The sequence below is a fragment of the Pecten maximus genome, chromosome 1 (genome assembly GCF_902652985.1).
Source record: "Pecten maximus chromosome 1, xPecMax1.1, whole genome shotgun sequence".
NCBI classification, from domain to species: domain Eukaryota; kingdom Metazoa; phylum Mollusca; class Bivalvia; order Pectinida; family Pectinidae; genus Pecten; species Pecten maximus.
This window is the reverse complement of record NC_047015.1, coordinates 38,656,951-38,729,039: the sequence shown is the minus strand read 5'-3', so window position 1 is coordinate 38,729,039 and position 72,089 is coordinate 38,656,951. Positions and strand designations below refer to the sequence as shown.

The 72,089-nt window shown below is 35.2% G+C and overlaps 2 protein-coding genes across 3 annotated transcripts; one reads left to right on the top strand and one right to left on the bottom strand.

Moving 5' to 3' along the window:
• Window positions 1-38,008: 38,008 nt before the first annotated feature.
• Window positions 38,009-40,909, top strand: LOC117333026 (fibrinolytic enzyme, isozyme C-like). The gene is made up of 3 exons (XM_033892144.1): window positions 38,009-38,237; window positions 39,226-39,365; window positions 40,627-40,909. Exons 1-3 carry the CDS (start codon window positions 38,111-38,113, stop codon window positions 40,771-40,773), a joined length of 414 nt encoding a protein of 137 aa, XP_033748035.1. The 5' UTR covers window positions 38,009-38,110; the 3' UTR covers window positions 40,774-40,909.
• An 11,590-nt stretch (window positions 40,910-52,499) lies between these two features.
• On the bottom strand, window positions 52,500-66,389 carry LOC117333011 (fibropellin-1-like). Of its 2 annotated transcripts, none has more exons than XM_033892123.1 (12): window positions 66,292-66,389; window positions 65,834-65,860; window positions 64,048-64,181; window positions 62,719-62,839; window positions 62,179-62,321; window positions 61,532-61,653; window positions 57,494-61,195; window positions 56,892-56,987; window positions 56,281-56,434; window positions 55,459-55,615; window positions 54,681-54,778; window positions 52,500-54,284 (listed from the first exon to the last, which is right to left on the bottom strand). In XM_033892123.1, the coding sequence occupies exons 1-12, from the start codon at window positions 66,370-66,372 to the stop codon at window positions 54,134-54,136; spliced, it is 4,986 nt and encodes a 1,661-aa protein (XP_033748014.1). In that variant the 5' UTR covers window positions 66,373-66,389; the 3' UTR covers window positions 52,500-54,133. The 2 variants fall into 2 exon arrangements, with proteins under 2 accessions (XP_033748014.1, XP_033748023.1); XM_033892132.1 differs by having other exon boundaries at window positions 56,892-56,984.
• Between the last annotated feature and the right edge of the window lie 5,700 nt (window positions 66,390-72,089).

Genomic DNA, 72,089 nt, shown 5'->3' with positions numbered 1-72,089 from the left:
TGGTTACATTTTTATCGACGAGTGTCGAGGACATTTCCTTTAGTTTACATTGACGAATGTCATTCGTCATCGAGCTGTGTATTTCCTATATGGATCCTAACAGTCTTTATGCAACCACGATTTGTGTTTTCTTTGCTATCGGGATCTAACTTTGTGTGTGACTTATTCGTGCTAGTGGAAATCGAAAGACATCAGTTTGTAAACTTTCTCGGGTCATCTAACATGGCGGCCAAGCAGGTCAGGAACGCGTCACTACCAGCAGCTTGGTGCGCGATCCCAGGATTCCGTGCGGGATTCAAGATGGCAGCGCCCATGTCTTGTCGAACACTGTAGGGCATTGCATCGTCTTCTTTGGCGTTTACGGTTAATTTTGTAGGGGTAATTATCTGATTTAAGGAAAAATAATTAAGGAACTACACGTACAACATTATTAGTCTAGATTTCCATCTCGCGATATTACGACATGCAGTGTACTCGGAACTAACCGAACAACTTAACTAGTCGGAATTTCAATCTCCCGACGATTACGACATGCAGACTTCTCGGATAATCAACGAACAACTTTGATAACTACATACAGACGACTCGGAAACTCACCGAACTACATTATGCGTTTCCATCTCCCGATGATAGCGACATGCAGATAAAGTGGAAATCGTAGCATCAGCTTACTATGCTTCCAACTCAGTTGTCTTGGACTTTTCAGCGGTGAGATTACTCATCAATCTGTCTATTTTGACTTGTTGTACCTGACCAGACTTTGGTTACAGCGTGGATATCAGTTTCTCTGATATCAGAGGAGCATTCTCGATACTTGTTACTCTAGTAAACATTTATATCTTCGCGTTCACACCTTCTATCTGTATCTAGCGTTATTGTTTTCTATGTACTTGTCACAGATATTTTTAAATAATTGGTTTACGGCATAGCTGTCACACCTTTTATCTGTATCTAGCATTATTGTTTTCCTTGTACTTGTCACAGATTCTTGTTTATACATTGTGCGGAATATATTATGCAACTGTTAAGGAGAGCTTTGTCATAGATATATATAGAGACGATGTTTCTTCCTCACTTTATTTAGTCTGTTACTAGATTGTTATTATCATGTACTAGGTTTAATTAGTTATCAGTCAGATCAAGCCTCTTCTATTACGAGTCAAGTCACTCATCTCATGAGTAATCACAACTTAAAGTCTAGGATCTTCTCAGCAGCCATAAGAAGTGAAGTTTTTCCTTACAATAGCCACCAACCTATGCCGTTTTTTATTTATTTATTTTGTGGGTAATCAGGTCATGTCTTCAACCACAATCAAGTCACTCTTCTCTTGAGTTGTCAACTCGAAGTCAAGGGTCTTCTCAGCTGTGTCTGCGAGTCAAGTTTCTTCTCATGAGTCACTGCGACTCAAGTATGTAGTCTTCTCAGTAGCACTTAGTCAAGAGTGTCCCGCACTAGCTACCTACTACTTCGCTGTGTTTTGATTCGTTAGCTTACGTAGTCAGGTCTTAGCTTCTCCAATCATGAGTCAAAACTCTTCTCATGAGTAATCACACTCAGAGTCAAGGGTCTTCTCAGCTGTGTCTGCGAGTCAAGTCTCTTCTCACGAGTCACTGAGACTCAGAGCCAAGGGTCTTCTCAGTAGCACTTAGGAGTCAAGTTTGTCATGCCACCAGCTACTACTTCGCTGTGTTTTGATTCGTTAGTTTATGCAGTCATGTCATTGCTTCTCCAATCATGAGTCAAAACTCTTCTCATGAGTAATCACAACTCAAGAGTCAAGGGTCTTCTCAGCTGTGTCTGCGAGTCAAGTCTCTTCTCATGAGTCACTGCGACTCTGAGCCAAGGGTATTCTCAGTAGCACATAGGAGTCAAGTTTGTCACTACAGGGGTACTAGAGTCAAGTCGCTTCTCTATGGCTCAGTAGGGTCAAGCTTCTTCTCTAGTAGGACCTTTCAGTATGAATGATTTAGAGTCAAGTTGCTTCTCTGCTGTCAAGTAGAGTCAAGCTTCTTCTCTAAGTCAGGCATTTTAGAGTCAAGTTGCTTCTCTGCTGTCAAGTAGAGTCAAGCTTCTTCTCTAAGTCAGGCATTTTTGAGTCAAATTGCTTCTCTGCTGTCAAGTAGAGTCAAGCTTCTTCTCTAAGTCAAGCATTTTAGAGTCAAGTTGCTTCTCTGCTGTCAAGTAGAGTCAAGCTCCTTCTCTAAGTCAGGCATTTTAGAGTCAAGTTGCTTCTCTGCGGTTCAGTAGAGTCAAGCTCCTTCTCTAAGTTTTGAGTACTCCATTTTCTTTCTTCACCGTGAAATACCTGGAGTCAAGTTGCTTCTCTGGAGTTCATCAGAGCCAAGTTTCTTCTCTGGGTGTTTCTCCAAATACTCAAGTCTTGTTAATTTAAGTTAGCTGTTTAAGCCCTGTACACCATTCATTATCCTTATTGTATTTCTGCTGTTCAGTAGAGTCAAGCCCCTTCTTTAGTTTTGAGTACTCAATTTCTTTCTTCACCGTGAAATACCTGGAGTCAAGCTGCTTCTCTGGAGTCCGACAGAGTCAAGTCTCTTCTCTGGGTGTTTCTCGAAATACTCACATCTTGTTTATTTAAGTTAGCTGTATAAGCCCTGTACTACATTCAGTATCCTTATTGCATTAAGTACTTATAACTTTAATCGTATCTCCTTTTATGCATCGTAATCAGTTTGAGTGTTGGCAGGTTCATTATAACTACCTGTTCTGTGTATGTAAGATCCTTAGTCTTGGCAACCAGTTTGTTGACTTTCTTAGGACATCTGCAACCCTTTCTTTGTCTATTATTAGTAGATATAGTTGACATACGGAGCTTGTTATCCTCTTACATCTTCAGGGTGCGTTCCCAGTACCGTATTATCATCCTTAACACTTTATCATTGGCACTGTTTCCTTAATTAGACCTCCATCAGAAGGATGTAGTTCTTGCATCTGTCTCATTCACAGACGCAGAATCTAGTGCTCCTTTAAATACTATCTCACTTTATAGTATTAGGTATGTTTTTCCTCTCTTTTTCAGCTTTATTCCATACGTGATATAACCTTTCAATCATTTGAACTCTTGTCATTACTTGGTTTATCTGCAAGCTTTATACCAGTTACTGTGCCACTGACCACATTTAACTTCTTAATGTCTCATTTTAGAGCATATGATAATTATGTGTGTATATATGTAATATACGGTGCATTAATTTCTATAGGCAAATTTGTGCTTAGTTGTACTGATTATAATCAATAATTTTCTAGTTCATCATCGATTCACTTTATCTACACTCTTAAAAATATTACATTGTCATATCCTTCTTACACATAATTTCTTTCTTGGGGGCTCTCATTCGGTTACTTTATTGTAACCTCTTCGATTTGGCCTTTTAAATTCGGGGAATTTCTTGCCCCCAATTCATTATATCATATTTTGTGTATTTATTTCTTATGTAGATGATATGCTTGGGATCGCCCAAGCTCGGGGGTCGCCCCATCTGAAACAGTCTTAGCAGAACTGCCTGCTTTTTAGCTACCAACTGCTTACTCTGTGGCTTGAGGTCGCTCAAGCTAGGTTTCTCTCCTTTCTATTAGTCATAGCTAGCTAAGCTATGATCGCTCTAGCTTGGGGGTTGCATGCCCCTATAGTATAATTAGTATCTTAATTGTTTAGGTGTATCTTTTTAGTAGTGAGTAAAAATTTATTATGTAATATTGTTAGTTGATGTTATTTAGTTGTAAGAATGAGCAGCCCCTAAGAATGCCAAAACCTTTAGGTAATATTTAATATGAGCCTGAACAAGTTATTGGTTCCATTCAATAAATTTTTGACTTTCATACTGTTTTGGTGTGTCGTGTATAAATAGTGTATACATTACTTGGACGTCATTTGATGCGGTCAGGATGTCCTGTCAACTGACTAGGAAATATGTCATCTTCCTAACTCACCTCTGTACCTAATATAAAGCACGGTAATGCACCTACGCCATTGACAGACGAGCAATGGCCAATTACGCAGAGAGAAACGAGCCATTCATCAGGTACTTTCTGGGAAAGATCGGTACTGTCCTAGACGTGCCTATTTCTGGCATTGACCTAAACACCTTACCGACCACATGCGGTCTATACGTATTCTATGTAAAGTTCAATCCAACCAGTACAGAGAGGTACCCTATCTACGTTGGAATAACTAGAAGGAGCTTCCGTCGAAGATTCAAAGAACACGCGAACAATGGAGGCGTTATTGACCAAGTAGCAAACAACGTGTTTCCAAACAACTACCAAAACCTGGGGGTCTATGCTTATCTTGTGAATTTCCCTGCAGTAACAAGTAAGTTCATAGAATCTATTCTCCTGGAAGCTTTTGATTTCTGTCTGAACACAGATGAAAACGTTGCTGTCAGGACAAACCTGGACATCAGTGGCCAATACAATGCCGAAGATTGTAAGCAAAACTTCGACATTTCATGGGGAAACATCATGGATGGTATCAAGGAAGTGGACTCGTCATATAGAAATTAAAATTTGGGCCTGATCTGTTTCGGACAACAGCATACATACGTCAACATAAGGATTTTTATGAGTGAAGATATTTACTGCTCAAGTAACAACTCCTCTGACGTTTTGGAATCACATATGCTAACCATCAGATGTATCGTCTTTACTGTGAATACAGAACAATTGCAACTATATTGCTGTCTTATATAGCTCTTAACTTACAGACGTCGCCCCGACATCCAGCGGAATGAGATGTGTAGCCAGGGAGTTAATAGGAATCCTGTACGTTTTGGTACCGCTAGTGGAAGTCACTACATGTGAGCCATTCAATGATCAATTATCATTGTAATAACGTCATTAATAAAACGGACACTCGCTATACAATGTCCTTATGTTATTATGATATTTTTACGCTAATTTTACAAAGTGTATACTTATATAGAGTACTATATAACCGTTTTTTTCCTGAAATAAAATATATTTGAACTTTGTTATTCGTACTTTGTCTATGGGTTGTTATTTGTAATGGGTAACGGGTTTTTATTTGTACTACGGTAACGGGTTGTTATTTGTAATACGGTAATGGGTTGTTATTTGTAATACGGTAATGGGTTGTTATATGTAAAGGGTAACGTCTTTTTTTAATTTTTACTACGGCAACGGGTTGTTATATGTACTGCGGTACCAGGATCTGTTAAGGGATATTATGATAATATGATGATATTGTCATATGTTTTATAATAAAATACTAATCAGGTAGGTGACCCTTAGTGTATGAACATTTGACCTTAATGGAAAAGTACAAAAAAGTAACAAGTAACAAATTCAGTGTATCATGGCTAACCAGAGGACTTGCTTTTGATATATAATTTGTTGAACTGTTTGAAAACGACAAAACAGACAGAAAATGCACGTTTCATGGGGACATATACTGCACAAAATAACCATGACGTTAGGCTTACAAGTGTCTATAGCATGAAAATCATTTTTAACCAAATTTGACTCTGTATATATATATATGAACATAATTGTTGTTAAACAAAATATTTGTCTTGAAAACATGTTTCTTATCGTGATCAGTTGTCTTCGTAGTATTTAAATGGACTTTTTATTATGTAAAATTAGTTTTTATGCTTTTAACAGAGCAAAATCCGAAAATAAAAGCTCAATTGCATGTAATAGACACTTGTGAGTATAACGACATGGCTATTTTCCAGGTTTGGTTGTTTTATGATCGTTTGCTGTTGCGTCCTACCACAAAGTAACTCAGCAAAGCAATTGTCAGCATCTACAGCAGATCATTGATAATGAAAAACTTTATGTGCAGACAAGCATTCTGATATATTACTTAGCTGGTGGTGTACAAATATTTGGATATCTGTTCTTCGTACCTTCGTACCATTGATGTCGTCGTACCTTTGTTTCTTAAGGGACTTTAATTAAAATCTAACAATTCGCTGTACGGACATTCTAATGACCTTGAAAGAAGTCACCCAGTGCTTTCGAAGACCTCCCTATCTGTTGGCGTGGCTCAAGTGACAGATATTTGTTGTTTTACCGCTTTCTGATTGCTTTCGCGTGGATCAGATCAGATCCGCTTTATTATTGCCTGCAACCATCAGGGTGACTAACATTCGACGTGGCTCGTCGGTTCATACATAACATGTGCCTTGTTCTTGGACCTGTTATAGATTTACATGTAGGTTTTTTTTATTTGTTTGTTTGGGTTAAACGGCTGTGGTCATTCAGGGCCATAGTGTTTCGTTTATTACTTTCGTATTAACACTCACTTATGTGGGTGGCGAAGACAAATATGATAGAAACGTTCATTTTTAAAAACATTCATATTGTATATTTAGATCATTAACATAACATAAACCTTTTTGTTATGACCTCGCCATGATCTGAAACTTATTTGTTTTTGTTCTACATCCTGTGAATAAAATGTTTCTAATCGGTTACTCGACCAGTCGACATCCCTGTCAGGCGGAGCGGATATCATCCCTCTTAATTGCCGGTGCGAATCAAGTCGAAAGAGAACCATGATAATACTTTATATACCCTCTTTCCGTTGTAAGCGCGACCACCACCATATGCCATTACACAACATCCGGTCTAGGAAATAGTAATATTAATATTAATTGTAATGACAATAGAATCATTTAGTATTTGTATAACATTAACTTCTGCGTCACTTATGTGTCATTACCTTCTCTCTACATATGATTTACATACGATTTTTATTAGTTAGTCACTGGTTTTACTGTCTACGACTCCGTCTGTTTAAATATTACACATCGTTTATATACACAGGTGTAATTGAACGACTTTGCAAGGATTTTGTGACCTGGTCTGGTCTTTAATATAGTCAGCACCGTAGTAAACAAAACAGCTGGTCGGGTAGCAGAGAGTCAGTTCGTTACCGAGTTAATACCAAGTCTGTTGCAAGATCTAGTCACCAAATTAAACAATTATGTTGTGGGTAAGAAATTTATCATCCTAACGATTTCAACGTAACCGTTCCTTGAGCAGATCAGAGCATTGGGTTTTCAACTAACTGCATGAGTTTTATTTTTGGAGAATAATTTTGCAGATGTAAAATAGTTCCCCTGTGTGATGGTGAAACGACGTATAGATTATTTTCATTTCATTGATATTTGTATTTGTTATGTGTATGCTATTTCAATGACCGAGGACGTCATTTTACGGGGAAATGCGTCATATCTTCCTAACTGACAACCTCACCGCAATATCGTCTCAGCCTTATATAAATCACGGTATATGCAGCTACGCCAGATATCGACAAACCATGGCCAATAACGCAAAGAGAAACGAACCATTCATCAGATATTTTCTGGGGGAAATAGGTTTTTATCAAGATGTGCGTATTTCAGGTATTGACCTAAATACCTTACCAAACACGGGAGGTCTGTATGTATTCTATGTCAAGTTCAATCCAAGCAGTAAAGAGAGGTACCCTATTTACGTTGGAATAACTAGAAGAAGCTTCCGTCAAAGATTCAAAGAACACGACAATGTTGGAGGTGTAATATACCAGGTATCGAATGGTGCATTTCCAAGGAATTTCTCAAACTTGGGGCTACATGCATATCTTATAAATTTCAATGCAATTACAAGCAAGTTCATAGAATCTGTTCTCCTGGAAGCTTTTGATTTCTGCCTAAACACGGATGAAAATTATGCCCTTAGGACAAACCTGGACATCAGTGACCAATACGCAGCCGAGAATAGTAAGCACAACTTCGACATTTCATGGGGAAATATCATGGATTGGATCAAGGACGCTGACAAGTCATATAGAAATTGATCTACCAGTTTGGATCTGTAAAGGACTCGAGCTACACATACGTTAATGTAACGATCATCAAATAAAATATATTTGAACTTTGTATATCATGGCAATATTAGTAATACTTAGGTAGGCGACAGTATGCTTTACCTTATAATACCAGATCAACAGTGGTTATATTTTAATCTAACTACGTATCTCGTGATGACGATGTAGATTTATTGGTAAAGACAATGCTTATTTGAAGCTGGAATGTGATTCAGTTTGCTATTTTTTTAATGTATACACTATGCAGTTTTTCTTTCAAAATGAAGCAAATGTCTTTATTTCATTGGATTAAACTCATGAAAAATGATGATATCGTGAATCATGATATGATAATTAATACGCAGGCAAAACATATGCCTCTATATTCATTTATACATTCAGGGAATAAAGTTGATCATCACATGTATTTGACGTGAAATTGTTTTTCTTACAATTGTCTTTCCAGATGACATTTCCAGGAACATTTAAAAAAAAATGCATCGCAATGACAAAATGGTGAAGTTGTCTGTCATTTATATATGTGTATAGCAGGTATTGATGATGACCTGGTTATCTGGTACAATGGGTTTTTTGTGGGTATTAAATATCTACGAGAATCATTCTTAATTTATACATTGCATTCATAGAGATGTGAACGAAATTTCAGTTCTGTTGGTTGATATGTACATAACGAATGAGCTACGAAAACATACATGGATACGAGCAGAGACAGAAATAACGGCGATAATTGACAAAACACAAAAAGGATATGACCGATCATAACGTAAATATCATTTTTTAAATTATGTTATGCATGTATTAACATCTTAAACGAAACGAAGACCGTGATGTCTAGTCTGATGTTGGCATACGATCCTAAAAACCAAGAGGAACCACAGTATCCTCAAATGAAAACTATAAATCAAACCATGCGTATGCTTGTTCGTTTACAAATGCATAACGGTAATTATGTTTAATATAAAGAAACATAAATAAATACACTTGTAGTACCGCCATTGATCAACAAGCAATGGCTAATGACGCCGAGAGAAACGAACCATTCATCAGATACTTTCTTGAAAAAATAGGTATTTGTCAAGATGTGCGTATTTCAGGTATTGACCTCAACACTTTACCAAACACAGAAGGTCTGCACGTATTCTATGTCAAGTTTAACCAAACAGTAAAGAGAGGTACCGCATCTACGTTGGAATCACTGGAAGGAGTTTCCGCCAGCGATTTAGAGAGCATACAAGAAATGGAGGTGTGTTATTGACCAAGTATAAAACGGCGTCTTTCCAAATAATTTCGCAAACGTTTACTTCCTGCGTATCTTGTAAATTTCAACGCAATTACGAGCAAGTTCATAGAATCTGTTCTCTTGGAAGTTTTAATTTTTGTCTGAACACGGATGAAAATGCTGCTATCAGGCAACAACTGGATATAAGCACCCAATATCCACCCACGGAAAGTAAGCACAATTTTGACATCTCATGGGGGAACATCATGGCTTGGATCAAGGACGTTGACTCGTCATATAAAAGTTAAACTATCAGTTAGAATCAGTAATTAACTTGAGTTATACATACGTTAACATAACGATCCGGATGTCTTTCGGAAGTCAACGACACCCGATGAAACGAAGTCCTTACTCGTCACATCTGACTTTTGGTGTCCCGTGAATAGAGGAACCATTAGATATGTTTTCGTATCGTCTTTACAGTGAAAACTGAACTATAGTAACTGTATTACTGTCTTGAATAGCAATGAAGTGATCGTGATAACGATTGTATTCTATCAATTTCGTTACTTTTTTCTACATTGTCATACAGAGCTTACATTTAAGCTAGTATCATGTACACGGATCGTTGAAAGGTTATTCTGAAGTAAATTAACGCCGATACTGATGCTGTCTTTGCCTTTGTCATGGCCTGTCGTAACTCCCTCCAACATCGTTTCTGTCAATGTTGATATTTCTTCACTCTATATATTCTTACAATTATACATATACTGTGCCACGTAGTTTTTAGATCAACTACATGCTAGTTTCTCTCGACATTAACTGCATGGCAGTTGCCCTTCGATGTTTACCGCCAGGTTTGTTAGATATTAAAAAAGGGCCCTTGACGTCACCATTCAATAGAAGAACATGGTAAAACGGACCTAGCTCTGCCGGCAACAAATTTCACTTTCACATAAGAATTGATGTAGATTATCCTGAAAGACAGAATACGATTACACGGACTTAAATATGGTCTGAAATAAATTTTACGTAAAAATCACGTGAATGTAGAGAGAGCATTATAGCGCCGACTTTAGGTCTGAAACAAGATTTACTCACAGAAAATGACATTTTAATACAAAGAATACATGCTGACATGGATTTAATCTTGGTCTCAAACAAGTATTGAACAAAAATGATGTGAATATAGAGAGAGCGTAATGATACGGACTTATTCTTGGTCGGTCAGTTTTACCTACATGTAACTAATCATACATGCTGACATCATATGTTTATCAACTTATTGACGATGACAGAACTAGTATTTCCGGATATAAGTCATCGGATGTGTGACATGTTCCACTCCGGGGAATGACATATAATTGTATCAGGAAACTCTGTTTGTGATGATATCCGATACCAGGAGTTTTCTGAAATTTGTAAAGATTAGCGGAAAAAAGAAACGGACGTATATTTTCGATGTTATTTATTTTACATGATTCTTTGGTGATTTGTTCATGGTGTAGGTTTCTCGATTTTTTCATCATTACTTAATATATATTTTGATAAATTTTGTTGTCCTATCACAGACAATGTTTGCGTGAATGCCGTAAAAACAAGGGTACCCTACGCCATTTCCTGATCCAAATCAATAGCTTGTGTGCTCGCCCATGGTATTAGTCTATTATCTTGCTCTCCGTAACATTGACCATATCAAGGTGTTCATTGCTCTTTGAGGGATGTTATTCCACTTCTGAATAAGGGCGTGCGTTGAAACGCTTCCTAACGCTCCTGTCTAGCTTGTCCCACGAATGCTCGATCGGGGAAATATCTGGAGTGTAAGAACGGCCAATCAAGAACTGAAATGTTGATTTGAGGCAGAAAGTCACAGCAAACCCTAACAACATTGGGCCTTATGTTGTCCTGCTGCAACGTTGATGGATAAGATGAATAACGTGTGTTCTCAAGACCTGATCCCGATATCATACTGCTGTAAAATTACAATTACAATGTGAAGCGTAAAATGAGACTCGTCAGTGAACAACACGCGTTTCCAATGGGCAACACGAAACCGATTAGTTGCATGCGCATTCAGCCACTGTATTCGACATTTGCGTTGCCTCTGTGTAATTGCCGGACCAACACTGTGACGTCGTGGCTTTAAATGAAACTTTCGCAACTGATTCCTAACAGTGAATGCTGACAACTTGGCCTGCCGTCTCAGTCGCCGTCTGAAATCGGTTACGGAGGTGCGAGAGACGTATGCATCTTTCTTGACGTTGCGACGTAAAAGGCTGGCGTCCGCTCCAGTGACGGTCGCCAAATCTCTTAGTCTGTCTCATGCACACCATATTCCTGGGCCACATGACGTTTCGAATGTCCCTGCATTATCAGAGCAATGACCCTACCCCTATCGACTTGACTCGATCGAAGCATTTCGCTGTACAATCGCTTCGAAAAGAAATGTTGTGAAACTGACCTGAACTGTTTCAATGTTTGATTTGTAATGCGTTACCAGCACATGTGGTGCAAGAGTACCCTGGATGCACGCTTTCTTGAAAAATCTGCTGAAAGCATGCAACGGAAGTAGCTCAGTGTGAAGTTTAATTGAATTTAGACTACTTGTTAAATTAGTTAATTATAAAAACCGAACTTACGTTTCTTTTCCGCTAGTATATGTGTATAGCAGGTATTGATGGTGACCGTCAGTATTCTATGTCAAGTTTAACCCAAGCAGTACAGATAGGTACCCAATCTACGTTCGAAACCTTAGAAGAAGTTTCCGCCGGTGATTTAGAGAGCACGCAATAAATGGAGGTGTTGTTAACCAAGTCTCAAATGGCGGCTTTCTAAGCAAAATTGTGGCTTCATACGTACATATGTATCTTGTAAATTTCCACGCTATTACAAGCAAGTTCATAGAATATGTACTCTTTGAAGTTTTTGATTTTTGTCTAAACACGGAGGAAAATGTTGCTATCAGGCAACAACTGGACATACGCAGCCAATTTCTAGCTGCTAAAAGTAAGCACGATACTGTCATTCCATGGGGGAACATCATAGCTTGGATCAAGAACACTGACTCGTTATATAGAATTTAAAATATCAGTATGCATGTAGAGGACCGGAGTTGTACATAACGATTCCGTTGTCTTTTGGCAGTCATCGACGCCCGATGTAACGAAGTCCTTACTCGCCACAAATGACTTTATGTGTCACGCGATGGTATTTGCTATTTTATATATGTACGTATATCAATATTAGATGAATTGCAGTCTATTTTTCCTGAGATAAATATAATATATATATATTCTCATTTGTCTAACAGTTTGTGTTAGGGTAACAGGTCATAATATTTTGTAGTGAATTTTTTTACTAAGACAAAATATACTCGTATTATCTGGTATTTCGAAATACTCGTTAATAAAAGTAAGTTGTGTTGTTAAAATCTTAACGAATGCGTTTACAAAGTTCAGCACCGATAAAAAAATCCTAGAAGGACGAACCAGCTATATGATGTCCTTAGTATCACTGATTAACTCTAGAATGAAGAAACAGCTGTTTGATGCCCCTAGTATCATAGACAAGTCCTAAACAGACTAATTGGGAGAGTCCGTCCGTGACAGGGTTTAAATTCGGTACAAATGAAAACCTCATGCTTGATTACATCCTGCCTATACATTTTACTGAGTACGGACACTAATCTAGACTGATTACTGTTGTATCCAAGGTAACTAGAAGGCGTCACGCGTCACCATAACCACCCGTTATCAATTATTAAGGCATGTTACTATTGTATCCGAGGTAACCAGATCGCCTCACGCGACAACCTTCTTTTACTACAGTTATCAAGTATAAAGGCATAGTATTGCTTTATTAGGGGTAACTAGAAGGTGTCACACTGCAGCATCATTTTCAGTTACCAAGTATCAAGTCAAGTTACTGCTGTATCTACGGTAACCAGTTGGCTACCATGGCAGCATATCATTCAGTAATTACATTTATCAAGTATCAATTCGTGTTACGGCTGTATCCATGTTAACCAGAAGGCGTCACACGGCAACATAACAGATATTGATTAGATAATTAGATATCAAGAAGAGGTTTATTAGCCATTATAGGTTATGAAACCAATAATATATTCCCGAATGCCACAAAGAATGTAAATGGAAGTACTATCTGAATGCTATCAGTCAAAACCTAAAGTGTCGGAGGCGAAGTAGGAAAATCAAAAAGGTCGAAAGAAATGATAAGGTCTGGATGCACCATAATTCAATCATAGGTTTTAATATTAGATTTCAAAGAAACCATGAGTATTATTGAAGAAAGGTAAGTTCAAAGGAGGGTCATAACTCATTCAAACATAACGTCGACGAAATGTAACATACTCTTGATATGTAGCATGTTATCACAAAGCATACCAAAGGACTTCGGTAAGGCATTAGACTCGGGAAAATAATTTCGAGAAGTGTTTTGTGATATCCTAGTCAGGCTTTCGACCGGCATTGATATCGAAGTTTATCAAACCACGGAAATTAAGCCCAATTTGTATGTAACAAATTATTTATCGGATTTGAAGACTAGCTCCTTGACCAAAAAGTAAGATACAACTGTAGTTCTAACCTACTTAGTATTCATGCCGGGGCTATCCCAAAACTATTTGCCAACGGTAAGTCACTATATATGGTATTAGATAATCCAATTACGACACATGCAATACCGATATCAGACTTGGAAATTAAACATATGGTAACTTGAACCAAATACAACTGTAACAAGCACTAACAGAAGAGGAAAGGAACCCTCCCAATCATCCATGTGTATGAACCAAGATCCTATAAATAATGTGTCCTTCGATAATCCGCTAAGGGTGCACTTCTCCCAATTGGCTATGAATTTAGGAATAGGTATTAACCGTATTATAGAAATGAAAAAAAATCTGCATCATACAGCTATTTTGTTCTTTTTGAACTCGTCAGTGATCCTAGGAATCCCATAAAGCTGTTACGTTCTTCTTGAACTCGTCAGTGATAATCGGGACATCATGCAGTTGTTTCGGCGTTCTGGGATTCCTCAGTGATACTAGGGACACCATTTACATGTTTCGTCCTTCTCGAACTCATCAGTGATACTTGGGACATCGTAGAGATGTTTCGGCATTCTAGGATTTGTCTGTGATACTAGGGACATAATACAGCTGTTTCGTCCATCTAGAATTCGTCAGTGATACTTTGGAAATCGTGCAGCCTTTTCGGCATTCTAGGATGCGTCAGTGATACTACTTAATACATATAGCTGTTTCGATTCGTCCTGTTAAAATTTGTTAATGATACTAGCGGCATTTTATAGCTGTTTCGTCATTCTAGGATTCGTCGGTGATACTAGGGACATCATAGAGCTGTTTCAACCTTCTATTACTCGTCAGTGATTCTAAGGATGTGATATAGATGATTTGTCCTTCTAGAACTCGTAATTGATACATTTGACATCATACCAATCTTTTGTCCTTCTAGAACTTAGGACATCATACAGCCGTTTCGTCCATCTAGAATCCGTCAGTCATATGAGGGATATCATACAGCTATGTCGACCTTCAAGAAGTCGTCGGTGATTTTAAAGGTCAAATGTGTGGGGACCAAGAAGGGAAAATTTCGAAAGATAAATCAATTATTTTTCGAAATTTTCCCTTCTTATAAACAAAAATGTTACATCACAATTAAGTTTTACTAAATGAACACCCATAAAATAAACAAATAGATAAATAATAAGGAAATGGACGACGAAGGGAAATAAGCTATTTGTTCTCATAACATTGCACAAAACATTGAATTGTTTGTGAAATGGTCATGAATATTTCACTGCGAAGCCCACGATATTTTTCTTCTTAATAATTTAAAGCTTTTATGTAGATTATACAAAGGATAGTTCATTAAAAAGTAACTTCTATTAAGCAATTATAATATTGAATTTAATTACCTATGCAATGGTGACCCCTTGAGAGATTAACATGTGATATTGATCACATGACTACAAATAATCGTCATAAAAAACGTTCGTCTAATATATTTTGTCTGTGATAACAACATAAGTGTAGTTTCTTTAACCGGCAGTAAATGGCCAATGCGAAAAAAATAGAAATTTTGCACGATGTTGTGTAATAAAGTCACTTGCATATTGAGTACCACTTGACATATGGAGGACGTGAACTACCAGCTGGACCACGGAGAGTAAGGTGTATAAAAAGGACAGCACAGAGTTCATTACCCTGAATACCAGTCTACAAACCGATCATAGCAACATGTCTGGTAGCATTCGCAGGTAAGTCAGTTTTGCTGTGTCTGCCTGTCTCTGTTCAATATTCATGAGGAATTCCCATTTTCAGGTTTTATTTTTGTTTTCTGTTGTCTTGGCCCTATAATGTTTTGCTTTTCATGATGAAGATTTGTCATAAGTCGTACAGTCCGTTTGTGACTGGTCAAATCTGAGAAATACTCACGACACGCCACTCATGTGACCACATACACAATACTTTCACACACATAATGATATTTACATGTACATATACAATGTATGCGAACATGGTCTACACAAGCAGGAGTTTCCAAAAGTTTTCATTTGTTTTTGTTTTGTTTTACAAAAACACGACTGTAACCTCCATGTAAATATTACCACCGCCTCCTCGTTGACAGGATGCTCCGTACTTCCGCCGTTACCTATGCATCCAAATAAAAATCTTATACGACAGGTATCGGTACGTTAATCTGTTTAAAATAATATTTCTGTATCGAAATATTCACCATACCATGTGCAGTTTCTAGTGGAAGCACACATGTTGCTATAGTGTTTGTTTGTATAAGGATACAAGTAATTCTTCCTGTGGGATATATCAATTGTTTCGGGTTTGATTTTTTTTAAAAATAAACAACAATAATAATAATAAAAAAATGTATATGCATTTGTTTTAATATTCAGTGTAATAATGGTGTGTTTTAACGATAATGTTTATTTTCAAACGCAATATAGATATTATTGGTAGTTTTAACTTAAGTCTACCTTAATGCTATTGATTTACATTCCACTATACATATTACTTGCTTAACAGCTAATCTTGACTCTATTTGAACCTCAAATATTTTTTGTTACCATTTTCCCTGTCGTTTGGGTTGGAAAGAATCATTGAAGGGAACGATGCTGAAATTTGCGAATACCCTTGGCAAGCGTCTATGATGTTTTTCGGCGGTCATATTTGTGGAGCAGTTGCTATTAGTGACAAGGTAGCCGTAACAGCGGCTTACTATGTCTCATGGGCGCCCGCCAGGTCTATATGATAACTCCAGCTTACTTCCATCACATATGTAAGACAAAACCAATTTTACAGAACGACTCCTTCTTCCGGATATTTATTCTGTTCACTCTTTTGCCTTCCCATAATCCACCCACTTCCTTACCACATATCTATATATTTTGAAATGAAATAATGCAAATAATGAGAATTATATAATTTGGGTCTTTTGTACATCCACATCTTAATTTTCATCTTTGAAGAATATTTTGGTCGCCTCCTAGCTTCTAGGTAGCATCACTGTGGGCACTCAGTGGCGAGTCTCCTTGAAGGACAAAAATCTGTATGGTGTATTTTGATAAAACTTGTTTTGAAGGTTACTAATATCTCGTGTGTCCTTTGTATAATCTTTTTGTGTCCCATTTGCTATAAGCATAACGTTTTAACCACAGAAAAATAAAACTCATTTTCAATGCTGAGCAGCTATTTCTAAATTCGAGTCGGTTCCACATCACGAACAAGAGCAGGTCTTATTTTTCCAGTAGCCGAAGTAATTATGGTATGTTATATGTCGTTTAATAATTAATTTTGTTTTCATCCGAAAAGACCATTTTCACTGGATTTACATTATAACAAAATCTTGATAATTCATCGATAGTCATACATTTGTGAATCTTATCTTCTAAATCGGAAGATACTTACAACTAAGTAAAACGATACATTATTGATTGTCTGAATGTTTGTTCAAAATATAAAACTATGATCAAGAATAAATAGCTAGGTACAACAATCGAAGTCATCCGTTATCTTTTTATACATATACACATGTACTATTCACAGCACAGTACTATAACCAATGGCCTGGTTTTTATCCAAATGACATCGTAATCCTAAAGTTCACCGAATCAATCACTGGTCCTGGTGCGTCGGTAGGCGATTACCCGATGGTGATTAACACAAAGACGTCGCTCCTCGTCGCTGTACTATAACGGGATTGGGGATATTCAGTATATATCCAACGTAGTAATTCTTCCCTCCTAGTAAAATGTGTAAATTTGTACAAAAAAGTAAAATCTACAACTCTATTTTAATAACGAGGGTTCAATAGCTCGGGTAATTAATGAATTATGTGAGTTATGAATTTCTGCTGAGTTTCCAATATTCCAATGAACATACTATATTATGGCCATCGCAGGATTTGGGTGGCACATATCCGGATTTTGAAATGTTAAAAGCTAACCATTGACAGGGGATAGTTCAGAATATTAGAGCATGCGATAGTAGTCATTTGTAGCGGATTATCGGAGACTACATGTATGTTATGCACTCCTTTATTATACTTTATATGTTTACGTCTATTTTTACATTCAAGACTTACTTATCTTGATTTGGTACCTAGCATTACTGAAACTGGACCTATGCATGTTTACACATTTTATCAAGTATACTTATGGACCTATCTACGTTTAAACACTTTAACAAGTATACTAATGGACCTATCTACGTTTAAACACTTTAACAAGTATACTAATGGACCTATCTACGTTTAAACACTTTATCAAGTATACTAATGGACCTATCTACGTTTAAACACTTTAACAAGTATACTAATGGACCTATAAAGTTTAAACACTTTAACAAGTATACTAATGGACCTATAAAGTTTAAACACTTTAACAAGTATACCAATGGACCTATATAGTTTAAACACTGTAACAAGTATACTAATGGACTTATCTACGTTTAAACACTGTAACAAGTATACTAATGGACCTATACATGTTTACACATTTTATCAAGTATACTTATGGACCTATCTACGTTTAAACACTTTATCAAGTATACTTATGGACCTTTATACGTTTAAACACATTATCAAGTATACTAATGAACATATACACGTTTACACATTTTATCAATGATACTTATGGACGGACTGCATTATTATATACGCGAGAACATACTTTATTATGTATACTTATGTTGGACTGAATTACACTATACACGTCTGAAGAACTTATAAAGAAAAATGAATTATAAAAAGGAAGATATAGAGGTACGTTTTCTTTTTAATTAAAAACTAAAAATTTATGGAGGTGAGCTATATGGATACCGCTAGAATGAAATAATAAGCTCACACTTAAGTACCACACTGGTATTGCATTTATTTAATTATCATAATGAGATGACCACGTTCATAATAGGTATCTACATTATCGTATGTACATATTGTTAGTATTTGTTTCATATGGAATAAACATTTTTTATAATCATATATAGAATACATGTAGATAATAGTATGCTTGTTGTTGTAAATTAACCAAGCTAAACTCTGGGATAATTGTCTTCGATCAGGGCGAAAGGGGCGGACCTTTAACCTGTGGGGACACCTTAGTCGGAGTGACATCATTTGGTATAATAGGATGTCCTGCTGGATATCCGTCAGTGTACACACGGATCACTCACTTCCGACAGTGGATCAAAGACAACTCCGGCGTGTGAAGTCATGTGGGCAATACTTATTGGAATGGCGGTCATATCTAAAATAATCAATCTTGTTGAATGAAATAAAAACTATGATTGAATCGCGAACGTTATATTGCAATTCTCTATCAAGGTTTTAAATCAAAGGGTTAAGCAATGTTCTTTGGATCAGTACACAAGCCATGGAACATGCCAAGAAAAAGTGATGAGCTCACCAATAATAAAAAAAAAGGTATCATTTGTTAATAATTCATTTTCATGTTATTCTCAAAAACAGATTATAACAAAAATGCGCATCAGCATTAAAAGTAGTTTAGGAAGTGGTATCCGAAGGAGAACACCCCTTTCTTGGTTATGTACCAGACAAGTCGTGACACAGACAGAAAAAAACCACAAAATGTAAAGATTTCATTATCTTCCAAACCAGAATAACTCCCGACTTCATAATCGCAAGGCCTAAACACTGTCAGTCGTCGAGGACCAGTAAAACATAACAAAACAATATTTGAATATGTCTTCTTCTATACTGTAAGGATATTATACTGTACACAGTACACAGCAAAACCGAGTGAGGTACACACTATATAGTTTTCATCGAGTAAAAATGAAATAAACATAAAATTCTGTGTAAACAGGATATATACTTTTCATAATCAATTAATGTACTTTGTTTATATTTATCGCAGGCATTATCATATACACCTTAAATACCTGTATTCGATTCAAGTACCAATATAATCTTATACACACAAATACGAACCTACAATAACTATATATGTTCACTAGCAACTCTTTCCTCAACCTACAATAACTATATATGTTCACTAGCACCTCTTTCCTCAACCTACAATAACTATATATGTCCACTAGCACCTCTTTCCTCAACCTACAATAACTATATATGTTCACTAGCACCTCTTTCCTCACTCTACTATAACTATATATGTTCACTAGCACCTCTTTCCTCACTCTACTATAACTATATATGTTCACTAGCACCTCTTTCCTTAATACTACTAAAGCTATTGATGTTCACTTGCACTCTCCTTCCTACTACTATAATTATATGTTCACTAGCACCTCTTTCCTTAATACCTGGTACTACTATAGCTATTGATGTTCATTAGCACTTCTTTCCTTACTATAACTTTAGCTATAGATCTTCACTAAAACTTATTTGTTACCACTACAATAACTATATATGGTCACGTGCGTTTATTACCTTACTACTACTATAACTATAGATGGTCACGTGCATTTCTTAACTTACTACTACTATAACTGTAGATGGTCACTTGCATTTCTTAACTTACTACTACTATAACTATAGATAATCACTAGCATTTCTTAACTTACTACTACTATAACTATAGATAGTCACTAGCATTTCTTAACTTACTACTACTATAACTATAGATGGTCACTTGCATTTCTTAATTTACTACTATAACTATATATATTCACGTGCATTTCTCAATTTACTACTACTATAACTATATATGTTCACTTGCATCTCTTAATTTACTACTACAATAACTATATATGTTCGCTAGCATTTCTTAACTCACTACTACTATAACTATGGATGGTCACTAGCATTTCTTAACTTACTACTACTATAATTATATATGTTCACTTGCATTTTTTAACTAACTACTATAACTATAGATGGTCACGTGCATTTCTTAATTTACTACTACTATAACTATATATGTTCACTAGGATTTCTTAACTTACTACTACTATAACTATAGATGGTCACTAGCATTTTTTAACTTACTACTATAACTAAACATGGTCACGTGCATTTTTCAATTTACTACTACTATAACTATATATGTTCACTAGCATTTTTTAACTTACTACTTTAACTATAGATGGTCACGTGCATTTCTTAACTTACTACTACTATAACTATAGATGGCCACGTAGCATTTCTCAACTTACTACTACTATAACTATAGATGGTCACTAGCATTTCTCATCTTACTACTACTGTGACTATAGATGGTCACTAGCACTACTAGATTTTTACGTTATGATAACAGAAAGAAACCCAGTAGCTAATTTCAAAACACAATTTAATGATATATGCATAGCTAAGCAAGTTACAGAGATAATTCACAATTAAAATAAAAGTGGTGTTCAAGGTGGTGTATTAAATCAACACTGTTAATATCTATAACAGCTGTCCTTGGCTAAATCTTTCCTATCCGTTTCTCCAGAACTAAGTATATTTATAAATCCAACAGTTCACAGGTCTAAGCTATTAATAATCAAACAGAATTCACAGAGCTCCCCTTAACATATGTAAATCAGTTCCCAGTATCAGGCATGTAATAATCCAACAAAATCAATATAGCTCTCCATAACAACTGTAAACTAGTTCACATTTAAAACTAAAGACTAACAATTAGTCTCCTTTGGTATTTATACTATATTGTCAAATCTTTCAAGTTCATTCTCCAACCATCTCTTTCCTAGAATTCTCAAACACACTTCTTGTAAACAATTACCTGTCAATAAACACTTGTATACAAACTATTATGACACATCTCTCTTGAAGATTCCAGAAAACTTATTTAGGTATAAAGTTGAAAAAGTTTAATACTGTAAAGGTTGTCTCCCTTTAAACACTGGTATATACATGTACAAGATGAGCTTTAACTGGTTACTAGCATTTCTTTCCTCACTACTACTATAGATATAGATGATCACTAGCATTTCTTTCCTCACTACTACTATAGATATAGATGATCACTAGCATTTCTCTCATATCTCGCCATGTTGGATAGAGTTTGCCCATGTAAGATAGTTATGTAAGATAAATCTATATTACATAGCATTTCACGCGCGCGGATTAATCTGCGTTCAAGGGGGACAACTCTCACAACGTCGTCTGCTTGTGTTCACATCCGACAGTCCCTATCGTCGGTGTCGGTTTTGAAACGTTGGACTTAACTATAAAAATACATACATTCTTAGATAAATATATATCATATCAGCAGTAAATCAATAGGGCTACACGGTTAAACGATTAGACATTTCATCTGAGCGAACATATAACTCCGTTACTGTAACAAACAGACTACGCCTACAGGCCTGTTGTAGGCACAGTTACAGTACAATACAGACTTGCCTACCCGACAGATTTGTCATTTGTCATTAAAAACATGTAAACACACACAATCACCTGGCAATGACAGGAAGTAAAATAAAAGCCATACATAATAAAAAATAAAAAATAAAATGTCAAACGTCACAACATATGAAACGGTTCCGTTTGCGTCAGCAGGGGGCCCTGGAATTTGTTTACTCTACTGTACTGTCAGTAACTGTTAGACCTACTCAGTAACCTGTGTATTTGGAAGTTGGGAATTGGCTCTTAAATGAACGAACATTCGGTAAAAATGACACCCCTCGATGTTCATATAAAAATATTTATTTTAATTGTAACTCAGAGCCTATATTTGTGTAGAGTAACCATGAAAACTAACTGCCATCCTAGCCTTTCAATATGATCATCGTTAGCCTATCGACTGACCTACCTTCGTCATTCCATCAAGACAACCGGTTAAACACATATAATCCTATGTCACAGAAAAGATCGAATACTCGTATAAGCTTAGTCACTGTTCGCTGGTTCACACACGAAGTTGCCAAAATCACAGTGAATTTAAAATTACCAGCCACGAAACATCGCCGCGTCATGGCGATCGAGATCGACATCACTCTCAATATCCTTGAACTATGAATGGAATTCCAATGACAGTCGTGACGTCATGCAGTGACGTAGTATTTTATAAAAAAAAAATGACTTGACATTTAAAAGTACAGTGTGTTCTGTGAAATGATTAAATATGTCGAGGTGCAAATCAAATTATATGTGAAGTTGGAAAACTCATTTCAGCGTTGGCTTTCAGTATTGTTGATAGAACTTCTTTTTCTCGGATGTTGACAATTTGATCACGGCCACGTAAAAGTCGGTCAAGTTACGGTAATTTTTATCGGCGAATTGTTCATTCGTTCATCACTTAACCACAAAATGAATGAAATTTGTGTGCAAACATAGTTTGTCAAAATAGGGTATGATCTTTCAGAATATCACAAGTATATTTAGTAAAAACGTCAAATAAAGAAATTAAAAAATTGAAGAAAATGGATGGCTGAGGGACACTTTCGCCAGAAATTCGGTAATGATATGAGAGAAAAAGACTCTTTCATTATGTGTGTATGTAGGATAGGGATATTCCACCCTCGGGATCACAAAATGTGGTAAAACCCTCGGCAAGCCTCGGGTTTCACCACATTTTGTGACCCCTCGGGTGGAATATCCCTATCCTACATATACACATATGAAAGAGTCTTATATTCTTTCCTCACTACTACTATAACTATACATTTGCACTAGCATTTCTTTCCTCACTACTACTATAACTATAGATGATCACTAGCATTTCTTTCCTCACTACTACTATAACTATAGATGATCACTAGCATTTCTTTCCTCACTACTACTATAACTATAGATGATCACTAGCATTTGTTTCCTTACTACTACTATAACGATATATCAACACTAGCATTTCTTTCCTCACTACTACTATAACTATATATCTGCACTAGCACTTTTCCCCTTACGTATCCGCGAATACTCAAACTTTGGGCTTCATGCAGTTACAGTTATCAGTATCCAATACGCAGCCGAGAAAAGTAATCACAAGTTTGATATTTTATAGGGAAACATCATAAATTGATCAATTACATTGCCTGCTCACATCAAAATTAGAATGTTAGCTAGAATCTGTAAAGGGATGGTATGATACATACGTTACCATAACCATCCTGATATCTTAATGCAGTCATAGACACCGCTCATGTAACGGATTTCTTACTAATCACAAAAGGACTGACTTCTTATGGTTCCCTTTGCATCATTCACGCGACAGCAAAGGGAACCATCAGAAATCTATTATGTCGTCTTTACTGTGAAAACAGAGTCATATCACTGTCTTCAATAACCCTACATTTTGATACGTTCGGCATCCAACTCTAGCTCCATCGGAATAAGCTGTGTTGCCTATCAAATTAATACGAAATCTGTATGTCTATGTGCCGCCTGTGTGTAATCATTGCTATGATACCAGCAACACAACAAAGATATCATTATTATGATGTTATTGTGTTATGAATATGTGAATTTTAAAAGTACATCAAGGTAAAATTTTTACTAGCGTAACTAAAATGAGATATTATACATATTTGTATTGTGATAATTTGCTAACAGTTTGTGTGAGGGTATCAGATGGTTATCGTATGTTATTGTCATATATCGTATGATAAAGTAGCAATTAGTAGGGTGACAATACAATTTACTTATAATTAAGAATATAAGCCGAAAACGGTCTATTTTGTAAAATATTGGAAAGTCTTCAGCGTTAGGTGGCGCGGAATAGAATAGGCATTTTGAGGTTTACATCTTACATAGAACACCCTCTTCGTAATAATATTTGACAGATTTAATACCTGTTGAGTATATGCAATCAACTACGAAGATTATTGATAAAATATAGGACAGTGGTATCATGTAGCACAATTTGAATCTTTTGAACAAGTGCAGGCATAACAGGTGGGTGGAATATGCCCGAATAGAATTAAGCCTCATTTGATTTTCCGGCTGTGAGGGTGTGCTCCTAATACAATCCCTTTATAATACATTTGGTACATAAGCATCTAGTATTGAATTGGATTAAATTAAGATTATGTCATTGAATTATTAAAGAAAGTGATTGCAGTATACTTCTTGGATGATACAAATAGCGTGAAAGAATGTAATGAACCAAACCACACAAATAAAGCGTGAAAAAGCAATATTTAAACACCATATTCATTTCATATATGTTTTATATATTATGCATGAATCTCTGAAGGGTTATGACGAGAAAGAGATTGTGCGCATATAGATTTTGTAAAAAAGGCTTCAACTGCAACATCAAAATGTTATTGCCATATTTACGAATTTAAAGGATATTCAATCAATGTTGAAAATATGCTTCTTGGTGTTTGGAAATATATACATAGATATGGTAAAATTTTACCTTTAAATGTTACTTGTAACCGTCTGATAAGTTACCTGAACTGTCCAAAAAAGTTGTTCTTTTGCTGACGTCGACACTTCGGATTAATTATTACATGGCTACAGATGATGCCTAAGAATTCTGCTGGATATAGTACTCAAATAAAACCAATGAATAAAAAAATGATACCACATATCTTAGTTAGCGCGGAAAATAGCCAGTCTGCAGTTCACAGCAGAAATCTATTTAATAGATACAATAAAATTTGCAGCAAGAATGAAAGCACAGTCATAGCGATTATCTAAAACATAACGTTTGTATTAAACAAAAGGAAGCATCACTTCATTTATTGATCCTATATAGAAAAGTTCACATTCCACAAATAAAATTGCCTCCATGTTATATCAACAGGATTATCATCGTATTAAAAAATGTTCCTTCTGAATAATTCAGATTTGTAATTAGAGCTATTACATCTGATATTACATCCTACTCTCGGCGACCCAACCAATACATGTGACATTTTACTGATCAAAGAAATCTGGGTTTTTTTTATAATTAGATCCACCTACCCATTGTTTCTTTTAGAGTCATCTATATAAGAGAATAAAGCTAACGATAGTCTATAGTACATGATAGCAGCATTTGTTTGTCCAAATGTGACTTTATGTACCCTTAAATGCAAATGGACGGCCTTGAATATTATTACACACATGTGGCAATACAGGTTATTTAATCGGATGTCACAAGGTGCGCCTTTTAGGGTCATCTCGGCAAACTTTACTTTACAGGTGCTAAGACGTCGTTATTTGAAATCACAAGATTGCATGTAACGCTGCCCAATAACTTGTTCAAGACAGGACCTGGACGTCATAATAATAAACAGTTCTGAAGTAAGATTTTCGTATTTGACGACATCATGATATTGGTAAAATTTGTGGAAATACATAAAGAGGTCTGGAGTATGTATAAAATAGTACTCGAAAACTGTCTATAATGTTACGTGTCTCCGACGGGTGTGTAGAATATGCCCAAATAGAATTTAGTCTTATTTGTTTTCCTGCAGTGAGAGTGTGCTCCAAACACAATCAATGTACAATACATTTGGTGAATCAGCATCCAGTGTTGAAATTGATTAAATTTAATTAATGTAATCGATTTATTGAAGAAATTGATTACAGTATGATTGTGGGATTATTCATATATCTTTGAGAGAATGTAACAAACCAAAATCAAATAATTAAAGCATGAAAAAGCAATATGTAAATCATTCATTTGATATATATTTTTACATATTTATATTATACATGAATCTCTGAAGTGATATGATCAGAAAGAAAAAGTGCGCATATTAGTTGTGGAAAAAGGAGATTCAACTGCAACATCAAAATGTTATTGCAAAATGTAGGAGTTCAAAGAAACTACAATTAATGCTGGAAAGATATTTTTAGTTTTTGGAAATATATACATAGATATGGTAACATTTTACCTTTAGATGTGCAGTAAAATATCTGTAACCGTTCAATAAATTACCTGTAACTGTGCAATAAATCTAGTCTATTGTGTACTTCGACAACTACAGGTTACCAATTGGATGTCTCCAGGCGAAGATATCACAGCTGTGTTTTTTATGAGATCACATAACTTGGTTATTACGAAATATAGGTAGTATGCAGTTCGAAACAGAAAACTATTTAACAGATACAATCAAAATTACCTATATTGCAGAAAGAATGAAAGCACAATCATAGCAATTATCTAAAAAAAAAACCACGTATCTATTTAAAAAAAAAAGGAAGCATCACTACATTAATTGATTATGTATAGAACAGTTCTTTTTCTGTGCTCCATCTAAAACTAATAGATGTGTAAACGCCAAAGGAACACAAGTGCTTCCATGTTATATTAACAAGGTTGTATTAAAGAAATAAACCTTCTAAAAGTTCTGGTTATTCAAGTTAAACTGGTTTAATTTGGTAGTTTAATTATAGTCATTTCCCTGACATTGCATCCTCTTCCTGGTGAACCAGCCAATATAAGACATGTGGCATTTTTCTGATGAAAGAAATATTTTAAAAAACATCGTATCCAACTACCTATTGCCTCTTTATTAAGGAATGATACTGCTGTTGTTTGTTTGTTTTAATTGCTGAGTCAGATCCAATGGAACATTAAATGGAAGAGTCCATCCTTAAGAGGGCTTCAAATTAACACCACTGAAATCAATAAACTTGGCGAAATACCCCCTATCCATTTTACTAAGTACGGAATTTAATCTAGACTGGTTACTGCTGTATCCAGGGTAAAGAGTTGGTATAAAGCGGTATCATCACCCTCAGTTATTGCATTTATCAAGTATCAATGCATGTAACTGTTGAATCAAGGTAACCAGATGGTGTCACATGGCAACAGAACCTTCAGATATTATATCTATCAAGTATCAAGACATGTAACTATTGTATCCAGGGTAACCATCAGGTATCGCATGGCTACGTAACCTTCATTTATTACAGTAATCAAGTGATTAGGTATGCTTCTGCTGTATCCAGGGTAAACAGATGGCGTAACACGACATCTTAACCTTCAGTAATTACAGATATCAAGTATCAAGTAACCCGATTGTGTCAAACAGATGGCGTCACACGGCAGCAGAACCTTCATTTATTACAGTTATCAAGTATCAAGGCGTGTTACTGGTAAATACAGGGTAACCAGAAGGCGGCGGGCATCAAACGCCAAAATGACCTTTAGGTTTCAAACCTTCATTGATTACAGTTATCAAATATCAAGGCATGTTACTGATGTATCCAGGGTATACAACATGGCGTCACGCTGCAGCATAAACTTCAGTTATCAAATGTCAAGACATGTAACTGGTATATCCAGGGTAAACAGAAGGAGGAGTTCCAAATGGTCAGGTGAAGACAGTGTACTTCAGTGCAGGAGAGAAGGTTATCTTAAAAGACCAGTTTAAGCTAAGTATTGTGATTTAATTTGTGCAACGATATTATTGAGGACACCGTTTATATGCTTGCATCACCAAAAACTGAGGTAGCTCTATATCAAAGTCATATTTGGAACTGTATTTTGTTCATATAGTGGACCGTGTATAGGTCGGGTAGATCTATTTATAGAACACGATTGACAAGTTATTTTGTTCCATTGGCCTTGTTATTTCTGGTGTGTACACGTACGGTAGCTACCCCTACAATTGAAGACAGTGATCATGATAATACTAGTCCTATAGCTCCTCCGAGTAAACGGATTAGACGTGTAGGTACTGACTTTAGTTTGCAATTAGGAAAAGGGAAAACTGTAAACCTGAATCAAGTCATCACATCATGTATGTCAAACCCCGCGTTTCTTCGGAAATTAGGCGCACCTGTTTCAGATGTTCTCAAATCTGAGATCCAAAAACCATCAATACGTCAGTCGCATCTGCTATTAAGCCTTTAATGGATGAAATCAAAACTCTGACTGACCGTATAAAAGTGGTAGATTGTGAAAATAAGAAACTCAAAATCTCTAACAACAAACTTTCTGAGGAATTAGAATCAACCAGGCAGACCATTAGCGAATTACAGGTCGCTAACGATAAACTTAGCGAACAGGTCGAGTGTGTAGAACATGATCTAGAAGACCTAGAGCAATACGGAAGGAGGAATTCCTTAAGATTCCATAATGTACCCCTAACCACAAATCGGCTACAGGAAACCGATGACGTCGTTGTTAACATTGTTAAGGACAAACTCAATATCGACATTTCTGTTGATGACATCAATAGGTCCCATATCATTGGGAAAATAAATACTAAAGGGAAGGCCCAACTTATTTGCCGCTTCCGTAACTGGAAGGTCAAGAACTCTATACATAAAGCTAAATCAAAGCTGGCTTTAAAAGACAACAACAACCCCGCGAAAATCTTCATCACAGAAGACCTTACGCGTACGCGCAAGGAAATGATCACGCGTCTCAACTATCTTCGACGAAACGACGATATTACTTCAGCCTGGACAATGGACGGCAGGATTTTCGTCAAAGTTAACGCGAGTTCGGACAAACTTCGAATCAACTCACATCAAGACATTGATCGTCTAGAATCCAGTCATACTGGAGTATTCGAATAAAGTTGTATTACGGCTTCATAGTGTTAAAGTCATTGATCCTTGTACTTATTTTACAGAATTTAAGCATACATGTATCATATTGATTGTTGCCACCTCGTACTGAAAATTGAACCCAGTACATTATAACAACTGTGTTGTGTATGTAGGTTGTATGGGTGTTACGAGATCACATAATTGTACAGTCTAGGGGAGATAATCTAACTCCATATGTATATGAGTTATTCCCCTTTGTTGTAATTCTTTTCGTTTGTGAGATACATTTGGATTCTTTATAAAGACTTGGAACAGAAAAGACGTGTCTGGTTTTGCTTGCGATATGTAGCGTAAAGCGAGTTCCCCATACCTCACAGTTCATTACATGGTGGAGAATCTAAATCCGGTTGGTGTTCATCTACTATTATGTAACTTTTTATTGTATATTCGCCGGTGTGGCCGGCGAGTCAGCCTCGGCTCGTCGGCCAGACATCAGACATTTCACGCCATGTGCTTTTTTGCGGGAAGATGTACATGTGGACTTCTGACGTATTCACACTATCAAAACCACTGAAAGCATTTATCAATTGATGACATTTATAATATATCGGATTTATACATGTGTATTGATGCAAGAAGAAACATTCCATGTTCCACTGTTTATGACTTTATATTTCATACAATGTGCGATGACGTCACCAACATGATGATACTGATAGATGGAGGATCTGAGTGTGACTACGGTCCGCGGTTTCATTTAATTTACTCCGTTCTTCCTAGGAAAAGTATTCCTTTACCCAGATCTGTACATTGTACCTAGCGTCTAACCATGACCCCAGGATAATGCTGACGGTATTTCGCTGAATTCAGTTGTTGGCTTGTTGCAGTTAATTATTTTCCATTAACATTTCATCTCGGTTCCAGTTCCAGTCTGACAGCTTCAGCTTATATTAAACTGGTCTACCCAAAGATATCTGGACTACATACCAATATTTGAACTTATTTTCAACCTACTATAGCTAGCAGTGACGTTCGACTTGCAACAAATGAAGAATCTGAACTAGACATTTATTATATTCAACAAAAAAATATGTACCTTTTATCTAGCTCTTGATTCATTAATGTTGATTATTATTGCTCTTTTGCCATGTTTTAATTATATAGCACAACATCTTTGTTTTCCAAATACTATGAATGTTTTCTCAGATTAATTATATCAGAAATACACTATCAATTAAGAGCGAAATCTCTGCTGATATTACTGTGATAATATGTCATATTGGTTAACAATTTATACTAGGATGAGCATATGTCATTGGATAGATTTAGGATGGTATTATGTTGTATGTCATGTAGTTTGCCATGGAATTCTGTGCTTTGGTATGTATTTAGTAATATTTAGATATTATATTTGTGTTTTGATTGAAGAACCATAAGGCCATGCCGAGATCTTTTTCAGCGCGTATATGAAGCTACGGCAAGGCTGATAGGAATAAGTATAAAGCTGGCAGGTTAATGTTATATATTGTTTGATTAGTTAAAAGATTTATTACGGTTCATTACTCTATAACTTTTAATCACATGGTCTTATGACGCAACATGATGATGCTGCAATGATATACGCAGTTAGTTGAGTAATGCCAGAACAAACTATTTGGATATCTCTTAAACATGTATCAATATTGTCTTATATAAGTTTATTGAATCTTGAGCTTGATAGAACGTTACAGAAGTTTAACTTGATATGCTTAGCTGAATATCTGAAGTCATCTGTATGTAAAATCTCTTTCATCTTTGCTATTGTTGTCTGGATGTTGTATGTGTGATCCATATTGAGCTCAATGGAAAGTGCAAGTGTGAGAGTTAGTTATCAGGAATTGCATTGTATGAGAATGATTTTAATACTACCAGGTACATATCATTGATGCAAATTTTGGACATTATTTTCTGGTTACAGTACTTTATTTTCAACAATTTTCTAACATTTTCGTAACAGGTCAAATACAGTATATTGATTTGGTTCGATATTATTTTCACCTTTTCATCATTTATGATAATCCCGTACACCCATGGTAAAATTGTGTATGCCAAATTTTATTTTGTGGGCGGGGATGTTGTGTATGTAGGTTGTATGGGTGTTACGAGATCACATAATTGTACAGTCTAGGGGAGATAATCTAACTCCATATGTATATGAGTTATTCCCCTTTGTTGTAATTCTTTTCGTTTGTGAGATACATTTGGATTCTTTATAAAGACTTGGAACAGAAAAGACGTGTCTGGTTTTGCTTGCGATATGTAGCGTAAAGCGAGTTCCCCATACCTCACAGTTCATTACAACTGTATTTTTCTAATGAAAAAAAAAATGGTTTTAATGAGATCAGAAATGTGTTTATATTTCCTATGCGCATTGTTCATAACAAATGTCCATACAATATGTACCTACAGTGTATAACATAGTTCTCTATTCAGCCATGACAGTTAAAAGTTACTATTATGTGATTATGCTAAAGTTAACTCTCATTTTTCTCATACCACACAAGTACTACTTGGTATATAGAATGAAATACTGGCAAAGTCATGTATAGTGCGTATTCTTGCTTTGTCATTTAGTTTATCCATTCATCAATGTTACCCCATTGTCACAATATTGGTCCCCTACTGTTGATACTGACTGTATATACATGTATATACATGTCTGGTGGGAAATAATACCAAAATAAAATGATAATGTTCAACATGGTTTAATGAAATATGTTACTTTCTTCTTAAAACCTACAACAATAAAATACTACCTAAATGACTAGTTGTACCCGATTATTCGTCTATGTCTGTATGTACATGTACGCGTGTTCGTAGATATCTGTATATGCGTGTCTGTGTTCGTCTCTATGTATCCATGTTTGTGTGTCTGTCTGTCTTTGTGTGTCCGTGTCGGTCTACATACACTCCTTATCTCAGTGTCTGTCTGTGTTGTGCGTCCGTGCCTGTTTGTGTACGTGTCAGTCTATCTCCATCCGTGTCTCCATGTCTGTGCGATTTTAGACTTTACATCTGAGTACTGTCCACCACAAGTAGGTGTCCATAGTTTAAACCGTGACGGTATTTTGTCCTTAGATCGGTCTAGCTAAACTACTCTTGTACGCATGTCTTTAGTCGGTGTACTGTGTTACTAGTATATATACGTCATGTTGGCAGGTTCTAGTACGTCCTCTCAAGTTTTTTTGTTTTTTTTTTCTCTCTCTCTCACCAGTGGGGGACTGTTTCACTACATAACATTTATAGACCGAATATTGGATATCCATGTCCATTGTAAATAATTACATTATTGTTGTATTATAATTATCTCCTTGCATTATCATGATACCTGTATACTGTGCTATCATGGTATCTACTCCTTATTTTTTGTTTTTCTCATGTATATAAGTTCTTTTCTTTCGAGTACTACAGTATATTTTTCTCTGTCCATTATCTATACTTGTTTCTCTCTACTTTTCTCTCTCTACTATCCAATTATCTCCCTTGTCCACTTGTCCACTGTTTAACTTACTATGACCTTGACTGTGTAGTAATTATGAGTATTAAAAGTGTACAACTCATGTCTGTATATATAGGATTCGTACTTTTTGACAGGTGTTTATTGCTATTTTTTGTGAATTTTTCCGATGGAGCCCCTGTGCGATTTATGGTTTTTGATTATAGTTAATAGGTGATTTATCTATAATTTGACACAGGGTTTCTATCGAAAGTTTTTATAATATAGCTTATGGAGGACCAAATCTTAAAAAAAAATCCATTTTGTAATACATGTTAATGTTGAACATGCATGTGGAGAATATGCCTCTTGTAAAGCCATTTTTATATCTAGTATTAAAGCGAGTGTAGCATATATCATGGTATTTGGTTTACAGTCACAATTTAACAACATTTGCTTTTGCCATATTTTATTATTACTGTTAGTATTAGACATGGACATAGAAACCAACCCCGGTCCCCCCAGAAAATGAATTGTCTATATTTCATTTAAATAGTAGAAGTATAAGGAATAAGTTAGAATATATTGAAAATATCACAAATGAATTTAATATTTTGTGTTTTACCGAAACAAACTTTGATCAAGTATCTTCAGCTGATTTAACTCTACCTAGGTTTTATGGAGCCTTTTAGGAAAGATAGAAATTTCTCGGGTGGAGGGATACTAGATTACTACTTCGTAAAGTTTTCGAAAGAGTAGTGTTCAAGTATATTTATAATTACTTTCTTGATAACTCCTTATTTTATGTAAAAAAAAGAAAAAAAACAATCTGGTTTTATGTCTCTTCATTCTACAGTACACCAACTAATACAAATGTACCATAATATATGTTGTTCTCTTGAGGAAAAAACACACCTGTCTTATTTTTTGTGATATATCAAAAGCATTCGACCGTGTATGGCACAAGGGTTTATTGATTAAATTAGAAGCATATGGTATTAGAGGTAATCTATTAGGTTGGTTAAAACATTATATATTGGGACAGCAGCAACAAGTTTTAGTAAAAAATGTATATTCTGATCAAGGCTCCACAAATGCAGGTGTTCCGCAGGGAAGTGTCTTGGGACCATTTTTGTTTTTAATTTACATAAATGATATTGTTGATAATCTGACTAGTGTTTCACGTTTATTTGCCGATGATACTTCCTTGATGTTTTCTTCATCATCTTGTGGAGATATTCAACGATCTTTAGATAGTGACGTACGGAAACTTAATCAATGGTCCCAAGACTGGCTTACTGAATTCAACCCACAAAAATCTGATGTATTATTCATAACAAATTCTAAAAACGTGCCACTTATGCAACTTACTTTTGGGAATGAAATTTTGAATTGTGTTGAAAACCATAGACATTTAGGTGTAACTTTTAGTTCAGATGCAAAGTGGTCTCTACATATATCAGAAATCCAAAAAGCTTGTATGAAAAAAATATCGGTATTAAGAAAATTTAAATATTTGTTGTATAGAAAGACACTATTGCGGATATACAAAGTATTTGTGTTGCCAGTATTAGAATATGTATGTGAATTATGGGATAGTTGTTCTCTGACAGACGTAAACAAGCTCGAGCAAGTCCCAACTAGAAGCAGCAAGAGTTATCACAGGCATGCCTTCTTTTTCTAGTAAACAATCTCTATATAAAGAGTCCCAACTTCAACCATTATCAGAAAGAAAAAAATTAAAGAAACTTTCACTTATGTATAAACTTCATAATAATCTAACTCCTTCTAAGGTAGGTTTGTTTGTTCTAAACTTATATCATCAGTTTTGTTTTGTTTTTGTTTTTTTGTTTTTTTTCCATTGAGTCTTTCCCATTTGGTCCATTCTTTTCTGAACTGCTTGAAGGAGTTTTTCTCTCTTACCTCTGGCAATACATTTTTGGATGAGATACAAATCTTTTAGAGATTTTTTTAATGCTACAATATCAATGTTATTCTGAAGACATCTAGATTAATAAATATAATGTTTGATGGTCAAGAGTATCATATCATATATTTACCTATTTATGCCAAAATCAGTTAGACCAAAAAGAAATGACTTTTTATTACATTTTTACCAGTGAAATTGTTTTTCTGTGTTTGTTTTTGTTTTGTCTATTTATGTTTTGTTTGGCTGTTGTTAACATTTATTATCCAGGTATTGATTTGATTTGTATTGGATATACTATGATAATGGATGAATGTGTTGAATGCGTGTCTAAAGTGTCTTATGTCATGTTAAATGTATAAATATGTTAAAATTTTGAAAAATTAAAACTTTAAAAAAAAAAGAGGGTTTTTTATCGGATTTGAAGACTAGTTCCTTGACAACGAATCACGAATTATAGTTTATACAACAGAAGTTCTAACCTTTTCATGCCGGGATTCCCAAAAACGGTTTGCCGACGGTAAGTCACGGTAGTAATGAAAATAAAAATACATAATACAGCTTTTTCTTCCCTCTAACTTGTCAGTGATACTAGGAACCTCATACAGCTGGTTCGTCCTTCCATACCCGTTAGTGATAGTTTGGTCATCATACAGCTACTTGTCCTTGTAAGATTTGTCAGTGAAACTAGGGACCACATACAACTGTTTCGTCCCTTTCTACCTTTATATATGAATATAACACTGCAAAACTGAACTTGAAACCCAAAATCTTTTTCTTTTTAATAATCAAAAACCTTTTAAATTGATTATACCAGGGATATTTTTGGGAAAATAATTTAGAGTAATCCATAATAATGAGATTTGAATTTTGATAACCTATAAAATGGTGACCCCTTTAGAGAGGATCATGTGATATTTATCCCAGGACTCCAAATAATCGTCATAATCTGTAAACTTGACATAAGTGTAGTTTTTACAACAGCAGTAAAATGGCCAATGAGAGAAAAACAGTTATTTTGCAAGATGTTTATTATTCGAAGTGATACATGCTTACATATTGAGTACCACTTGACATATGGAGGACGTGAACTACCAGCAGGACCACGGCGAGTAAGGTGTATAAAAAGGGCAGCACAGTTGATTTCATTACCCTGAATACCAGTCTACAAACCGATCATGAAGTTTATCCTAGCTTTCTGCTTGGTGACATTCGTAGGTAAGTTTGATTTTCCATGTCTGTCTCTGTTCAACGAAAGAGACTTTCAATTGTTTCATTTTTTGTCCTAAGACCTGTAAGGATCATCTACATAGGAACATCATGTTGGATTTTTATAACGAAAAATATCTACAGATTTGCACAAAACAATTTATGTAATATAACTAAATGCTTGTATCAACATGCAGTTTTTCAAAATTCATAAATAATTCACTGTAGATACCGAACATTTCTTTTGTAGAGTTACTTCGTGGTAAGCCCTCTTTTAATGTTCAGAGTTCTTAATATGAGCATTTTTTGATGTTACAAATACCTCCATGTATGCAATATTAGTGTGATATTATTCACAACCGCCATTTGTATTTACAGGTTAGAAATAGAATCATTTTGTTTATACGCATATAAAGTCAAATCTGGTCAAACTAATTTAGTAACAACATGGCAATTCTGTGCAATATACGTAATACACATGAACTAATTGTCTTTGTCCGGAGACACGCATTTTTTTCGCAACAGCAAGGCCCATGGTAGCCATGATATATTCTAACAATTGATCAAATTACTTCTGTTAAATTGCACCATAGGAATGATTGGGTGGCTTGTTAAATATCACTTGATTTTGAGATGACCATTAATACTTGATGAATAATATTTCAGTATTTTGTATTCCCTTCAATAGGAAACTTGAGCATGATTTAATGAAAAATTACGTAGTTTTAAATCACCGCCTCCTTGTTGACAGGATGCTCCGTAGTTCCTCCGGTACCTATGCACCCAAATGCAGATTTTATACGACAGGCATCGGTGCGTAAATATGTTTTAAATAAACTTTGTTTATCAAAATATTTACCATACAATGTGCATTTTTCATATGGAAGCAAACAAATTGCTAAATCACAATATTTTTTGTTTGTATAATAACAAAAATATTTGTGTTGGTTATGTTAAATGTTTCAGCTTAGATATTTTGAATAAAATAACATATATAGACATGTATTTTAATATTCAATGTATCAATGCGTCTACGTTAAGTAATACTTTTTAAATACACTATGAATATAACTAGTGGTATTATTTTTACCTAATTCTACATAATAACTGCAGATTTACACTCTACTATAAACATAAATTGCAAAAAACAGATTGACTTGACTTTTTTTTTTTTTTTTTTTTAATATGAATACTTTAGTTTTTCATTTTCTCCAGTCGTTTGGTTTGGCACGAATAATTCAAGGGAACGATGCAGAAATTTGTGAATTTCCGTGGCAAGCGTCTTTGATGTTTTTCGGCGGTCACATTTGTGGAGCAGTTGCTATTAGTGACAAGGTAGCCGTAACAGCGGCTCACTGTGTCTCCTGGGCGCCCGCCAGGTCTGTATGATAATTTCAGTTTTCTTCCACAATACATTTGTATATGTATTAAAAATAACCAATTTCGCAGAACGACCCCATTTTTCTCATTTTCTCTCTGAACATTATTTTGCCTTTCTAATATCCACCATCTCAAAGACCACATATCGACATCTATTTATAAATTTTGAAATAAAAAAATAGAAATTATAAACAAATATTGAACAACGACTCTTTTTCACCTTTTAATCGAAATTTTAACATTTCACTCGACCTTGATAGAGTATTAATATCACCTCATAGCTTCTAGGTAGTTTCGGCTCTGACGAGTCTTGGAAAGGCGAAAACTCTGTATGATGTAGTTGGAATAAGTTTTTGTAATAATCGTTCTAATTTCTATTTGTTTGGAAAGGCGCTTATATCGTGTGCCTTTTAAACAATCCTTTGGTATAATATTTGGCCAAAAAGCATTATGGAATTCATTTACTCCTAGGGAATGTTTCATTATTTCCTTTAATATGAAACCACACAACAAATGTTATAAAAAAGTTTTCAACCATAGAAAAATAAAACTATATTTTCTTTACTCAACAGTTATTTCTCCATTCGAGTCGGTTCGACATCACGAACAAGAGCAGGTCTAATTTTTCAAGTAGCCGAAGTTATTGTGGTATGTATATAAAATTTGTATCATTGGATTTGGTATTCATTCGAAAACATCATTTTCACTTGTTATACATTGTAACAAAATGTAGATAGTTCATCGATATAGCACACATAAATAAATATTATCTTCAACGATAGAAGACAAGTAGACAAAATACAACAAAAAAGGTTGTCGTCTGAAATATTGTTGTAAATATTCAACTAAATACAACAATGTAACAATTGTGTCGATCTGAATGTTCGTATCAATGTAAAACTTAATACAACACTTAATCAATCATGGTCATGTGATTTTTTTCTTATTTACTTACAACTAATTACAACAATACAATATTGATTTTCTGAAAAATCGTGGTTGCATAGCTAAGTTCAACAATCGAAGTCATCAGTTTCCATACATATAGACATCTACTTTTCACAGCACGAATACTACAACCAAGGGTCTGGTGCTTTCCCTAATGACATCGCACTCCTTATGTTCAACGAATCCATCACTGGTCCCGGTGCAGCATCGGTGGCAAGATTACCCGATGATGACCACAAAGACTTCGCTCCTCATCGCTGTTCTATAACGGGCTGGGGGTATTCAGTATACGGACAAGGTAGTTATTTTTCTTCCTTCCTAACAAATAGTAAAATTGATAACTCTACAATTAAACGAAGGCACAGTAACTCGGGGTATTCACATTGTTGTGCGAAATATATAGATGTGACATACGCTCAAAACTGATAAAATGAAGTGTGAGCGTGCTGAATGTCCGCTGATAGTTTAACACTCCAATGGACATACAATGGTCGTCGCACCAGATTCGGGATTTTTTGAAGCATATTCATTGACAGGGGACCGTTCAGAATATAAGAGAATGTGATTGTGGTCAATTTTTGAGGATTACGGTAAACTATGCTATGCTGAATATACTGTATGAATTTTACTGGTATTCATTTGTCTTATATAGCGGGATAGGTTAGATCATGTGGCTAATAAAAAATCCTTTATCAAAGTTGATGTTTTGTTAAGGGTATTTTTTTGTTTGTTTATTTTCCATTTTTTAAGCATGAATAAAACAGTTTACGAAAACAGACATAATAACGAAACCATAATTCAAACTCAAAATCCCATTAGCAAAACTACAAATTTACATGGAATGTTTCGGAAAAAATAACTAGGAGAATATTACCAGGGAGCGCTTCATGAAACCTTACTTATTCTCAATATTGTGCTCAGACTCAAATATTTATCTTATGTCTCGATTGATATTCTTTTTCTTTAGTTTGAGGAAAGACCTGAGGTAAGATATCATTGTCGATGGGTAGGATTTTCTTTTAAACTGTTATTCCATGACTTGGGCACAGATCTCAAGCTTGTGCATGACAGTGGTTTCATGAATATAGGAACAGGTGTTCCAGAATAGTAAATATCTTCTGCTTCATAGACGACATTCGCGGTACATTCAAGGAATAAATTCTAGGACCCAGTCATACAATGAGGGATCAGCTGTAGCAAGACGGTTTATTTATAATGTGACATATAGTGTATCTGTTACGAAATTAACATTTTAAGTTGTTATTAACAAGTGTGTCTTTAAACAGTTATTCCTGACGTCCTGCAACAGGCTGAAATGACTGTGATGAAGGAGAAATGGTGTGAGAGGGCATTTGAAGAGTTTGGTGATGGAATAATTAACGACGGACATGTCTGTGTTATATCAGACGATTCCTCATCCTGTAATGTAAGTATACCTACATGATAGTGTGTACATAGGAATACACGTGATTAGTCTTATCTTTATACATTTATACACATTAACAAGTATACCAGTGGACCGAATTATTATATAGGAAAATAACACATTACCTAGTATACTAATAGACTGAAGTTTTCTATAGACAATTTACACCTTAACGAGTATACTAATAGACTGAATAATTCTATAGACAAGTATACATCTTAACAATTATACTAAAAGAATGATTTTTTTTTCTATAGACAAGTATACATTTTAACAATGATACTAATAGAGTGAATTAATCTGTAATCAAATATATACCTAAACAAGCTTACTGATGGGCTGGAAGGGCCGCGGTGGCCGAGTGGTTAAGGTGTCCTGACACTTTATCACTAGCCCTCCACCTCTGGGTTGCGAGTTCGAAACCTACGTGGGGCAGTTGCCAGGTACTGACTGTAGGCCGGTTGTTCTACGGGTACTCCGGCTTTCCTCCACCTCTAAACCTGGCACGTCCTTAAATGACCCTGGCTGTTAATAGGACGTTAAACAAAAACAAACCAAAACAAACCAAATGATGGGCTGGATACATCTATAATCAAGTATACTCATGAACTACTTTATATACAATTGACTCTGTTGCATATGTTTACATACTTTATCAAGTATACTAATGGATTGCATTATGCATGTTTATACACATCAAATAAATAAATCAAACGAAATAATGAAAAGAATAACACGTCTTTGAAGTTAATTGATGGAATTAATTGTTAAAGGGAAATATATTGAAGTATTGTTTCTAATTAATCAAAAATCTGATTTAGCTAGAAGACATTAAGGGCATAATAAACTGACAATGATGTACCGATTTTATAGTTATGGAAACATAAGTAATAACAATAATTTTAATCACAATTTGTACTGAAAATAAACACCAGAACAGTAACGATTTACGTATATAAATAGTGTACATTTCAAGGTGAAAATATGGTATTTCATTTAATGCAATAAAACAATGATTTTTATTTCATTAACTTTATACATCAACGTTGGATTGACATAGTGATATCGGTGTAAATAGTTTGACCTTAAATCTGTATAAAATAGGTAGCTGCTCTATTGTACTTGTGTAACGCTGGTGTTTGTTTTAGTACTTATTTCATAAAAATAAATGTTTTATATAACATGCAACTACCTGTAGTTAGGAGTACGTTTGTTGTTTAAGTTAACAAAGTAAATAACTATGATTTATTTTCACGATCAGGGCGACAGTGGCGGACCTTTAACCTGTGGGGACACCTTAGTCGGAGTGACATCATTTGGTATAATAGGATGTCCTGCTGAATATCCGTCAGTGTACACACGGATCACTCACTTCCGACAGTGGATCAAAGATAACTCCGGTGTGTGAAGTCATGTGGGCAATACTTATTGGAATGGCGGTCATATTCAAAATAACAAATCTTGTTTATCTTATTGTTGTTTTTTTTAATCTGTTAAGTCAGATTGAATGAAATAAAGAATATTACTAAATTGACAACGCAACGATCGTTTACTGGATTTTAAATTTAAGAGTTTAGTAATGTGTTTCATGCGTGCGTGCGTGCGTGCGTGCGTGCGTGCGTCAATCCATCCATCCATCCATGCATGCATGCATACATACATACATACATACATACATACATACATACATACATACATACATACATACGCACGCACGCACGCACGCACGCACGCACGCACGCACGCACACACACACACACACACACACACACACATACATACATACATACATACATACATACATACAATAATTGTTTTATAACAGTTTTACAGAGTATGTAAACAGGATAAATTGTTAATATATTCAACTCGTGTACATTTTTTGCATGTATCATATTCATCTTAAACACCTGTATTAGATTCACATAACCATTCAAATATAATCTTATACACAAAAATGTGAAAATCATTCGTGTACACACCGTGTAAATCTCATCACATCAAAACAATATGAGAGTATAGGACATCTATGATGCTCCACACAATCTTTCAGCGTTAAGAGACGTCTTTGATTTCCTTACAGCTATAGATGTTAACTAGAGCATCTTCCTCACTGCTACTATAACTATCGATGTTCACTAGCACCTCATTCCTTACTAATATAATAACTATATATGTCCACTAATGTGACGGTAATAGGGTCCGTATTAGGCACTACTGATGATCAATATTAACTAACATGTTTTTAGTATTATTCTAAACCCTCAGTGCAAATATATACTGTAATAAACAGCGTGCCTAACTGAATGCATGTGTTCATGTAATGACAAGTACAAACTATTCTATACAGTAATAATATCTCAGTGATTGTTCAGATTCTCAGAGTAATTCTAACTACAATTATATCCTAATAGGGAACTATATAATAGAACAGAATATAACCTTACATAAATTACTGAGCGCTCCCTGACAAATGAAATCATTCTTCCCTCCCTGGAGATAAATCAGGAAATCAAATAATAGGGAACAATATAATAGAACAAAATATAACCTTACATAAATTACTGAGCGCTCCCTGACAAATGAAATCATTCTTCCCTGTCTGGAGATAAATCAGGAAATCAAATTTGATGATAAAACTGGGCAAAACTACAAAGGTATCACAGAGTTCAATAATCATTGACCGACTAAGCACTCTCTTCTACCGAATGTCCACTTTTATCAAGCGCTCATTTTACAGAATACTGACTGTACTGACTGTACCGATGACTTATTGAGTACTCATTGCTATCGATTTGGTACTCACTTCTTAGTATATAGTTCAACTGTGTGCTCCAAGACACGTTCTCGTGAACAATGAGCAGACCAAAACTTCTGAGGTTCAACTTACAACGTGTGTAACGTACTGATCACATTGAATAACTAAAGTCCTCAAAAAGAAGAAAAACCTTCTGGTTACCCTGTATGTAGCAGTAACATGCCTTGATACTTGATTCCTGAAGGTCATTTTGGCGTGTAACGCCTTCTGTCTGTATTTAGCAGTAGCATGCCTTGCTACTTGATAACTCTAACACAAGTTATCTACTCACAAGAATATGATACAGGAAAGCCTCATTCCGGCACGTCTATATCTTTATAGTCTTTATCTTTTGTGTTAGGGTATCAGATGGTAATCGTATGCTAGTGTAATATCTTATAGAACGAAGTAGCAAAGATGTAGGTGACAATACACTTTACCTTATACGTATAAAATACTACCCGAAAACGGTCTATTATGTTACGTGCCTCCGACTGTCCAATATTTTACATAATAGGCAGTTTTAGGTTTATATCTTACTTAAAACACCCTCTTTGTGTTAATATTGGACTGTTTCAATACCTCTTGAATATGCATAATCATTTACGAAATTGATACAATATAGGACAGTGATGTCCTGTTGCATAATTTTGCATCCTTTGCACAAGTGCATGTACAATAGGTGTGAAGAATGTGCCCAAATATAATTTAGTTTTCCGGCAGTGAGTGTGTGCTCCTAACTCAATCCATGTACAATACATTTGGTGCACAATCATCCAATATTGAAATTGATTAAATTCAAATAATGTAATTGCTTTATTGAAGAAACTGAATAAAGCATAATTCAAGGATTATACATATATCTTTGAGATAATGTAATGAACCAAAATCACATAATTGAAGCGTGAAAAAGCAATATTTAAACACCCCATTCATTTCATATATATATTTATATTATACATGAATATCCGAAAGAATATTATCAGAAAGAAATTGTGCCTACATAAGGGTTGGGAAAAGGGTATGATTTTAACTGCAACATGAAAATGTTATTGCCAAACTTCGGAATCCAAAGAATCTACAACTAATGCCGGAAATATGTATCTAAGTTTTTGGAAATGTATACATAGATATGGTAAAATTTTACCTTTAGATGTGCAGTAAGGTATGTGAAACCGTCCAATACATTACCTGTAACTGTCCAATTAATCTATGATTTTGCGTATTTCGACAACTACTGGTTACTAATTGAATGGCTCCAGGTGATGCCTATGCATTCAGCTGGATATAGTACGTAAATGAAAATGGGTGATATCACAGGCGTGTTTTTATGAGATCACTTATCTTGGTTATTACGAAATGTAGGCAGTATGCAGTTCGAAACAGAAATCTATTTTACGGATTCAATAAAAACTGTACCTGTTTCGCAGAAAGAATAAAAGCACAATCATAGCAATTAGTTAAAAAATAACACTACATTTATTGATTATATATGGAAAAGTACTCTTTCAGTGCTCCATTTAGAACTCATGGATGTGTAAACGCCAAAGGAACACAAGTGCCTCCATGCTATATCAACAAGATTGTGTTGAAGAAATATTCCTTCTGAAAAGTTAAGGATATTAAAGTTAAACTGGTATGATTTGGTAGTTTAATAAGAGTCATTTCCCTTACATTGCATCATATTCTCCATGAACCAGCCAATATCAGATAAAAGACATTTTTCGGATCAAAAGAAATATTTTAAACATTACATTAACCTACCTATTGCCTCTTTACTATACAAAGACACTGCTGTTGTTGTTTGTTTGTTTTAATTGCTTAAGTCAGATCCAACGGAACATTAAATGGAAGATTCCGTCCGTAACAGGGTTTCAAATCTTGTTAAAATATACTCCCTATCCATTTAACTTCACGAAAAAACATCTAGTGGCAGTATCACCCACAGTTGTTGCATTTTTCTAGTATCAATGCATGTAACTGTTGTATCCAGGGTAACCATATGGCGTCACACGGCAACAGGCAACATAACCTTCACTTATTACAGTAATCAAGTAATTAGGTATGCTACTACTGTATCCAAGGTAAACAGATGGCGTCACACGGCATCATAACCTTCAGTAATTACAGATATCAAGTACCAAGTAATCTGATGGTGTCAAACAGATGACGTCACACAGGAGAACCTTCATTTATTAGATTCATAAAGTATCAAGGCATGCTACTACTAAATACAGACAGAAGACGTTACACGCCAAAATGATTCAGGTATCAAGTATCAAGGCATGTTACTGCTAAATACAAACAATGTACAGGGTAACCAGAGGGCGTTACACGCCAAAATGACCTTCAGGTATCAAGTATCAAGGCGTGTTACTTCTGCATCCAGGGTAACAAGATAGCACCACACGGCTGCATAACCTTCAGATATCATATATGTTACTGCTGTGTCAAGGATAGTATCTATAACATTCATATCACGTAAAAAATTGTGACTTTCATTTTTGAACTTGTGATTTGACATTTTCAACTGATGCTGATATCGGTTGTGTTGATGTAGAGCATAATGTGCAGTAAAGAAGCGCCGACGCACAATTACATTATTAAGTAAAATTATTGTAAAACTTATCATTAACTGCTGTATCCAGGGTTTTGAGAGGTTGCGGTATGTTTGTGTGAAGTTTCCTTGTGATAGGCTGGAACTTTTGCCGATTTATAGTAATACTTCACTGAAACCAGAATACACAGATTGTATCACGCGGCAGTATAATCTTCATTTATTATAGTTGTCAAGTATCAAAACAGGTTACTTTTGCTTCCAATGTGATGTTTATATTATTCATTTCACTTATCATTTTGGGACCCTCATTTGTGAAATTGTGATTTGACATTGGAAAAGGTTGATGTCGTTTGTACGATGGCCGATAGCGGCCGACAACACACTCCTATAAGTTAAAAGTGTTCTGTCTGACATTTTGTCAATTCACTAGGAGACAGTTTACACATTTTGTAAAAAAAGTGAACTGTCATGACACTTTGTCAATTCATGCGGGCAGTTTACATTTTTACTTTCACAAAATAAACAGAGGAGAGGAGGTAGTTACAGTTAAGGTGGACTGGGTGGGGGTATAGGATTATATTACGAGACTCCAGAGCTGAGAACAATGCCTTACGTGCAATAAGTGATAAAGGCAAATATACACATACGACATAGCCGCCAAATAGAGAAGATACGGAAAATTCCATATGAAAGAATTATAGTTATTTGAAAACAATGATATTATCATTAAAACATGATTAAAAAGATTTCCCCCTGAATCTATTATTGGTGTATTACAGGTATTGTATATCAGTTATACTCGTATTATAAACTGTAACATTTTCGTATAAGTTTATCTATATTACTCATCACGTAATCGGTCTATTTTCCGGTGAAATCGCTCATGTAATGTTTTTGACATATGTCACTAGTGTGATATACATTGGAGTTTTTCATTGGCTGCGCCAGTCATAAATCGATTTTGACGTCATAATATGGACAATGTTGTGACGTCATGAATTGACAATCGAAACAAAAAGGTGGTCTGTTTGATATTGACCTCCGTATTTTGACTTTAAAACCCGTCTCTAAGTATTTGCTCTCCATTGCTCGCAAACTCAAAAAAAAAAAAAAAAAAAAAAACATTTTTAGACCCGTTCCAAAAAATTTCACAAGTAAGAAAAACTCATTTAAGACCCTATTGCAATTTATATCGATTTTACTGTATTCGAATAAACAGTTGACGGATTTTACCTACACCATTTGTTTACATGTTATCCTTAGTTATCATAATAACTGTTGAATAGGTTATATATAACGAATCGTAAATCAGCTTAAGAGTATATTATATGCTATAACTCCATGCAATTGAGGGTGTATGCCATACCATATCATTGTCATCCGTAATTATTGAGAAGCATTTCTGCAAGTTTGGTATATATACTTTAAATCGCCAATAACTGTAGATATCATACTCATTAAACGGCGAGTTCTTCTCATAAACAGTGATATTGGTTTAAGATATAGCTGTGCACGAGTTTATACCGTAAATATGTCTTTAAACAGTTAAATAGGTTTAAGATATAGTTATCCACGAGCCAATACCGTAAAAATCTAAGATACGCAAAGGTCAACAGAGTGCATGAGAACAACACACCTAGCGGTGTATTTTCCTCGTAATATAATCTTACAACTCCCCCCCCCCCCCCCCCCCCCACACACACACCCCTCCGCCCCGCCCACCTTAACTGTCCCAGATGATTATTTTGTGAAAGAAAGTAAAATCTTTTTAATTATGTTTTAATGATAATAATATTGTCTTCAAATAACTATAATTCTTTCATACGGAATTTTCCATAACTTCTCTATGTGGCGGCTATGTCGTATGTGTATATTTGCCTTTATCACTTATCGCACGTAAGGCATTGTTCTCAGCTCTGGAGTCTCGTAATATAATTCTATACCCCCACCCAGCCCACCTTAACTGTAACTACCTCCTCTCCTCTGTTTATTTTGTGAAAGTAAAAATGTAAACTGCCCGCATGAATTGACAAAGTGTCATGACAGTTCACTTTTTTTTACAAAATGTGTAAACTGTCTCCTAGTGAATTGACAAAGTGTCAGACGGAACACTTTTTACTTATAGGAGTGTTTTGTCGGCCGCTATCGGCCATCGTACGTTTGTGTTAATGTAGAAGATGATGTGCAGGAACGTTTTTTTTTTAAATTGATGAGTCAGCAAAGAATCGGCGACATGCAATAACATCATTATATACAATTATTGTATAATTTCAGTCTTGTCCAAACATATTGCCAAAACAAATTAATAATTTGGTAGCTATCTAATATGTTGTGATTCATTATATTTTATGTACTATTTCAATGGGTTTTTTTTTCTCCATTTAAGAATGGGTTTTATTAGTCATTTTAGAATAAGAAATTTTGTTACATTCCCGAATGGCAACAAAGAATTTTAAAGGAAATACTGCCATCAGTCAAAACCTAAAGTGTTGATACCTTTGAAGCGAAATATGCAATTAAAAGAAAACAAACGTCGAAAACAATGACAAAATCTGGTTGGGGAAGCGCAATTGGACCATAATTAGATAATAGGATTCAATATTGTTGAACATTTTCTTCAGGTTGGTATAGTAAATATGATAGAAGTTAAATGACACAACCAATATGAAATTTCAGAGTGTGACGTTTCGATGACTACACTGTCACCTTAAATAGACTAATGACCAATGTGAAGCGTGCTAGCTTTGTCTTATGTAGTGCCCGAGATGATTAAAGATTTTATCTACTCTGAAGAATGTTTCGTCTTTATCTTGATCCTATTGACACCAAGTTCGAAAAATAGTTTGACGAGATGTTAAAAAAAGAAAAAAAGAATCACAACAAGTGTACAAGATGGTATGTTAAAAAGCCGTCACTCGTTGGGGAACATATTTATTCCATTACTTCTTTACCTACAAATGTACCGAGTTCAAATTATCTCAACGTATCAACTGAATTCTGTGAGTAGAATCACTACGAGACAAAAAATAGTTTGTAATGAAGGAAATTATATTATCTATTTTAGATGAGCGACTATTGTTTATGGTTATATATTTGTAAAATATGTAATCTTATTATGTGAAATATGAATACCACAGGCAAGGGTCATAATTCATTTAAACATAACGACGCCGAACTGTAACATACGAGGACTGGTTGATGTGTAAGCCTCATATTGAAGGATTTTGATTTTGCCTTTTCTTGGCTAATCCACTGCATGCATGACGTCATCATTGGAAGTTTGGGAAATAGATAAAAATTCTGATGGAGCAAGATCAGGTGAATAATGCGGATGCTCAATCAATTTAAAGTGAATGATTCCATGGCAATGATAGACTTGTGAAAAAAGCATTCTCCTGATGGAATAAAACACTTTTAGTGAGCTTTCCGCGGCGTTTGAGTTTAATGTTTTCCCGTAACTGCCTCAGAAGTGAAGCATAGTATGTGCCTTTGATTGTTTGTCCCTTTTGGAGATAATCTATCAACAGAATGCCATCTGCATCCGAGAAAACCGAGGCTAAAACCATCCCAGCTTATGGAACAGTCTTTGCCTTCTTTGGCGGGGGAAAGCCAGGGTGCTTCTATTGGTTAGATTGTTGTTTGGCCTCTGGGGTAAAATGATGGAACCATGTTTCATCCATAGTGACAAATCTTTGAAGGATCTTCCTCAAAAAGGTTAAGATTAGCACGCGATAATGTGTGTCTGGTGTGCTTCTGTTCAGCTGTCAGAAGACTTGGTACCCATCGGGCCAAAATGTTTCTTTAATGCAAGATTCTCAATGAGAATGGAATGTACTCTTTCCTGTGAAATGCCAACTCTTCTGGCTATATATCTTTCTTTGACCAATGTCATCAACTTTTTCCCAATTTCTTGGGTTGCTACATTGACGGGCCTTCTACGACAGGGGTCATCCTCAAGGCTCTGTCGGCCGCGCTGAAATTCCACCACCCACCTTTTCACTGTAGCATATGAAGGGGCATCTTTTCCTGGTGTTGCTACTATATCGTTATGAATATTGCGACACATCAGTAGTGTGACCCAATGTTATTTACCTTTATACTTGTAAATATAAGTTTTAGCAGTAATTCTCACGTAATTTGTATACCTTAATCCTTCTGGAGGATGTGTGAATAGTTCATGATAGTTGTTATCTGCTGTAATCGAAGAAATGCTTGAAATTCGTCAGTGTTTTATCGACGATGTTTATACTTCGGCATGCTTGATGTTCAGACCAGAAGTAACGTTTAGGATTTTGTGGACACTTGTGGAAGGTATTTTTAGTATCAATAATACAGCGGTATTTTCAACTGCTTTACTAATTCTAAAGATATTATTAATGGAAGTGTGAGCAACATGATTTATTAATTGTTTAGTATTATCGTGGTAATTATATCTCGGGATTCCAACGGAAAAACCGACGGTAGAACAGTATCACGAGAGAACCAACCGCGTTCCATGATTTCTTCCGACTTGGCTTTTAGCTGTTGACTAGAAGATATGTGTGTTGTATGTGTGTTTTGTATGTACCATCCAACGTGTAACTTGGTGAATGCCTAGTCCCGATGCGGCTTGCCCTTTGTCTTGTGAATGTTGGGAGTGGTATTAGCGTTACGGATACAGATAATTTGTGGTATTTTTGGGACTTTTTAGTAGTTATTTTGGGTTAAAGGTAAAGTTTACTTAGATATGTTGACACATTATACGCATCACAGTGGGGTTAGATGGGTGGCTATTATTTAACTGTACACGTAGCTTATTTTTATTACCGGTCAATGGTTACTGATCTAAAAGTGCTTGGCAGTATTAGTTGGAGAGTTTGATTGTTACTAGGTCCGGTATTATTATAAAGAGTAAGATAAATGTATGTAATATGCATTATGTTAAACAGGGTAGGAGATAGGCCTAAGTAATACTTTTATATGTTTCCAGTGAATATGAGTTTGTACTGAGAGTGTTTTTATGAGGAAGTGATCTTAGGGAAGTTTAGGTTTTAAATCTCTAATGGATACATATACAGCTGTTTCACTTGATAATGTAATTGCTAAGTTATGTGTGTAATCCAGGAATGATAAATTATTAACATGGTGTTCAGTTATCATCTCATATAGATGTTTGTAACAGTCAGTTAAGCTAAATACATTAGTAGTAGTAACTGGTTCATGTATATACACTTATTTACTGTTTAAGACTCCAATATTCTAGGGGTAATGATAAAGTTTCTAAAATAAATGTCCATCACATCTCATTCCAACTTAGAAGGGTGAACGATTGTGCGAGTCAGTTAGGTATATTTATGTAATGTATTACTTTGTTTTAGGATGCGTTCCCTACTTATTATTATTGAACTTTATTTCACTCTTCTGGTTTTGAGAATCATGACTAAGTCATGGAACCAGTTGATGGTTTAGTGCTGATGCAGCACTTTTATATTCATTGTGACTGTCTGGTCATCTTATCTGATGTTGGATGACAGAACTAGTTCAAGTCAAGGTCAAAGTAATAATTAGGTCAACTTTAACTACAAGGACTAAGGAGTACAAGGATTTGTTTCAACACCACATATCTACTTTACAACATGAGCTATACGACATCTCATCTGATACAGTTAGCATATACGGGCTGGGGGTATTCAGTATACGGACAAGGTAGTTATTTTCTTCCTTCCTAACAAATAGTAAAATTGATAACTCTACAATTAAACGAAGGCACAGTAACTCGGGGTATTCACATTGTTGTGCGAAATATATAGATGTCCACTGAAAGTTGAAAACTCCAATGATCATACAATGGTCGTCGCCCCAGATTTGGTTGGCACATATCTGGATTTTTTGGAAGCCTGTTCATTGACAGGGGACCGTTCAGAATATAAGAGAATGCGATTGTGGTCAGTTTTAGCGATTACAGTAAACTATGCTATGCTGAATATACTGCATGAATTTTACTGGTATTCATTTATCTTATATAGCGGGATAGGTTAGGTCATGTGGCTAATAAAAAAATCCTTTATGAAAGTTGATGATTTGTTAAGGGTATTTTTTTTGTTTATTTTCCATATTTTAAGCATGAATGAAACAATTTACGAAAACCGACATAATAACGAAACCATAATTCAAACTCAAAATCCCATTAGCAAAACTACAAATTTACATGGAATGTTTCGGAAAAAATAACTAGGAGAATATTACCAGGGAGCGCTTCATGAAACCTTACTTATTCTCAATATTGTGCTCAGACTCAAATATTTATCTTATGTCTCGATTGATATTCTTTTTCTTTAGTTTGAGGAAAGACCTGAGGTAAGATATCATTATCGATGGGTAGGATTTTCTTTAGAACTGTTATTCCATGACTTGGGCACAGATTTCAAGCTTGTGCATGACAGTGGTTTCATGAATATAGGAACAGGTGTTCCAGAATAGTAAACATCTTCTGCTTCATAGACGACATTCGCGGTACATTCAAGGAATAAATTTTAGGACCCAGTCATACAATGAGGGATCAGCTGTAGCAAGATGGTTTATTTATTATGTGACATATAGTGAATATGTTACGAAATTAACATTTTAAGATTTTATTAACAAGTGTGTCTTTGAACAGTTATTCCTGACGTCCTGCAACAGGCTGAAATGACTGTGATGAAGGAGAAATGGTGTGAGAGGGCATTTGAAGAGTTTGGTGATGGAATAATTAACGACGGACATGTCTGTGTTATATCAGACGATTCCTCATCCTGTAATGTAAGTATACCTGCATGATAGTGTGTACATAGGAATACACGTGATTAGTCTTATCTTTATACATTGATACACATTAACAAGTATACCAGCGGACCGAATTATTCTATAGGAAAGTAACACATTACCTAGTATACTAATAGACTGAAGTTTTCTATAGACAAGTTTACACCTTAACGAGTATACTAATAGACTGAATAATTCTATAGACAAGTATACATCTGAACAATTATACTAATCAACTATACACTTAAACAAGCTTACTGATTGGCTGGATACATCTATAATCAAGTATACTCATGAACTACTTTATATACAATTGACTCTGTTGCATGTGTTTACACACTTTATCATGTATACTAATGAATTGGATTGCATTATGCATGTTTATACACATCAAATAAATTAATCAAACGAAATAATAAAAAATAATAACACGTCTTTTCAAGCGAATTAAAGGGAAAAAATGTTAAAGGGAAATATATTGAAGTATTGTTTCTAATTAATCAAAAATCTGATTTAGCTCGAAGACATTAAGGGCATAATAAACTGACAATGCCAATGGTACATCAAGTGCTTTTCTAATAACTTACAATGAGGTACCGATTTTATAGTTATGCAAACATAAGTAATAACAATAATTTTAATCACAATTTGTACTGAAATTAAGCACTAGAACAGTAACTATTTACGTATATAAATAGGGTACATTTCAAGGGGATAATATGGTATTTCACTTAATGAAATAAAACAATGATTATCATTTCATTAACTTTATACATTAACGTTGCCAACTGTTTTGTTTTAACAGTTTCTCGATTTGAAGACGATATTACTTCAATAAATAAAAATAAGATTTGGATTGACATAGTGATATCGGTGTTAATAGTTTGACCTTAAATCTGTATAAAATAGGTAGCTGCTATCGTACTTGTGTAACGCTGGTGTTTGTTGCAGTACTTATTTCATATAAAATAAATGTTTGATATAACATGCAACTACATATAGTTAGGAGTACGTTTATTGTAAGTTAACAAAGCAAATAACTCGTAAACTATGATTTATTTCCACGATCAGGGTGACAGTGGCGGACCTTTAACCTGTGGGGACACCTTAGTCGGAGTGACATCATTTGGTATAATAGGATGTCCTGCTGGATATCCGTCAGTGTACACACGGATCACTCACTTCCGACAGTGGATCAAAGATAACTCCGGTGTGTGAAGTCATGTGGGCAATCATAATTGGAATGGCGGTCATTTTCAAAATAATCAATCATGTTTATCTTATTGGTCTTTTTTAATCTGTTAATTCAGATTGAATGAAATAAAGAATATGACTAGATTTTCAACACAACATGGCAACTCTCTAGTGGTTTTTAAATTTAAGATTTTCTCAACGCGTTTCATTCTTTACAAGATAATGCGGTCCATTGAATATATCCATAAACCCAAATAAAGGGGACCTCTTCAAGATTACTATAAGAAAACTTTTACTTTATCATTTATTTTCACGTGATCGCTAAAATCACACTATAACAACAAGGATGGATAGTATTGCAACAGCAATACAAAGTCCCATGCCTGACCTAGGAGTGCACCTATTTATTTCCCATTTATTTTCGACAGAACTTCAATAGATATATCAAACTAGTTTTCCCAACAGAACAACAGGACGAATATTTCAGGTTGCAGACAACAAATATTAAAAAAAAAATAAAAAAAAAAATACACAAGTATACCTAGTTGGTTAAACGTAGGTGAAATAACACGGAAGTTATGCCCCGGACAAGCTCTAAGTTCGAAAGAAAGTGACATTTTACTCGCCAGGTGACGAGATATAGCCATTTTTACTCGCATTTCGGAATTTTTACTCCGCATAATGTTATAGTATTTTAGGAGGAGTGGTCTGGACAAGCCTCAACCAAGGAGATGCCGGCAGCCATTTTGAAAAATAGTTTTTCGGGAAAAAATGTGGGATGCACAACTACATGTTATACTATCATGTATACCAAGTTTAGTTAAAATCGGAATAGTACTTTAGAAGTTGTCCGGACAACTGTTGCGTGACAGACAGACAGACAGAAAGACGGACAGACTGACAGAAAGACGGACGGACGGGGGTAAATCTAAAGTCCCACCGTCTTTCAAACGGCAGGGGATTAAAAATATGCAATCTTTTACATACATGCATACATACATACATACATACATACATACATACATACATACATACATATTATGTTGTACAACTGTAGTAACACACTATATAGTTTCAATCGAGTTTTTTGTAAAAAATGAAATAAATATGAAATCGTGTGTAAACAATATATATAGTCAATAATTCAATTAGAGTACATAGTTTATATTTACCATATACATTAGTCGTATTCATCTTTATTTATATCCGGGCACCTATTCACGTATTATCGTATACAGAAACCCGTGCAATCAATTCAGGTATACACATATTCATCACATCAAAACAATATTAGAATATCTGTCCTCTGTCAATCACTGTTGAGAGTCCTCCTTAATTTCCTTACAGCTATAGATGGTCACTAGCAAATGTTCCTTACTACTACTATAACTATACATGTTCATTAGCACTTCTTCCCTTACTAATACAATACTGATACTACAGATGTTCACTAGCACTTCTTTCCTTACTATAGCCGGGGTTATCAAACACTGCCTGATCATCTTCATTGATCGGCTCCAGGTGCACACCGTCAGATTCTGATAAAACTTCATCTAAATACGGGGTCTTACGTTTTCCAAGTTTTTGCCTGAAACAAATCAAAATAAATGGGCATTAGTAATTTAAAAATATCATTACTGCTATTTTCTAACTTATTTATAATTCTTTTGAAAGAAAAAAACCCAATTTCATAAAATAATGACTAGTTTTTTTTTCAAATTAAATAAATTAGATTATTTAGATTTCATTTAGATATGCATTGCGTGACGGAAAATATAACTTTCTCTAAGAAACTAGGTATAATCCGTATGATTATTTCAGAACAAATTGTAGGAATGAATGTATCATTAATTTGATAAACACGTACTAACAGCAATATAATGACATATCACGTACAAACAAATAATACACCAAACACCTTACATTATAAAACAAGAATTTAACGCTACCAACTATCCTATCTAGTTAAAAAAATAATACATACCTTCTCTTTATCCCAATTACAACTGAAATGATGCTAAGGAGAACAACAGCTACCGCAACTATCGCGGTCACTACAGCGACATGGCTACCAACCAAGGACTGAAAAATTACAGGATAGGTGACATGTTTGAATACTTGTCAGACAGACAGGACGATTTAAACTTTCCATAATCTCAAATTATTTCAATGTCCTGTTATGAACTACAATACAAAATACACATAAAATCCATTCTGGACTATCATTCAAATAGTTAAATTCTTTATATGTCTCACTGTTTTAGATTTATCCATTAAATAACATAGGCGTATGTGGAATTGGTTACCACTTTTTTGAGGCAGAAAGATATACGATTCATGGTAGATGGTCTCAGTATTGCAGATATACGTGGAAAAATAACGGTAGGTATCTTGATGCATTTCCCCATCTTTTTTCGCAAGGTCTTCACTGCATTATACAAGGACTAGTAGCAAGCAACCATATTAAGTATTGTCCTGGCTAATCCCCGTTTTAGAATATTGTTTTTGCACCCATATATACGTTGCTTGTTTTAAATTTACTGTCCGTAGCAAATCGCAATTTCAAACTCTTTACAGTAGCACTTAATTGATTAAGGAGCCATGGATATAACTGAATCGCATAGCCGGAAAAAGAATATTACCAAAGATAACTGTTCACTAACTAAATATCTTTAAACAGCGCAGCCTTGGCGGAGAGAAGCAAAGCTGAGTTCGGGGATCAGTCTAGCTTGTGTTTGTGGCCCTCACTGTTTCAGACTTACTTTGGTAGGAGAAGAAGCAGCGTTCTTGTTCCAAGTCTTGTGATATTTCTGTATATGTAATGAAGACAAGGCCTTGTGGAAGGCTATATCCAGGGTTGCTTGGGATACCGGAGGACTCTTCGATGTCACTGTAATTGTCATGTTGGTAACGGCTTGTCTGGAAAGAGAATAAAAACGAATATTTATTCTCAGCATAATTTTCACATTTTTGGCTGTTTAGCATTTTTGTCAATTCCGTCGAAAAGCTCTGGATACCTATTTTGTTAAACGTTATATGTTCTAGTTTCCACAATTCCTCTATACAATGACTGCTCAACAATGGAAAGTTTTTTAAAAACTGCTTAGTCAAAGGTACTTCTTTGGACCACTTAAATCTGAACTACCATGACAGTATTACAAACAATCGAGTTACTTAAAAGGTTAGTTCCCAAAATAAATCAGGTAACTTTCGTGAGAAGCACAGCACAAATTGATATTTTGTGTAAGACACAGAATGTCAATTGATACTTTGTATTAGAAACCTATCGATTATGTGTGTAGGTATCGGAATGTCAATAATAATAATAAAATATTTTCTGATAATTTTGATCAGAAACACATGAAACTTTCCTAGACATGATAACGCAATTTGTTATCATGGACCCTCCAGTAACGCCATGGTAGTACCCAGGAAGGCTACTTCAATCATATCCTCCTGTTTGTTGAGATGATTATATGTGAGATTTAGTAGCAATATTTCAAAAACATCATTTTGATTTAATCGTAAAAATGTATTTTTCGGATAAGTTTTCAGTTGTTAAAACAGTGCAGTGGTTAGCCTACCCATTATTCTCCTTGATTTCTGTAGACACCTCGACTGTCAATGAGGTGACCTGTGACAATTCCAAAAGATTTTGCAGACGATCCTCCACTTTAACCTTGTCATCCGATACATCACCTAGCAACTGGACACTGACCGAAGTGATTGATGTATGCTCTGAAAGAATAACGTATATTCAATCATAATCATACATCATGTGATATACATTGACATCTGAATTAAGATGATGACATATTCGTCGGAAATGGCGTAACAAGACTCGTTGAACTGCTACTGCATTGGCGCTGGTTGGTCGAATGCTTATAGGCAAAACTGCGATTGAAGAAATTAATAATGAGTCAAAGATAAAGATAAGCTGTTTATCTGCTTTTTTCTTAAATACTGTTAAGATAAAGTACCAATTCTACCGATTTCAAAGTAGAAAGCATTGTCCATAAAACTACTCAAAATTTTTATTTTCAATATCAGAGTCTACTTAAACACATATTCCAGCCCACATATCCTTTACATAGATTGCATTCATATTTGCTATTAATTCAGCTTCACCACTGACATTCAGAAACATCCAAAATGTCGTTACCACAGTTACGCTGGAAGAAACGGAGTTACCTACCATTGGACGACTGTGTGACGTGACTTCGGGACCCGCTTGTTGTAGTCATGATCACCGCTTCAGTTCGAGTTGGGAACACACTCATCAGTGTATCTGCTGCTTGATTAGAAGTTAGAAGTATAGTTAAAGTTTATTATTATACCCCACTAATATTTGTATGCTTTTGTCAATAAAACTGTGAAAAATATACGCCAACTATGATATCCATCTATAATTATGTCGTCCGCAGATTCTTATACTGATATATATTCCTCTTGTTTAGCTTGGTATCCCGACGTAAAGAGAAAACATTCCCTTCGTAAACTTAAGGAGAGGCCTATTTACTAATGCTATGGTAAATTTTTCGTGTTTACTTTGACTTTAAATTATATGATTTGTCGTCTGCTGCTGACACTGTGATGCAGTGCAGGTAAGAGTGTGTTGACAAAGTTTTCCTTGTTTGCTGAAGCTTTGGTATATTTTTTTAATAGAATTCCATGTGTTGACACTCTGTGCCGTCTTTAGACAATGAGGTATATATTCGTGTGTTTTGATTCCGACCTGTATTTTTGACTATATAGTTTTACTCAATAGAATATTTCAGCATGGCATTTAACACTTACCTGTTTCCGTAGAAACATATCCCGACGCCGTTGCTATCTGTACGATGACTGTTGTACTCTTGAATACGTCTGGCAGACGGTTAGTGGACAAAGGCTGTGAAACAGTTATAGGACTTCCTGTTTGAAAACTCGTAAGTAGACTATGTGACATGTGAACCGTGTATGGCTCTCCCGTCGAGTATGAGGTCAATATCGGCTTACCGCTGCTAGAAGTGGGAGTTGGTAAGAACTTGGCACTGTCACAATGTATTCCTGCATATCCAGAATCGCATATGCAACTATAGCCATTGACATGATCAACACAATTGCCGTGGTGACAAGGATTTGAATCGCACTCTTTGATCGCAATTTCACATATTGTCCCTGTGTATCCAAAATCACAAACACAGGTGAACATATTGATGCCATCGGTACAGTTTCCATGTTGACAAGGGTTTGACGCGCATTCGTTGATATCATTGTCGCATCTTTTCCCAGTATATCCAGGGTCGCAGTCACAACGGTAATCATTAATAAGATCTCTACATAAACCCTTAACACAAGCAGCAAGATAACAGTCGTTTATATTAAACTCACAAAATTGTCCAGTAAATCCTTCTATACAGTTACAAACAAATCCATTTACCTTATCCGTACAGTTTCCTTTATCACATAGCCCAGACTCACATTCGTTTATATCTAGTGAGCAATTCTTTCCAGTGTACCCTGGGTTACAATTACATTGATAACCATTTACGAGATCTATACAATCACCATTATGACAATCAATTGATAAACAGTCATCGACATTCTGATCACAGAATTGCCCCGTAAATCCAGGGTCGCAAGTACAGGAAAATTCACCAACATTGTCAGTACAGGTCCCGTTTTTGCAGGGTTCTGCACTACAACCATCTATTCTTGTATCACACTGCGTGCCTGTGAATCCAGCATTACAATTGCACCTTAAGTCGTCTGGCTCCTGCGTACAATTGCCATTATAGCAAGGGTTAGGACTACACCCATTTACAATGGTTTCACATTGCCTTCCGGTAAAGCCTATCTTGCACGAACAGCTGAACTGATTGATGCCGTCAGTACAGATTCCATGGTGACACGGATTTGATGCACATTCGTTAATATCAGTATCACATGTTCTTCCGGTATAACCAGGGTCGCAATCACAGCGATAATCATTTACAAGATCTTTGCAATATCCATTCATACAAGCACCAAAATAGCAGTTTTCTATATTTATCTCACAGAATTCTCCAGTAAATCCAAGAACACATTCACATTTTGGTTTAGTCCCATTTCTAGTACAATTTCCATTTTTACACGGACTTGGAATGCAATAATCTATAAAAGTTTCACACTGTTTGCCTGTAAAATCTTCCTCGCATTCACAATTAAACCCATTGATGCCGTCAGTACAGTTGCCATGGTCGCATGGGTTAGGGATACAGTCGTTTATGTATATATCACAGTTTGTGCCTGTAAATCCTGCTTCACAGCTACAGTTGTATCCATGTATACCGTCAGTACAGTTACCATGGTCACACTGGTTAGGGATACAGTCGTTTATATTGGTGTCACAATATTTCCCGGTAAATCCTTCGTTACAGTGACAAACAAAGGCATTCACTTTATCCGTACAGTTTCCATTTTCACAAAATACCTCCTCACATTCATTGATATCTTCATCACAGCTTCCTCCGGAATAACCAGGGCTGCATTCGCAACGATAACCATTCACGAGATCTATGCAATTTCCGTGATAACAAGCTTCAAGATAACAGTCATCGATATTTATTTCACAAAACTCTCCACGAAATCCAGATAAACATTCACATTTTTGCTTATTTCCATGATTTGTACAATTTCCATTTTTACAAGGATTTTTAGGGTGACAATGATCTACAAAGGTTTCACAAAGTTTACCTGTAAACCCTGCTTCACAAAAACAAAGAAACCCATCTATCAACTCTGTACAGGATCCATGGATACAGGGATTAGGTATACAGTCGTCTATTATGTTGTCACATTTTGTGCCTGTAAACCCTTCTTCACAGCTACAACTATATCCATCGATTATGTCAGAACAGTTACCATAGTGACAGGGGTTAGGGATACAATGGTTTATTTTGGAATCACATTTCTGGTCTGTAAATCCTGAATCACAAGTACAACTGTATCCATTGATACTGTCAGTGCAGTCACCATGGATGCAGGGGTTAGGGATACAGTCATTGATATTTGTATCACATTTCGTGCCTGTAAATCCTGAATCACAACTACAATTGTATCCATTGATTCTGTCAGTGCAGTTACCATGGTCACAGGGGTTAGGGATACAATCGTTAATATTGATGTCACATTTAATGCCTGTAAAACCTGTATTGCAATTACAACTATATTTATTAATACCGTCAATGCAATTACCATTGTCACAAGGGTTTGGGACACAGTCGTTTATATTTTTGTCACATTTCACGCCTGTAAATCCCGAATCACAACTACAAATGTAGCCATTGATTCTGTCAGTGCAGTTACCATGGTCACAGGGGTTAGGGATACAGTCATTGATATTTGTATCACATTTCGTGCCTGTAAATCCTGAATCACAACTACAATTGTAGCCATGGATTCTGTCAGTACAGTTGCCATGGTCACAGGGGTTAGGGATACAGTCGTTTACATTGACATCACAATATTGCCCGGTAAATCCTTCGTTACAGTGACAAACAAAGCCATTCACTTTATCCGTACAGTTTCCATTTTCACAAACTCCCTCCTTACATTCGTCTATATCTTCATCACAGCTTTCTCCGGAATAACCAGGGCTGCATTCGCAACGATAACCATTCACAACATCTATGCAATACCCATGAATACAAGCGTCTAAATAACAATATTCGATCTTTATTTCACAAAAGTCCCCACTATATCCAGGAATACATTCACATTTTGGCTTCCTTCCATTTGCTGTACAATTTCCGTTTTTACATGGATTTGGCTGGCAGTGATCCATAGGAGTATCACATTGCTTTCCAGTAAAACCTTCTTCGCAAAAACAACTAAATCCATTTTCTTCTTCAGTGCAGTAACCATGGTTGCATGATTGAGGTATACAATTTTTAATAATAGTATCACAATTCATGCCTGTAAAACCAAGATCACAACTACAACTGTATGTATTGATACCATCAGTGCAGTGACCATGGTCACAGGGGTTAGGGATACAGTCGTTTATATTGGTTTCACATTGCATGTCTGTAAATCCGGAAGCACAGCTACAACTGTATTTATTGATACCGTCAGTGCAGTTACCATTGACACAGGGGTTAGGGATACAGTCATTTATATCGGTTTCACAGTTCGTGCCAGTAAACCCTACTTCACAGCTACAACTGTATCCATTGATTCTGTCCGTACAGTTACCATGGTGACAGGGGCTAGGTATACAGTGGATTATTTTTGCATCACATTTCGCTCCTGTAAATTCCCGATCACAACTGCAGCTGTAACCATTTACTCCGCCTGTGCAGTTGCCATGGTGACATGGATTAGGGTTACAGTATACGCTTGTAGTACAATGCTGTCCTGTGTAGCCGGCGGTACATGTACATTGATAAGTATTGACGAGATCCGTACAATTTCCATGTTTACATACACCAGGTTTACAGTCGTCTATGTCAATATCACAGTCCAATCCTGTGAATCCTGAAAGTATTATATTGAAAGCTACAAATGTATATGTTTCATTGAACATTCGATAGGACCACACATATTACTTAATACAGCATTGCAATTAGAAATATATATTAATATTTTCGCAAAGTTTATTGCGAAGTTCAAGACCGAATCATTATCTCTTTTCGAATACAGTCGTTATCTCGAACCCTAATAACTAAAATAAAGACCCTGTGAAAAAGGGAATTGAACCAACACTAGATAATTTATGGAGATCGAGATTCCTAATGTCAGTTTTCTAACATTAAGTTAATATTTCTATGAATCTATTCAGAAGAAATTAAATCTATGATCAAGGATACCTACCCTGCTGGCAGACTTTTGTCCCGTTAACACTGCATGTTGTGCGAGAGTTTTCCTCACAGAACGTAGTACAGGTGGGGCCATAATAACGAGGTAAACACTTTACAGCTATTTCAAATGTTAACCTGGAGCAAATATAAGGACATTCTTACCTTAACGAAAACACTGAAATACTACTGTGATATAATTTTATTTGGTGTGATATTATTTTTCTTTTAAAATAGTATACTTAGTGGATATAGAGCTTCATAAAATTCAACTTACATGTAATAGATGACATAAATGTTAAAACTTTTAAACTAGTTTATTAACTTTGAGTTTTCTGACTCATCAGTAAACATTTATTATGTAACCCGTACAGAATGATTCTAGATGAAAAAAAACCCATTAAAATATGTATTAGCATACTGTATATTACAATCAAAATTCACTCCAATGACTATTTCATCTTGCCAAATAAAGCATATAGTGACCAATTGGCTACATGCAACTATTTTTACCCGGAAAACTTTAATATTTAAACCGAATCCCATAACCCTACCTTATACAGTGTTCACATTTATAATGTATTTAACATTTATAGATGTGATAACAAGAAATACATTACAGAAGTAAATTACATCACATATGATATAGAGTTTAGATGCTACCTTAAATTACTGTTGCCCTTTGCATGCTCAGTGACAGTTTTACTCGTTCCTACATTGCCTTGGAGGTTGTAGCGTACGTTTCCAAATGTGTCGTCATTTCCTATAGAATCGTAATCCACGAGGTCCATGGAGAGAAAGAAAGTCTGCAATGGGATAATAGATGGTTATCGATAAAGTATACCAATAGCAAAATCTCAATTCTTTTGTAGACATTGTAACATATAAACCATAATTACGACAGTACATATACAAATGTAATTACATCACATTGATTGTCAACTTTCTACCATTGCAGACTTTATAGATAAGTGCATTTTCCATATCCTTCAAACATATTAAACTTTAAGTAGCGTACATCATAAATTATCAATGACGATTGATGAACATTATAAATATGTTTTGTTATAAACATAACACATTGGTTTGTTTAAGACAGGTTATACATAATCCAATATCGAAAAATGATTACTTGGAGCTGTCTTAAGAATGTCAATATCACACTTCGTGTACATAGTATATATCAAAACCCCTCATTCTTACCCCGTTCCATCTGTCGAAGTACCAATAGGACGGGTTATACTGCTGTGTCTTTGGTTGATCCTTGAATAGGAAACCAGTGGTATCGTCAATCCTACTGCTAGATTCCTTCCTTGTGCATTTACTAAAATAGTAAACACAAATAACTTTGAAAGAACAGGGAAAATACACTCAACCCCAGTGCCTCGACAGGAATAGAACCCGGGTTTCCGGCGGGATAAGTCACGGTTCAACCTGCTGAGCCAAAGAAGCATGTTCTGTCTGCTGATTGACAGACATTGTATTTTACACTACAAGGGTTGATTGATATGTTGTGAGCCTCGTATTGAAGGAGGTACTCAAGGATGTTCTTTTTAAGTCCTACTATTTTAAAGTAAACATTACAAGCGGCTTTTGCAAAATGAACAAAAATCGGTTAGGGTTAGGATAAGGGCGAAAGCGTCTGTCATTGCCATGGCTGCCATTCACGATTATGGCTTTACATTGATTGAGCATCCGCCTTATTCACCTGACCTCGCTCCATCAGACTTTCATATACTTCCAAAACAGCTATTTAAGACATCCATAACCCTTAGTCAATGACTTTCTGAAAGGCCAAGAAAACACTGCTGGAAATGGGTATAAATACTGAAGGAGATTATGTTGAAAAATAATACAATATGTCCGGCAAAATTCAAATCCTTCAATATGAGGCTCACAACATATCAATCAACAATATTATGTACGAGCCACTATTCCCCTTGTATTTCTTCAAAGCGAGGTTTTCAATACCACCACCGTGGATAGATTTAGGCGCCAATGTAACAGGGAAAACACATTCCTGCCGAGTGCCCCCGACATTAATTGAATCGGGATCCCCGGTGTAGTAAGCCATGGCTCTATCTCCTGAGCCAAAGGAGTATGCTCCCTCCCTCAAATGAGCGACAGAGACAGTATTAAAGACCACTTGAAAGCCACACCGACCCGTTCCTTTTACACAACTATTATCACAAAAAATGGTAAAAGGATTGTACAAAAGACATGAGATACCAACTACTGTTAACAGAAATACATTAATTTGTGTAAGATTTCTCATTTGAGTTCAGAATCCATTTCAAACGTTTTGGAGTCCGACAGAAAAAGCACGAGTCCAGGATTAAAATAACAAAGTCCCAAAAGTCATTGAAATATATATTCAACCGTTCGCTCAGAGGGTAAATGTTGACAAGTACATGAATAAATATATAAAAAACATTTCTTGAAATCACTAAATTAAGATACAATAACTCGTTTCATTAACGTCAAGCCAATTGAAACCCTTCAGGCATCGACACGTTTTAGCAGGATACTTACTTGGACGTTGTGCAAAGCTGCATATAGACATCACATCTCGAGTCCGAAAAAATCCCACCACTGTCACATTTGGTATTGGCTTTATCTTCGTATTTCTCCAAATTTACTATAACCAGCGCCTTGGAAGAATGTGTCTGAAAATGTGGAACTCACATACATGTATATAATACCACTAATAACTACATAGGTCAGACAGTGTCGTAGGTAGACTGACTGAAGTATTACTAAGGGTGGTCCGGGGGTTTTACCACCTCCTCTCAGAAACGAATCCCTGGAATGACAAAGACTAATTCCCTGTTGATGATTTAACTCGATTTGTTTCTCCTCAACGGCGTAGTAATCCATGATCAAAGATATGAAAAAATAAACAAACAATATTTGACTGCTAACATGATTTGATTTTTATTTGTTTATTTTGGTTATCATTCAATTAACAGCTGCGGTCATGTAAGGACCGACTGTATAAGATTTCAATGAGCTTATTTCTTCTTGAATTTCTAAATGCAGACTTTGGCACAAGCTCTAACATTGTCTTATCACTTTCAACTTTTTTATCTTTATTTTTTTTATGTTTTGCTTGGTATTTTTCTGCATCAATGGCTTCAGAGTTAACAACTACGAGATCCTAAAAATATACTCATACAAAACCGTGTTCTTCGAATATCTCGTATCTTAAAAAAATGCAAAATAAAATTACTTTGGATTCCGAGCCATGTCGGAATTAAAGGCAACGAACTTGTTGACCGCCAAGAAAAACATGCTTTAAATCTGCAACAAACGAAGATCAACATACCATATACAGATTTCAAACCTGTGATTTGCACTGCCATTCAGAGTAAATGGCAGCAGCGCTGGTCTCTCGAGACGAGCAACAAACTTTATATAGTACAACCGAAACATAAAACATCCACTCCAAGTCGGAAGGATCGTAGAGAGGAAATAGTCCTCCTTCGGCTCCTTACCTGGCACACATATCCTACTCGTTCGTTCCTTTTAAAACGAGAAGATCCACCAATATGTCATGCATTTGACGCTTAATTCACAGTGGAGCATTTTTAATAGAATGTTCCGATTTCAAACACATTCGTGATAAAGACTTTCGAGTCCCGGATATGAAAACCCTTTTCAATTCCGTGGATTGGAAAACAATATTTAGCTACTTGAAAGAAATCGATCTATTCTGTAGACTTTGATATCTTTTACCTTACTCTCTTTGACGTTCTATATATATCACATAATCTATTCGTATATATATATATTACCATTTTTAACCAACATTTTACCATAATGACTAAATATACAATATGAATGCTTTTAAAATTACCAATTTTATCTGATTTTAACGTAAAAAATCAAAACAAAAGTATATTGTTTGGCCCTAAATCACCCTAGTTGTCGATGGGCCGTAAAACACAAACAAACAAACTGCATCAATGGTAGCTACGCCACGCCAATGACGGAATATCTTAAGCAGATCAATTAAAACAAATCGCTAAAAAATTATAATTTTCCCCGCTGAATTTATTTTTATTCCTCGGCACCTTCTGTATTCAATGCAAAAATTTCAATTTGAGTGCCATAAAGATGTCCAAAACCAATTCAGAAACCGTCTTAAGACTTTAACTCTATAACAAAGTACCTATACTCCGTTTTGTTGAGCTGAACTACATCGAACATCTTTAGATTAACGAAATATAAAAAAGGTTTAAATTATATACTAAAAGTTATAAAATATGATAATTAGGGAAATTGTGTTTGATTGGAGAAGATAAAGTGAAATAATTACCTTTCCAATGTCTGTCCTGCACCAAACCTGTAACAATAAGTTATGTAGAAAGTGGTTTTCTAAACTAGACGGGTCACGCGGTCTCATGAACCTTTCAAAGCTCTTGGATATTGCTATACCTAATATAAGTTTGTGCATCATTAGTCATGTTATTATACTGCCTTAAACGCTACCAGACAGAGGTGATAAAGTTGTGTACTTAGATGTAGATATGAGATACATATGTACAATATCCGAATGAAAATGATATGGCTGTCAGTTCGCCGTAAAGGACACTCCAATATTTCTATCTTTTCGAAACTGCATTAAACTTGGGAAACAGTGATAACAATAAAACAAAAACCTGAAATACAAACAGTTGGATATCATGTAGCGGTATTTTGTAGATGACACTCAATTAAAGATAATATCGTCATTTTTGAAACATTTAATAATAATAATAATAATTTTTTTTTTACCTGAATAAGTAGAAAAGACAACTGTATTAAGATTATATGATTCCAGTGGAAAGTCTGTGACGGCTGGTTAGATCTACCCATCGTTTGTGTGTTTACATGTCTCCTCCTCACATTATCTTTAATATAGTTGTGTGACGTCGTAACCTATTCGCTATGATATTCCCTATCACATGGCGTGAATATATTTACCTTTCGAGATAACGCAAACGGAGATAGGACGAACAGTGTAGTGATCAACCGGGACCCTGGACATTGATTATACACACAACAACCTGTTAGTATCTCCCTTTTAATAGAACATACCCTTTTGTATAGTAATACTATCACAATACATTATGCAACAATAACCAGTGTCAAAGAACCTCTCAAGAAAACGAAAACAAGCTCTAGTATCAACAAACATAAAAGCACATAAGAAAAGACAAAACTATATTAACAGATATATGTGTAATATACTGACTGATAGTTGTCAAATATTGTCAATAAATGCAACTCTTTTTACTGACGTTTTAGCTCTTTGTATGGCATTCATGTTTGCTATGCATGCTTAAACAACAGTAATGATTTTGTCAGTTCTTTTTTAAATGACTCCCAATATGGAGATTTCCCCGAAAGATATCGACGAATGAGAAAAACAACACTAGCTAAGAATGTTTCAAAATATGACGGTTGATAGTGTAATTTATTGTGAACATCAAGGTATCATCGAAGAATTTTCTTCTTCCTTGCCGGTTCCGGTATCCCCCATTGCATCTTATTTGATTTTTTTCCCAATTCTGTCTAGATGCATATGCTACTAATGAGTCAGACCACACTTATCAATCAAAAACATTTCTTATTCTTTTTTGTAATCGTTATCTTTCATTTCATTTTGTGTTTTGTTTTTTTGCAGCACGACTACATCACCTCGTTCTCATCTCACTTTATCAAAAGAAATCAAGAAACTGAATAACTTATACATGTGTATTTATGAACCAAATTCCTTTGTAAATGTTTCTTCTGACAAGCATGAGAACCCTTACCCTCACACAAACACGTCTCATATTTTATAGGATATTGTAGGATATTGGACCGGGAGAGACTGAATTGTTTCGAATTGATTGTTTTTTTTCCATTTCACAAAGATTTTATTGAATTAAATTCAATGGGAATTGGGCAACAGGCGAAAGCCTATATAAGCCCTCTCCCTTTGGTGGTAAAATGGACTGCACACATAAAAAATACATAATAGCATCAATATTTATAATATTGTAATAATGATAATATCAATGAAGCTAAACAAAATAATGCACGCAACTAACAATGCAAGCACGGATCAACAGATACCGCATAAGTGAATAAAGTTTAGTTGCCTCCCTTTACAACATGTTTACAAAATAGAGAAGGAGGCGTTTTAGATACACAGATTAATCTATATTTAGAACCGCATGGTGAGGCAGAAGGTAATTAGCCTAGCATTGAAGAATACAAACAAGGAGGAGAAAACTTTTAATGTTTTTAGTTAGGGTCGAGAGTAATAAAGCTGTTAAAGAAGGCAATTTCAAAACTGAGATAGCACATTGTAACGAGAGGACAAACATTGACCAAGTTTGGAAAACGGTTGAGTATCGCCCTTGATGGCAGATTCATAATAGACCGTGGTGCAGTGAGATTACATGGCTTGGTATGACACCCCCCCCCCCCCCCCCCCTCCTTACATGCCCCAGAGTAGACACGTACACGTTTTATCGATATCATTATGTCAATAAAAGTCACTATGAATAAAGTACTATTACTCCTACGTGTTCCACTTTGGAGCCTGGAGGGGTGTCAGGGACAAGTCACAAAAAAATATTCATTGCATTTAACTCCTTTGTGAATTAGACTTGTACTTGTACTTATAATGAATCTCATGGCACATTCCAAGATCCGGTTTTTTTCTTTCATGATTAAATTTTATTGGGCTACCATATAGGAGAGAATTTACATTGTTTACCAGTTGAGGGTCAATAGCATTTTAATTTCTGAGAAATTTGGATCTTTACCGAGTGTAGATTGGGCAATGTAAAAAATAGTGTCGTTTGTCCTCATTTATGTAACCACAGGAACAAGTAGAGTTTTCTCTTAATTTAGCTTAATTTAAATAATAGCTTAGTTGGCTAACATTGTTTCTTAATTGGCATATGATATTCAATTTTCTATTTCCCTCTTGATATTTAAAATTCAAGTCACATATAATTTCAGGTATAGATAGCTATTCTGGGATAGATTTCAATTTGTTTTTAACTGGTTAAGAAGCTACTGACATCATAGAAGAACTACTGTTTATATTGCATTGGTTTATTGTATTTGGAAAAAATGTTTTGAAAAATATGTGTTCTACCTCTAGGTTCATTAAAAATCATTGGATGTCTGATGTTATAGATATCATCATCTGGAGTTCGAATAAAAGGTAACAAGATATTAATTAAATATTGCGGGGCATCATGATGAAATATTTTATACAAAAGAATAATTTTATGATCATTTCTTCTTTTCTTGAGTGTATCCCGCCCAGTTTCTTCAACTGATTGTTTTCATAATATGCGCTGCTGTGTTGTGAAACGATAGGAACGATTCGTAGGCCTTTCCATTATCACAAACTCTGTCTATTGTTTCATTGACAAGTTATAGGGAAATGCTTGTGGAAAAGACACAATATCTGAATGGGTGTTCCGACATACACAACACGCCTTTGACTTTTATTACCTCTGCAACATTTCAACGGTAAAATCTATGTTTATAAACAGCTTTAATATACCACAATATATCACAATAATAAATAGATGGAAAGATGCGTTGAACTTGTGACGTCAATGATGTGGGACACATAAAGAGGGTAATCGCTGTCAGGCCACTGAGATTTCAAAACAAAAAAGCATGATTTCACTGAAAAAAACCCTCTTTGACGTTCGCACTTTCTTCACATTTTGTTTTATGAGATGGTGTATTTTCAATCTCAATGTAGCAAATCATTCCGGTCCCACTTGGTGTTCTAATGACAGTTTCGATAAAATGTCTGTAATTTATTGTTATTGTTGTATGCACGAAGAGGAATTGTATTTCATTGATCGTTTTTAAGTCATTGAACATTTAAAAAAAACTCCCAGCCACTGTATTTTGTATTATTACAGACCCTAAAATGTCTTCATGTCAATTCATGTCAAATTCAGGTAAATTTCAAGTCAATATTTTTTCAGGTCAAATTGACCTCAAGACATTTTGCGTGTGTAAATAACGTAAGGATACAAGGTTTGATTCCGCAATCTTTTCTTGAAAGTGACATTCCTGTTCCCAGCATACTGATAATATTATATCAAAGGATTCCGTAGATCACAATTCTTTTGATGGATGGCGATAGCAGACGGCAACTCTTACAATACATGGATTTGAATGACACAGATTTATAAATTTTCTAAAATTCTCAAATTCTCATCGCATACTAACTGTGATATTTCTATTTCTAAGTTTATATGTTAGGTATGAGATATGTATCTTTTTAGTATGTTCATAATCATTTCACGTTGAGTAAACATTTCCAAAGCCTCCTATAAGTCGTTTTTGACCTCATATTCAGCGTGTCGAATATTCGGAGTCATTTAAATAAACACAATGATTTACAAACTAATATTTCATTTTTGTAGAATTATATGATTTACAAATATAGCAAAATAATATTAGTCGTTCATCTAAAATAGATGATAAGTTTCCCTTCATAGCCTACTATATTTTGCAGCGTATACATAATTTAGTTAAGAAGTTATGAAATAAACATGTTCCCCAGCGAATGACGGTTGTTTGTGATGTTTGTCTAATTCTTGTAAATTAATTTTTAAATTTAGAAAAGACTGTCGCTGAAGTTCAAGTCTTTTCTTAATAAACATCCGCCACATTTTGGGGAACATCTATTCAACCGACGTGGTGCAGTTCATAAGACACAAGAAACTGTACATGTAAGAAACGGGAGTTACTCCTCTTGGCTAATGAAATATTGCAAAGGACATATTAAAAAAAAAATATTGTCATCATTCTAAGATTTTAGATGAATCATTTTATTTTTTGTGTCGAATTATTTTAATGGGTGTTTTATATCAATGTTGGAGAACTATTTTTTGGGACATTTTGATATAAGAACATTAATATTTGGATCTTTTACCATTAGAAAAAAACTCATTCCTTAGCTTTTATTTTAGTTTTCCAGTGTATTGACGGTCTGAAATTAAAACTATGTTTCATAGCAAATAAATACCTCCTAAGATAAGATCCCTCATTAATGATGCATTATGAGCGTAAAGGTGTATTACAATTTGAAGGAATTAAAAAAGAAGCGCATAATGCTAGGTCATACTGCTGTGACAACTTGTGCTCGTATACAGTATATACATAACCTGTAGTTATCCTGTAAATCATTAGCCACAAATTATTTTCTTGAAACAATTCAACATTTTAACAAAAACAATAGAATATAAATAACGTTTTATTGAATCTGTTCGCGGTTGCATTCCGTAATGCACACACGAACGCATTTATACAAGTACACAAACACACCCTTCACAGGCACCCCACATTTAATAGGAATCATCACTTTAACTCAGTTAGCACATACGCACATGCTGCAGCCCTTATTAATATCACAGACACATGGAAATATTGCATATTCAACACTATGTTATATATATTTTCTATGATAATTCATATGATTTTATATCCCAACCATAACTGTTCACTAGCCTCCGGCATCTTGCTGGCATTAGATGAACAATATTTCAGGAAAAGTGTTATTTTAGTTATGTTCGCGCTGGAAGCGTCCAGCTAAATTATGATTACGCTTATTATAGTTTCTCTCCTTTGTTTGCAATGGCACGCATTCTTGGCGCTAATTTTGTGATGTGCTAAAATGTGAACACACCAAAATAATTCTGTTTAGAGTATATGCACTAACGGTCCTGTTCTTTTTAAATGTCCAACGGCAGTCTTGTTTTTAATATTCACTGGCAAACCCTCGTGTTAGACATATACCGTCCTGTTTTAGACTTGTTCGGCTTTCATTCTCTAGAGAAATACAGGCCAGTACAATATTTGGTTGTGGATAACCGTGTAAGAAGTGCAGGGCCTCACATAAATGGTCATTTTGATAACCCTCCTCTACCAGACCAGGCTGATAACTGTTCTCTAGCAACCCAGGCCATCATAAATTATTTGGTTGATAATCATCTTTTCATCTTTCTCTGACAGTCCTGCCCCTCGTACATTTTCTGGTTGACTCTCGTTATGTAGTAGTCCTGGTCCATATATTTTCTTACTCTAGCAGTCCATGTCGTCATATAGTGGATTTTCAAACTCTTTCGGTTTTTCCTTAGTGACTGACTCCAGTTTCGTGCCAAGAGACATGCCCTCGTCTATGTAGGAGCCTTTGCTATTTCTCAATGTTTTCCTACATAACAGAAACACATTAGAAATACACACAAATACAACAATACATACAATGTAGATACAGTGCGCCAAATCAGCAAAGCAATATAAATCTTTGATTTGAAATAATTCGATTGTTAGAGAACATCTAACTCAAAAACGATAAAACGAGAGAAATACACAAAAAAAAAAAAAAAAAAAGGTTTGCAGGGATGCCTTTCAGGTAGCAGTGTACAGTAAAAATGCCAAATTCTGAAAAATATGGCACATGCTTTAGATATGTAAACATTGCCAGTTAACCTTACATATAACCTCTAATAAAGTATATATATTTGAAATCTGTACAACATTTGCAATTTTAATAGAGC

What these genes read in the sequence shown, in the direction of transcription:
- LOC117333026 (XM_033892144.1), top strand. Translation starts at nt 38,111, where the DNA reads ATGTTCAACGAATCCATCACTGGTCCCGGTGCAGCATCGGTGGCAAGA. An exon ending in GTATTCAGTATACGGACAAG is followed by an intron (nt 38,238 to 39,225) that starts GTAGTTATTTTT and finishes GTCTTTAAACAG; the next exon opens with TTATTCCTGACGTCCTGCAA. An exon ending in ACGATTCCTCATCCTGTAAT is followed by an intron (nt 39,366 to 40,626) that starts GTAAGTATACCT and finishes TTTCACGATCAG; the next exon opens with GGCGACAGTGGCGGACCTTT.
- LOC117333011 (XM_033892123.1), bottom strand. Translation starts at nt 66,372, where the DNA reads ATGGGTAGATCTAACCAGCCGTCACAGACTTTCCACTGGAATCATATA. An exon ending in TGTCTTTTCTACTTATTCAG is followed by an intron (nt 65,861 to 66,291) that starts GTAAAAAAAAAA and finishes TTATTGTTACAG; the next exon opens with GTTTGGTGCAGGACAGACAT. An exon ending in CGTCACACAGTCGTCCAATG is followed by an intron (nt 56,435 to 56,891) that starts GTAGGTAACTCC and finishes TTATTCTTTCAG; the next exon opens with AGCATACATCAATCACTTCG.